Source organism: Toxotes jaculatrix, chromosome 18, assembly GCF_017976425.1.
Source record: "Toxotes jaculatrix isolate fToxJac2 chromosome 18, fToxJac2.pri, whole genome shotgun sequence".
NCBI lineage: Eukaryota > Metazoa > Chordata > Actinopteri > Toxotidae > Toxotes > Toxotes jaculatrix.
The window spans coordinates 6871462-6943153 of record NC_054411.1 but is presented as its reverse complement, the minus strand read 5'-3'; the positions used below and the strand labels follow the sequence as shown (position 1 = coordinate 6943153).

The window sequence follows — 71692 nt, the reverse complement described above, 5'->3', positions numbered from 1 at the left end:
GGAGACAATCAGGAGCAATCAAAACACAAATGAGTTGGGGTGTGGTGATGGGAAAAAACTACACTGTACACTGTGAACCATATGAGGCTCTGTGGTCTTGTATGTGTTAATTTACCTGCACTGATGTGGGGGTGGGGGCTGTAAAGGATATGCTGATCAACACCACATCACTTGGGTCTACTCATGTACCATGAAGTGTGATCCAGAGCACAGACACAGCCTGCTGCTGATGAAGGTTCTCTCAGAGACATTTCATTAAAAATAAGTCTGAAATGTTAGTATAAGATGACAAAGGCTAACACTGAAGCTTTGTGCGCTCAGGCTCAATTAGTGCTGAACTGTTTTGGTACATTGTCTGCACCAATATAAAATCACACCACAGGGGCTGTTAGGAGCAAATTACAGCAGATGATTATGGAAAGACAAATGCCAAAAGACAAGATATCCAGTGCTGCGGTCCACTGGTACACATCTAAGCCTTACTGAGTTCCCAGGGTTGTACTAAAATATTTTCATGTACAGAAATATGAACAAATAATTGGTGGAATGTGAGCGTAATTAATAACTAACCACACATACGCATACTTGTACTTACATCTTTGTGAGGACACTCCTTGAAATAATGCCTTCCTTAGCCCCTTATCCTAACCACCTTAACCACCTGAACTGAATGCCTTACCCTAACCCTTACCCTAACCAAAACCCAATTCTAACCTGAACCCTAAAACCAAGTCTTAACCCTCAAACAGCCATTTAAAGTTGTGAGGACCGACCAAAATGTCCTCACTTTCCAAAACATTTGCTAAAATATGCTAAAATTGCACTTCAACATTTTCTGACCTCCTGTAATAGATTATGTGACGCCACCGCAACTTTGTAAGCACTATTAGCATCCTGCAATACATTACTATGCATTAAAATAATGACCATCAGTTCACAGTAAATAACTGGTATTGTACAATTGTAATTTCATTAATATTTATGTCTCATTCACTGGGAAATATGGGCCTTCATTACCACTGACATTACCAATCCATTTAAAGCATTAATAGCTATTCATATATTAATTTAGAGTAGCAGACATAGACATACAAAGTTATGTCTTTTGCTCAACTTTTCAATTTTGCAATTCTTTGCTTTAATGCAGTTAATTATTGGAAAAAATTATGGAAATACACACATTTGTCAAGATAAAGCCAACTGTGTGTTTAAGTGTGTGCGTCCCAGCAAATGGGAGATATTTTTTATGTGACTTCATGGACATGCAATGTAAGTTCTGAACAGTACATTCCTATTCTAATTAAGTTACTATGATGATACCTGATAATTATGTTAAGTCAGATTACTCGACTCTGTCTCTTTGTTTTGTTGGCCAGTTTTTAGATGCCTTCCTTCCTCTGCACTCAGGATACAATGCAATGACTAATGAAGGGAAAATGACAAAAAAAAACACCTGTCATGTTGTTTATTTGTGTATTTGTTAGCAGAGAAAGCGAACGACAGCTTCTACAGCAACCGACGGCAAGTGATCGAGATGACAACCAAGGGCAGCCTTCCCATGGAAGCTGTGGATATGGAGCCAGAGCCGAGTAATCCCTACAGCCCACCCAGACAGCTGTCTACGAAGCAGAATGGACACAAATACAAAACCCCCAAGAGCCACAGCTCCCAGACGCTGTCCTACAGCTCCAGCACTGCTGCCAGCCCAGGGGTGCTAAGATCCTGGGAGAGCAAGGACACGCTGGGACTCCGACAGAGCTATGGCCCAAAGAAACTCTGCATCATAGAGAAGGAGCTGCACACCACTCGCTACTTGCCCCCACAACCATACTTTGTCACCAACAGCAAGACAGAAGTGACAGTATGAGGGATTGTCCACACAAAAGGAGTCTGCATGTAAGAAAGACAATAACTGCCAACTGAGGGTGGTTTTGCAAGAAAGCAGCGTCGACTGTCGTATGTGCAGTTGAGGATGTAATGGGCAGCATTTAAGATGACGCCTAAAGGTGAAATGTGCTGTAGCAGGACTCGGTATCAATCACTGCGCCTCAGGAAGGCACAGTGACGAAGATACTGTCATCAATATTCATGTAATCCAAGTGCTAAAACAACTCACACAAGCTAAATAAATCATATATATCAGTGATGACACATGTGACACATACAGTACAGTTGTCAATATTCACTAAGATATCAAAGGACCTGGAAATTAGAGTATCTAATGTAATTTTTATTAAATCAACAGTGTCTAATGAGAAATGACTTTCTTATTTGCTGTATTTAATCAGGGTTGAGTAGTCTGTCGTTAATTGGGTAATGATGAAATGCTTTACTGGACAATTTATAAATACTGTTTGAAAAAGGCTGGCACTGCTTACACGAAGAGTAGAAATAAATGCGCTAATCCAATTAGTGCAGTGTCCAAAATTAACCTTTTTGGCTTGTCTGTCTCTGGCTGATAAATTTGAGAAAACATATACCGAATAAATTGAACCACTCCCAATTCTAGTCATTTTATTTATTTGTTTGAAATTAAAAGATATGATAGTTTTCAGTATGTTACACCAGTGACTGTTAACAAGGATAAATGAGGATAACAAATATTCTGGGAGTTCAAAGGGAATCTTTTTTTTTTTAACTTCATTATCCTCTATATATGAATCACACTCTAAACTATGCCATGCTCTGCAAAAGATTACATCTACTTATTACATTATTCTCGTTCCGAAACCCAACAAAGCCAGTTAATCATGTCCAGTTTAGATGGCCATGACTAGAATTGTTTTCATTTAAGAAAATGACGCTGAGACAAAACAGTTGTTCAAAAGTCAGTTATTCAGGTTAATTTCCCAAAAGCTGTTAATCCATTTTGGGGACAGATCATAAGCTAAGTTTATCAGCCAGTAAAATAACTAAACTATAGACAGTTGAGTCTGTGAAAATGTTAACTCTTGACTTAAATGACTTAAGATCCATTTAAATTTTGTTAGTGTCACTTTAGATGTCTCACTATGAAGGAAAACCTGCAAATGCATTCAAACCAAGTCACTGCCAACAGACATCCTACTGATACATGTATTTCTATGATAACTAAGAGAAGTAGCAGCAGATTGTTAAACCAGTGTTGTATTGGTGTAATAGTGCCTCTCATCAGTACCAGCATGTGTGTGATAGTCCTAGAATATAATGTACATGCAGCCCCAGTAATAGAATGGTGATTGGTCTTATTCTTATTAATCCCCCAACTAAAGTCACTTTTGGTGTGAAGATGGTGGCTCACAGTTTGAATCAACATTTGTAATTTATGCGATTTTAATCCCAAATCTCACACTGAATGAATGTATCTGGTCTGAACAGCCTGAATGAAAGTGGTAGCAGTTGACAGGTCCATTGCTGAACATTATGAGTTAATGAACTTTTGTCAGGATGAATATAAAGATGTTGTGAAGCAAAGTACATTTTTTTTTTGGTACTACACAAGAGAATGGGTCCTCTAAATACATCTAGACAATTTGTGACTGACCCTCTCAGCCTACAATACAACAATATTTACCAGCTGTTTTGGTTAACTATTAAAAAGCTGTGTTTGAATTACAGAGAAATGTCTGCTGGGAATTTGAAAATTTTGGTCAACACTTGAGAACTAAATAAAATAGGACATCAGGACACTGGAATTCATGCCACACTTGGCATAAAGATTTTAGTAACAAGGGTTTTCAGGTGCAGTTGATCATTTGTTGCACTGATTTCCCAGTCGAGCAATATGAAAGGAGGCTCACGGCTGCCTGCAAGTCTTACTCATGCGGTTGATTATTTCAAGCAGCTGAGGAAAAGGCTGCACTCATAGCTGAGTGGGAAGTGGGAATTTCCAGTATAAAGGTGTATTTATGTCTTCTCAAGTCTAGGTTTTACAAAACAAAAAATATAACAAGGGCAGAAATGTTGCAGATTGTTGTATTTGGATTGATGTTAATATTCTCAGACTTTAAAAAAACAACAACCCATATGCTCTATTTTCCAAACCACGTATAACTAGTGCACCAAAACTGTCCTTTCACATAATTAATAAACTGTTTCAGTGTTTATTTCACAGCTATACGAAATCTGTTAGTCACGCTATTCAAACACAATTGAGATTTTTTTTAATTTGTGCAAACAATATTGTATAGTGACTTGTTTTGTGAATGCAAAATCTCTGACTGAAATCACTTTTATTTAACTACAGTACATCATATTTACACATGAAGATCTAGTGTAAAAATAATGTGTATAACGTGTGTTTGCACTGCAACGTCCAGCAGTGAGAACGTAGCAGCAAAGTGATATTTTGGTAAAGTTTAAGGGAAAGCCCCTATGATCACAGGTCTAATACAGTTCACTGTGATGGATACCAATTGTTTGTATCTGTTTACTTACTCTCTGATTACCTAATTGCTCTAATGAATGTTATTATGTGTCTTTATGTACATTACCAATTTCTTTTGGTTTAAGATCCCTTGTAAAATATATTTACAACCTCTGTGCTTGACATTTCACATCCTCCATTTATTCTGGAAAATTACTGAGCTGAGCATTTTAATGTTTTCCATACTTGGTTTGTGCCGTAAAATATAATCTCCATGTTGCCAGTGTCCTGCAAAAACCTTGAATCTCTATAATACCACTGTTTCCGTACTGAATTATATTAAATTACAGTTATGAAATAGTTTGAAATAGTTTCAGTGTAGTCTGGAAGAGTCCAAGGTTCATGAAACATTTTCATAATGTGGAAAACCTCTATGGCTGCCTTTTATGGTGATACAAGGTTTCTGTAAGATAGTGCATGACAACGATTTCAGTTTATTTTTATGTATTACAAATACCATCCCAGTGTAGCCTACTTTAAACAAAGGGAATGGTTACTGGTGAAGAACAACTGTAGCACAATGTTTTGTGGACTTGATTTTACATTCCAACTGACGGGTAAAAAAAAAAATGTCAGTAAAGCTACTACGACTTTAAGTATTTTGTAATTGGTTAATTCAGCTGACTTGCCTCCTTCTGTTTTACTAAAAAAAAAAAAAAACATTGATGAAAAGGTCTAATGTGGCATCAGCAAAAAAAACAGAAAAAAGATGCACATAATTACAAAAACAAAAACAAAATTCTGCAGAGGTAAGTCGCCTGTAATATTTTTGGTGCTTAAGAGAGCTCTTTTAATGCTTTTCTTCTATTTTAAATTTGATGATTCTAGCTGATTCTACTGGCTGCCCCCTCAACATCACACCAGATGGTATCATAACAACATGGAAGAGCATGGCAGCCCGAGGACCTCTTCCATTTAATTTACTACAGTTTAAGGGACTTTCTGTTTTAGTGTGATCCGGCTATAAAAAAAAGTGAAGTGTCATTATACTGTCTACATTAAAAATTTTTTTAATAACTTTCTCTTTTCCAGACTTTTTTTTTATATGATTATATAACTTGTCCTGGCTGATTTGGTGCTTGTAATTCCTTTGAAACCATATCTCTGGGTAGGTAATTTATTAGCATGAAAATTGGCTCACAATTTTGTGAATGTTGTTTTTAGCAGCAACAAGGTTGCAGCAGTTCCACAGTACAATATGCTTGTGTTAAGCTGCAAATTTAGAGGAATAATTCTGGCCTTGGTGTTGAGTGTTAATAATAGTTCCTGATTTAGAAAAAAGAAAAAATGCTCACTTCACTGGTCTACACACATATTTTCGAAGAATGTTTATTCTGTTAACTGTCGTGAAAATAATGTCTATTTGACTCTCATTTCTAACTAGAGTCCATTTAATTTTTATCTACACTTCATAGTGTTTAAAGAATAAGAAATGACAGCCCAAAACTCTGGATCTGTAAAGAGGAGAAAATTTTTCCAACTAAAACTTTTCATACAACAGCTCATGTTGGACAAGTCATTCAAGGGCAATAACACAGTAACAATAGCCAACTACAACCTCACATTCACACTCATTCAGTCCAAGCACCGGGAGATACGCACATTGATTTCCTCATTCCAGCCTTACTACAGATATACCACCGAGAGGGATTTCTTGAAGGAGCTGCCACTCTCATGTGAAACACTCAATACATGCTTATCTGTCAAGGGCTGGATAAATAAAGGAGCTGAATCGATTCAGCCAAGTGTTCATGCCTCTTGGAGTTAGTTTAACTCCATGGAGAGTCTAAGGTTTGTCTCCTGTGGATAAGTGAACTGCATGACTAAATAAAAGAACAACAGGAGGAGACTACAGCACAATAAAAAAGAGAACGAGGCAGAAAATGAAAAGAGGAGTGTTTTTGTAAGTTTTTGCTATGAGAAATAAAAGTTTTTCTCTGTTCATGTGTTTGATGGTATAGCCTTGCATTGGAATTGTTATACAGTTTTGAATTTAGGAACAATCTTGCTTTTCACTCTACTTTTGCACTTGTTTCAGTCCATTTTGTACCTGTTACTGCGATCACTCCTGTTTACAGCCGTGCTTTCTATCAGAACTTCTGTTTTAATATGCCTCAGGGTGCACTGCCATTTTCTTGAAAATGTCAGGAGACATTCTTGTTAATTAGCAAATGATGTTTCCTACCACCAGGGTGGTTCCCTCTGGAAATTAAATCAGCACAATAACCTAATTCAGTCAGACAGAGGGGTACAGCCATGTCCTGGTGTGTGAAAAATCTTGATCCAACAGTGATGACATAAAAAAAAAAAAAAAAAAGCTGCATGATTTTTCAAACGTGTAATAATGCAGGATTGTACTTCTCACATGAACAAACAAACAGCCAATCACTGGGGGGAAAATAAGTTAAAATAAATGTAATTCTGGATTTACATAGTTGGAAATGCACTGAAGTAAGTAATGAAGTGTGCCACAGTTTTTAATTCAGAGAGCCCTCCAGGGGCCGACAAGTTCATGGCAGACCATGTTCATTGCCACTGTATGCATTTATTCTTTTCCTTACATAAAAGCTTCTGTCTGCTTTTCAAAACACAAATATTTACAACATAACTTTACATAAGAAATTTGTCAGTAGCCCCAGGATCGTTGGGAACTCTCTTCTGCTCCACAATGCCGATGTACACTCTAAACTCAGAGACAGACCGGCCCTCGATTAACAGGTTTTAATTCACAGATTCATGGACATTCTGTTGTGGCCAATAAAAAGAAAACCCTGCTAATATTTTTCTCTGGCAGCTTTTGGTTTTAATTTTAGGTGGCCATATATTTTTTTTATCTACCCAGATAGTAAGCTAAATTTGCAGTTTAAAAACAATTCTTACACATTTTCAGAAATGCTTTTATTAATGTGCTTTTTCTCCTTCAAATTAAAGCGCTGAATGAATAAATAATGTTAATTTGACATGAGAGTTGAGTTGTCAGGTCATCAGCTTCTATGTATAAATACTGGCATCCCATGTGCAGCAATGATCACTTCTTCCACACATAAACACACTATCTAGACTAAGACTGCAATCCCTGTCTGCCCCGCCGCATCCAATAATTTTCCACTGTACCATCAGTCTCACCAGTAACAGGCTAATGGAACAGCTGACTCTTCTGGTTTGAAACAGACCCAGTCAGAGGCTCAGGGGGGGATTTATAAGCAAACAAAAGACTTAATTATATGAACTCAATTACATCATGAAATATGGATTGTGTATGACGAGTCATCTCTGCTCCCACAGCTACCAACGAGGATGCAATTTTAGGGGGTAATATTTTACTGAGCTTATCATCCAATGTAACACTGTTTAGATGCATTCACAAACAATCACGTGTGTCTTTTATGCATACAATCAACAAAGACAATGCCAGACTATGCCAAGTGTTTTCCATGACTGCAATGAAAACAGGAGCCCAGTGAGAAGCTTCGAATGACGAGCCATCGAGATTTCTTAGTCCCTGAAGAGAAAACCTGGGCTGTGACAGGCTTTGGTTCTTGCTATAGAGACATTCTTCATGAGCCGCTGCTTATTAAAAACAAGTAATAACTTTCCTACTAAATTTGAGTCATCATCCCAGATAATGAGGGACATTTCAGCATCTTACTGGCAATCTGCTGCTGTGAAGGTAACATGATAAAGAGTGTCATGAAAGCAGCAGCAGCAGATGTTCTTCAGTTGTACCCGACTGTGATATTTTACATTTTATTTCAATATTTATTTGTGAGCTGAGGTTCAGTTTCCACAGCTTCATGATTCAGTTACATGGAGTAGACTAAATGAGTATAGTTTCGCTTGTTGTCTGTGAGTCAGTGAGTGATTAAGCCGAAGAAAGAGGAGTGGAGGTCTAATGTCTGTGTTTGAAAGATTTCTGCTCTTCATGCTATCTCCCACTTGTAACTAGCAATGTAATGAACAAATCCTCTAAGCGACAAAGCCTGTGTTATACTGCTGTATCCTTTCCCTTAAAAAAAAAACCAAACTAAACTCTACAGGGAACTATGTTCATTTTGAAAGGGGAGAACACATCAGTGGTCATAAATTCCACTGTACTGCAGTCAAGCTAGATGGTTAATAAGGGAGCAATTCCCTTCACATAAATAGGCATCAGCAGGGCTGGAATAGACTGTCAATGCTCCAAATTAATCCATTCCCCAAGCCATCGCAGAGTAACAAAGCCCAGATCATTGTGCAGCTACAAAAGCAAGCGAAGCAACTTGGAGCAAAATCTGAGAGTTTCTGAAAGGAGGCACACAGAGATTAGGAATGTGGAGCTCCTCAGAGAGACAACTCCACGGCAGACAAAGACACTGGGAAGTCTTTCCTCCTGCTCAAGGCAGGAAGAAAGGTCATCATGTTATTTTGGGATAGGGACTGTTTTCCCGGGTTAAAAGTCTGTGATATGCTGATTACCCTCACAGTAACATCGCCGCAAATGTCACACTTTTATAAAGTTTGCAGCAACTTGGGCCAATATATTTTTAACATATAGAATGCGATTTGCAATTCAGTTCTGCTTCCAATATCTGGTCATCAAATCCCTTCTATGTGAAGTTTTGGTTTAACCTGCACTTCACTATTTCCTGCTCTATTTGTTATGAGATCACACTGATGCTTCTCTGACGAAGATCACATAAAGAAAGAAATATCAGAGGTCTGCAGGGAATTCTCTGCACCAAGTTCAAGGATAGACAGCACTAGAAAAACAGTGCTGTCTAGAAGCAAGGAATCCTTGGCTGTTTTTTTTTTTTTTTGTTTGTTTATTTGTATGTGTGCATGCTTTTCTTAAGAAAAGACGAGACTGGATTCAGTGTGAAGGTACAGACATCATTTTCAAGCTTCTCTCACTCTAAAGCTATGCACCTATTTCCACAGCTCTTTTTGGCTTTAAAAAGAAAAAAAAAACAAATTAATAAAATTAACCTTTCATTTGTTCCCCCATCTGCCCTTCTGACAAAGTCTCAAAGCATTAGCTCTCTTTACTGTACTGTATACTGTAATAGCACAATGCTTTCTCGTGTTCTATCCTGTAAAACCATTTAACTTTGTCCCGCAATTTAATCTCAATTGCTTGAAAAAAGAACCCTCCTGATGTACACAGTTTAAAATACAGTGTAGGGAGGTGAACAGACGCTGCTGGCTTTTTCAGTGGTGCCCTTACTTACTTTATAGCATTTGATAAATTTATGTGATAAAGTTTATCTCTTTTAAAAGGTCACATGTAGTGCTGCAAGCTGAATCATCTGCCAGAAAAACACATTTCACAACCATAAGATATTCTGTTTGTTGTCATAAATCTTCAACATCTGTTTTACATCTGTGACTGATGAACTATGAGTCACTTCAATTAGTCCTAAAAGCAAAGTACAAGTTTTCATGCTTTGAATAGTTGGGGACAGTAAGGCCACTATCATCCTTAGTAAGGACATTGCTTAAGTTCACATCCTTATTAAACAGCTCATTGAGGCAGAGATTTTGCCCAGGCGGGTCACGAGTCTATAGTGACTATATTATTTCCCAAATCTCTTCTCCTGTGTGGCTTTCAGTCCCACCATCAGACGTGATTAACATTTCAATTAAAATCAATGTACAGGACATCTCATTACGAGCATTGAAACACAAGTCTCCAACAGGAAGTCCCTCAGAGGCTGCTTGCCAGAATTTGCACACAAGGAGTTCCAGCTCCAGCAAGCAGGAATCTCTCAAATATGGAAGATGGGAGTGAAAGTAAATGTGAAATGAACTACTGCACGGGGAGCATCACTAAGCTTGAAAGTGGAAAATAACTCAGATGAGTCAGATACTGGTAACAGACACTATAAAGAGTAAAGCTCTTAGTTTTACCACAGTTAATCAAGAAATGTCATGCAAAGGGTTAGTGGGCTGACGAAATGTAAAATCAGGTTTGGTTTACTAAGGCTCAGTGATTTTCTAATGAGAACCTTTGGGGTCACTAGAAAATTAAACTGGATCCCAAATTATTCTGGAAATCTCTGGTAATAATCAGCGGCTTTACTGTTCACTTGGTTTATATGTTTTTGTTTTTTTTTTACTTGTGTGCTACAATCTATGTTCAACACGCTGCAAAGGTTTTGATTTTATTATTATCAGTACAAAAAACTAAGCTGAAAGAGACAGATTCCCAGAATTAATTTGATTTCCGCTTCATTCTCTTGTCAGTAGTTTCTTTCTATTCAAGGAATGATGACAGTCATTCAAGTCACAGACGTGGCTTATAATTTTCCTGCCTCTCTATCTTTTTCCTGCTTGGAGACTGGCTGCACCCTCTTTATCTCATTTCTTTCTTTCACATCCATTCCATAAGTGGCCTCTCACCTCTGCTTTGCCGGCCTCTCAAAGGCCCTCTGAAGACCAGGGTTAGTCACAAAGCCACATAATACACTCACTAGCAAACCCAGGTCTTTTAACTGTATGAGGACTCCAAAAAGGCATTTAAGAAACCTTGCTATGATGCGAAATTAAAACCCACTAATCAATCTTGTCTCATAACGATTTACACAGTTTTCTCGTGAGCCATTAGAAAAGTTTGTCACCAAACAAGGACTCTGACTTTACAATAAAACCTTGTCAAACTGATATCTGTGTGCTACAATCCCTGTCTAAGAAAAGGAACTATTAAAATATTCCCCACATCCCATAGGCACAGTGTTATTTTTTATTATTGACCTACACTTCCATCCACATTTATTCACTCTACTACCCTAAATGTGGAACAGCAGCCCTGGGCTATAGATTGATAACACATAACCATTTTCATCCCCATGCAATGACACATTTTTTTTACCTGTTTATATATGATGAACTTGAAACAATTGGGTCATTTTAGACTAAAAATGAGGAATTGAGGTAGGTTTACATGCAACATTAACTGTACTAAATCATATGCATGACCTACCGCAAAATATTTAGCCACACCTACTGCAACCCCCGGATGTTGCTCTCAATAGATAATGTCCTTCTCTATGATAAGAACAGTTCATTGTTTGGTGTGGATGAAATGGAAAGGGGACAGGACTGACCTGGATAACGTTAGACAGGAAACTGGCAGACTGCAGTCACACAGAAAAATACTGTTTGTCCTGAATTTCTCAGATAACTGGACTTTTAGGGCTGCATAATAAGTTAACTATGTATGCATGCATTATCATTATTTACTGAAGACACATGGTATTAACGGTACACTGTATAAAACACAATCAACAAAATGATATTTTACTGCACTACTCTTGTAGTGCTTTTTAAAATCATGCATAACTCCCAAAGAGGGATTTCCTAGCCAAGAGTGGACTATAAACACAAAGTTATATGAACTAAATTTTCAGACAGATGGAGAGAAGTAAATTTTTTGCCAATGAAATGTGGCATCCAAAGTATGATACTATTCTAGCTGTGAGTAAAAAGACATTTAAGACATGGAGATGTTTGCGAATTGTAAAAAGCAGACTGAAATCACAGCTGCTGTCAAGGACATTCTGTTATCCAGAAAACGCGTGACAGAGAAATGCGAAAGAATGTCGGAGAACCTCCAGGATCATATGACGAAGAATTCTGCCATGTGTGAGTATCTCTTACGCCAGACTGTCCAGTCCACTGATAGGGTAGATGGGACTTCATTTTCAAACTCTGCATCATCAGTTATATGTTTCCATCAGAGTGGCATTTAAGGACATGAGTACAAAAGAGACACAGCTAACACTTTTTTCTATTGAAAAGCCAAACAAAGGATAAAGATAAATATCACAGAATTTTTGAAGGGTGTCACAAAGAAGATTATGTTCAGTTCTGACAAGAAGTCTTGAGTGATTTAAGAAGTTGTTTCCTGATATCAAAGAGGGCCTCAAGATCTCTAAGCATATGGCATATCCACAGCTAGAAGACGAGCAGTGGCTCCTGGATTTTGTGTTCATTACTGACCAAGTGATATTCAGAATGAACTGAATGTACGACTGAAATGAGAAAAATTAAAATAGGATCACATCTCTGGCTATTTTTCAAGTGCACCTTGAACTGTCAACAAAGCTGCAGCACAAGGATTTGCTCTGCAGAAACATGCATTAAAAACGTCAGCATCATGGCAAAGAAACAGAGGAACTTGACAACTCACATTACACAATGCAAATGTCATCAGACTTCGACAGACGCTTCACTGAGTTTGCCTCACCCGAGACTATGTATATGCATTTCCTGTTCGGCCCAGATATATAAAAATGTGGAAGACACTGCCACCAAAACTGAATCTCTCTTTCACCTGGACACAGCTGCAGAGGGAAATGAAATGCTCGCCCTTCAAAATGGCACTCAGATGAAGTGCAAGAGATCTGAGAGGCAGGGTAGGTTTCATACCCAGTACTTGTCAGTCCTTTATTTGGGCCAGTCTACCTGTGAGTCTGCATGTTCTCACATGGATATAAAAAAATAAAACATAATAAAAAGGCAGAGGTTAAGCACAGAATAAACAAATCTCTAACTGTGTCCTTCAGTTGAAAAGTGTTAAGGCATTATGACATATAAAAATGAATAAATAAATGAATGAGGAATCTAAAATGAGTTTCTCCTGGGATTCGTCAGCTGCTTTTCTTTCTTCCCCTGAATGGGATCCACCATGATTCAAAGCCTGGCAGCTAATTCAGACAGACTTTGGTGTGTGTTTGAGTGTGTGAAGTGTGTCTCACCTGTCCTCATGCAGGCCTCAGAAGTAGACATTGTCTGAGTGTGTTCAAGGTTATTCTGCAAAGTAAGAAGCTTTATCAGCGTTGGTGAATCTGCAGGATATACCTTCACAGGAGGACAGAGAGAAAATGTTTCAACTGAGGTAGAATTAACTTAAATAAAGAAAACATTTCTTTGACTGCCAACAAACTATCAGTTTACTACAGTTGACATTACAAATTAGAAATGATTAGTTTATAAGAATATTCAAAGGAACAAAATCTGGTGTTACATAAATAATAAATAGACATCTACACAAATAGTCACAAAATAAAATCAGAATTATAACGACAGTGAACAGCTAACATTCTGTATATCTATTATTTTTTATTATATCCTTTTTATTCTTAAAAACATAATCCTTGATGTAAAAAAATGTACACACACACTACATGTTAGCAGAATTAAACAATCTTGTGCATTTCAGTTATTAACCATATATTACTTTGTTTTAGTGTTGTATGTTTTAATGTTATAGACACCAGTGTGGTTCACACAAAAATCAAACTGGGCTGTCAGCTGCTCTTGTCACAATGATCACAACCAATTAAGAAACGGTGGCTGAGTTCCGGCACCTTCCAGATGTCGAGACAAAGCCGATGGATTCTTTCTCTTCATAGAAAGCATCGAGTTGACTGTGAGCTCTGAGTGTTATTAATAGCCACTGCAGGTGTGTTGAGGGTCTTTGGCTGTCAAAGGCTTGAGGTGGCACTGGGGTTCAGGGCAGCGCTGAACCACATTCAGCTCAATGGGTGAAAGGCCACTGGGCCCTGTTTTAAAGCTGTCTTTCTCAAACTGGACATGTTTCTCTTTGTTCAGTTTTAAATTACTGTGACAGGATAACAGTCAAACAGCCTGCCAGATGATGGCAGTGTTGACTGAGTCCGTTGTCATTCAGTGTTAAGTGAAGTTGTGTTTTGTGTGACAGCGTATTCAAATGTAACCTGTTCAATTTACCTTTCTTAACTTAGTTGGGTAAGCTGGATTATTCTTCCCTTCAACCTGTGTAGGGACAAAGAAAACAATGAGATTCAATTAAGTCTCTCCACTTAGTAACAGCAGAGAATAAGAAAAGAGCTCCATCCTTTAACCTTTCCCTTTCTTAGTGAGATGTGTGGGCCCCGTTAAAGCAACAGAACAGGGAAAAGAACGTCTCCCCTTTGGCCGTACGCACCATTATCCACAATGTTATGTGCAACAGATGAGACAAACAGGAGGGTCAAACATTATGCATATCCAGAATCTCACTGCACAAGTACATGAGGAGTAATCTGTTGCTTTATGGGTTTTTTTTTTTATGATTATAGAGCTATTTCATCCCCAGGTTCAGTTTACTGCATTAACTGTTGGCTTTAAAGTACTTATCTGAAGTTCACTTGGGATTCCACTGCAGTGTTTGGCTGTCTTTGCTTTACAAAAACAAAGCAAGTAATACTTCAGTGGATCTTTCTAGTACTGGTTTATCATACAGTGTCTGACAAGATAACTGGCAAAGTTTCAAAAGTTTCAAAGGTGAATCGGCTCTGGCCAACAGTTGTGAATAAATACCTGGATAGCGGCCTAAACAAAAACACACAAAACAAACAAAAAAAGGTTCTAATGTCTGAGTCATAATCCTGCTTTTAAGGTTCTGGTTATTATGTTTTATCTTTAAGTCATGAGGTTCAATGCAGTATACTTACGACGAAAAATTAAGTACACTATCTACTCTCAGAATATTAAACTTGCTTGATTTCTGAGTCTGATGTTGACTGACAACATTTAAACATGTCTGTCAATACAAGAGAAGAACTAAGTGACTGAAACAGGCCTAACAAAGCAGCAATTGGATTATTCTGGGGGCCCATTTTGTACTAATTATTTTTTAATGGAGCCTAAAGGTTTGTACTGGGTTTCTTCGCATTACATGTCAAGAGTTCTCTGACATTTATTCGCAGAGCAGCAGAGTGAAGGAGGCAGTATGAGGGGTTTCAACACCGATCAGCGTGCATCCATCAAATATCAACTGACACCGTGCCTCCCAGGCCCGTTCACCGCTGCTGAGGAAGCACAAAATTTATCCAGAATTATTTGAGAAAATTATCCTTCCAGAAGCAAGGCACAGCCCAGTCAAACATTTACCGCCACAGCAGCAGGCTCTGCCACTTACTATTAAGACTCCTCTCCTCCAGTCAGGAAGCCCACAGCAGCTGACAAACCTGAAAACCTTTGTGTCTGGTTGAGTGCCGGGGAATGAGCCAATTAGAGGTGTTTGTCAGGGGAGCAACAATCATGAAACAGCTCACTATGGTATCCATTCGACATGGCAATTTTTTGACTGAAACAGAGGTATAAACTGCAGTGTTTCCATGTTTGTAGAAAGATTTGATATTTATTCTATGAAAAAAAAAATTCATTCCAGTGTCAATATAGAGCAACCTAAGATATCACGAAATATGACAACTACAGCTCTCTAGTATCACCTGACAAGACTGAAGTCATTACATGATCTATGTCTAAAAAAAAATCACTGCTGCTCATTCTCTAGGCAGCATTAGTTTTATTTAGACACTTAAAAGTGCCCTTTTCAGACAAAGGGCAAACCAAGCTGTTGGCCCTAAATATGATAACAGACCAGCAGTGCTCTCTACTGGTAAGACAGATAAAAATTTGAATCCATTCAACGTCTTGGCCTCCCCAGTTTTCTCAGTACAGATTCCACTAGCATCAGTCAAACTGAGACTGATTTGTTAATAGGACATGATTTTATGATCTGTGTGGTGCTTTTGAAAAACAGAAGCTGTACATTTCTGCCATATTTATTATTCAGTATAAAGCTGTTTAATATGATTTCCATATTTAAAAATATTGATTTTTGAACTTAAACTTAAATGAAATTATAGCACACGTCTTAATTTAATTACTGTGTAAATGAAAACAAGAACTATGACTTAAAATCAAAATTATTGTTAAGGTAATGGATTTATCAGTAAATTCAAATCTCGTCCACAGACGTAACAAACTTAATGTACTTGTTCAACGTGATACTTCTTCTTCATATAAATCCAGTGTTGGCAAGTCAATCAATGAAATTCATGTGCGTGCACACAGTGTTATCTGGATTTGGTTGTCCTTCAGAGCATGACCAGTTCATGGTAGTCTAAAAGAACCCAGTTACCAAGAAAAAGAGCAAACAGAAAGTTAGTCATTACAGTAATCGATTAGGAAATGGACCTCTGGAACTGACCTCATCCTGCACTGTTAAATAAGTGAATGAAACAGAAATGACACTGGCATTACAATTTTTAAGTCTCTTACATGTGTTGTTATCATACAGTCAAGGTGCATACCCATGATTTTATTCAAATATAACACAAAGTTATGGCAAGTGGGATGGTTAAATTGATATTTAATGAGGTATACATTTCAAAGTTTGAGGCAAAAAGTGAAATGGTACGTTGCCTCATAAACTATGTCCAATACTCCTTTGGTAAAAGCAAAAGTATAAGCAAAAAAGAAAAAGTCATAAATTCAGTCATGGGTCGAGTGCATTGGGTTCATCTTATCTCTTTTCCACTGTATATCAGTTAAAATATACAGTAAATGCACTCAGTGACAAGACCCTGACTTTAGTAAACACCAAAGGCCACTTACATGTGATCCCTTATTAGGCTGACAATACTGTACTGTATTTTATACTGTACAGAGCAGTACATTAAGAATAAATGAGTTACATTTAAGAGATTTTATTTAAGTGCCATTAACATCTCACTAAGACAATAAAAAGTCTATTCTCATTTTACAGACTTCATTACCATTAAAAACATCAGGTTATGGATTTGACACTATGAGAGCTGACAAGCTAATTATCATCTAAGAGAACAGGAAATTCTGAGAAAAATATGAAAACCAACATACAGCAGAGGTCTTACGGAAATGAATGGGTTAATTGTACACATTCAGAGCACCTGACTCAAAAAAAAAAAAAAAAAAAAAGGTTTGGGGGCTTGTCAGACCTTCCATTCAGCATACAAACATTTGTACAAGGTTCAGTCATTCAGTATTTCACAGCCTGCCCACCTTAAATCAAGACCGCTCAGATTTAATGTAAGTAACATAATTTAGGCCTTAAAGCATGAAAAAGTTTAATGTTCAAAACTTCCTTACAAAGACAGCACTTTCAACTAGGAAGGAAACTAGGAAGGCAGTACATCTTAACAGCATTCAGTGTTCTGTTGTGAATTTTCTGAGTATTTTTGATGTTAATATTCTATCCACAGCGGGTATGCAGACCATTGTGCTGTTGGTGCTGTGGGTACTGGGGACATCACTGGTGTTGCCAGACCCTGACACAGCTGGAGTAAAGGTAACTGAAGAGCCTATTCCATGTTCTAAGGGATGTGCCTGCCTGCACGATGACTACAGCTTTGAGCTCAACATGTACTGCAGTGCTCGTAACTTCACACAAGTCCCGTCTGACATGCCAACATCCACTCACTCTCTCTGGCTGGACGGTAACTTGTTCACCACACTCCCAGCAGTGTCTTTTAAGGATCTCACCAACCTGGACTTTTTGAATCTGCAAAGTGGCAAGCTGGTGGCACTTGACCCTCAAGCTTTCAAAGGGCTTATGTCACTAGCACACATTCACCTTGAGCGAAATTACATCCGCGCGTTACCAGGTACAATCTTCCAGAATACACCTAACCTTGCTTCACTTAGTCTGCACAACAACCAGCTCACTCGTATTGAAGAGAGACTATTTGCAGGACTCTCACACATGTGGCTTCTCAACCTAGGATGGAACTCAATAGCAGTCTTGCCTGAAGCAGCTTTCCAAGACCTGCAAGGTCTACGAGAGCTTGTTCTTGCAGGAAACAGACTCGCTTACTTGCAGCCACAGCTTTTCCAGAATCTTGTTGAGCTTAAAGAGCTGGATCTAACAGGAAATTACCTAAAGGTCATCAAAGCTAATGTGTTTGTTAAACTCACTAAACTGCAAAAGCTTTACCTGGCCCAGAATCACATTGTGACAGTGGTGCCCAGAGCCTTTGCAGGTATGAAGTCGCTCAGATGGTTGGATCTCACAAACAACAGGCTGACTTCTCTGCATGACGAAACTTTCTTCGGCCTGCTTAACCTTCACGTACTGCGTCTCTCCAACAACTCCATCACTGGAATTAGGCCCAGGACTTTCCGGGATTTGCAGTATTTAGAAGAACTAAGACTGAGTTACAACAAGATACGAGCCCTGGGGGAGAGGATCTTTGAAGGGCTTGGTCATCTGGAGGTCTTAGAACTAGAACACAATCAAGTGCAAGAAGCACAAATGGGTAGTTTCACAGGCCTCCCTCATGTGGCTGTTATCAACCTGTCTGGAAGCTGCTTCCACAGTCTGCCAGACCAAGTATTCAAAGGGCTGTCAAAGCTTCACAGCCTTCATCTGGACAGAGGCTGCCTCACAAGAATCACAACTCAAGCTTTCACTGGACTTTCTGGTCTAAGGAGGCTTTTCTTGCAGCACAACAACATCTCTGTGGTGGAACGCCAGAGCTTTGCAGATCTGGTGGGCTTATTGGGACTGGATTTGAGTTTCAACAAGTTGGAGGTTCTCACACCCCACACATTCTCTGGCCTCAAAAATTTGGAATACCTGCTGTTGTCCAACAATGACTGTCGACAGTTTTTGCAGAACGGCACAAAGCAGCTACTTCCAAAGCTGCGCTATCTGGATCTGAGGGCTAATGCCTTGACAAGCATGGTCCCTGATTTCCCAGGTAACATGGAAAAACTTTTGCTGTCTGGGAACCGATGGAAATGTGACTGCAGCACCTTCCCGCTCAGAAACTACAGCTTGAGGAATCCGTTGGTGATCCCTCGCCGCGTGGAGACCCACGCAGAGGGTGAAGAGCCTGACACAACTATCACCATATACAACAACATTACATGCACCAGCCCACCACGTCTAGCTGGTCAGGACCTACGGGATATTGACAATGAAGTCTTCCAAAGCTGCTAAGCAGACACATACAGTCATGTTTAGAGGATTTGTTGGTACACTGCACAGATCATTACAAAACTGATACCTGCAGTATTTTCAAAACTATAATTCCAGTCAGTTTCTGATTTCATGACTGAAACTGTATTGCTTGTGTGTGATTCAGTGTCTTATTTCACATCAACAACATTATTAGATAAACTGTTATCATCTGTAGCCTGAAATGCATTTTCCTCAATGAGAAGACCAGCCAGCCTTTATTTCTTTTGCTTCAGCTTTATGGAGTCATATTAAACATGAACGTCTAATTATGGGAGGATGTGGTGACAGCTGGTAAATTGTCACCTCTCTGCAAAAAAGGGAAAATTTGATGGAACCAATCCAAAACAAATGCTTTGAGATGATTCAGTTTATACTGAAAGCATGCTGGGCCATAAAGAGCTGAGTTTTCGTACTGTGGTGGGGTTGCTTGCTATGACTGTTCTGCAGGAAATATATATATATACAATATACATAACACTGAGCATTACGGGACAATAAAAATTGAGATAAGTCAAACAAGGCTGTAAAACATTGGCACAGGCCTGTAATTTGAATTGCAAACTGGAACGTCATCTTATTAAATTTTGAGTTTAAGCCATTGAGTTATAACTCACACTTTATTAAATTATTTATATATACACAGCTAACAGTAAAATGTCCTCATGTATGTTGTAAATGTGTTTATTATTTGGTGTAGTAGAGCTCCCTGTTTGTCACTTTACAAAGATGCACTGCTGGGAAATTGGCTTAAAAGTGCAATAAATGTATTAAAAACTGTGCGTCTTCACTTTCTTAAAAATGTTTGGGTTAAAATATTCAGTTTTTGTTGAAACTGTGTTAAAGAGGTGGTGATTCAACTGTATTTGGAGGCTGTAGTTTGTGGTGTTGGTGAACTATATTGCATTAGACTGTGTCGGGCATACGGTGAAGAAAACAATAGAAACGCCTGTCAACATAAGGCAATACAATTCAATCACTAACTGCCAACTGCGTATATATTACACCACTGACAAATATGTACCTGGATATGACCAGAAAGTAACCTTTCAGTCAAACGGACTGTCGACACCGCACCTGCTAAAAGGTAAGTAACTTTAGCACAACAGCTAGCTAGCTAGCTAGCTTGCAGAAGCACTGTTCTTTTGCCACCAAAGAACTGAAGTCAGAATGCTAACGTTCACACAGAGGATTTAGTAATGTCTAAACACTATAACTGTGCAGCCTACTGAGCTTAACCTACCACGGGCTTTTCAATCTCTGTCGCTCTCATGAGAGAGCCACGGCAGAAGTTCGGCAGCCTGGTCGTGTGTGCAGGTGTAAAACACTCCTTTGTATTTTGTGCCGCTTAAGTTAGTCGCGACATTTCTGACGGCACTTGAACGCAACATTGTTGAGGCGGAAACTCGTGCTGCACGCAGAAGCTTTCTGTTGCCATTGGTAACCAAGGAGCGTCAAGAAATGAACCGTTAACGTTACATAAAATACTTCTTTATCTTACTTGCAGACCTATTTCTTCCCCGCTGGAAATGGACTTAAATGCTTCGTCGTGTTGGAATTCAATTCTGGAGAAAGTGAAACCACATATACCGACCATCGACTTCGATTCTTCATCAGTATGTTTTGTTTTTCATCCTAAAACTGTGCTAACGTCTGCTAACCTAACTGACAAGAACTTTTCTACTATATAATGATATTTACAAATGCAAATAACATCCAATAATGTTTCCTCTTAATATTGCAGTATGAGAATGATGAGCTTATCCCCATATATCAAAGACCACCTGGTCTTTCCCTGAAGGTCCCTGAAGACTTTAACAGTTTTTCAATTGAAGATGCTGAACTGGAGGTTAGTTAATTATAATTAGTTATTATTATAGTTTTTCTTGAGTGTTAATGGTAGTAGCTAATGTCAGAATACCCAAACAAACATGACTGGTGATCCTCACTGATAATTGTGTGCTTTCCTCAATCAGAAGCTGTTGAAACCTGTAGAACAGACATGCTGCTCAGAGGAGACTTGCAGCCAGAGTTTGAAGTTGGACGATGATGGTGAAACTGTAGAAAGCAAAACGGTTGCTCAGCGGGGTGCACAGCACACTGATGCTGATGTTGAAGTGGGTTATATTAATCTGCAGCCACTATTCTGGTGAGAGTAAAGCACTCATGATACACTAAATATGCACCCTTTCCTTTCTTGTTTCAAAATTAAAGGCAGGTGCTTGTGAGAACAATATTGTGGAGTTGAACAACTCTGTAAAACCAAATGAGGACAGTACGAAATCTGATGTGGGTTTCCCTGTCCTCTCATTTGCGGTGAGTCTGAGAAAGTAAAAAGGGGGACATAATCTTTACCAGTTATGGTTGAGGCTAGGCTCTAGGTGCTGTACCTTCTTATCAAAAAAAAATTACCTCTTTTTGTTTCATTCCCACATTTAGAGACTTGACCAGTGGGATCTGGATAAAGTTCTCCAAAATCTGAAAGAGGATGGGCGGTCTCTTCGCCAACATGTATCAGTCGAACCTGAAAAAACACATACAGGTAAGTTCTTGTAACACACACCCCTGTAGATGTAATGAATCGTAAAGGCGGTTATGTATTTTAGCATTTTCATTTTGAATTTACTATTTTTATAGCTTTATCATATTTTTGTGCATAGATGGTGACAAGTACAGATCCCAAGGGAATATAATGGAGAGGCTAGCTGCATTCTGTAAGAGCCAGTCATCTAAGTCTGTGTCAGAGCCTGTGAAAACTCCAAACCACATCAGGTGAGTCATATCACTGTTTGGTCACAAGTGTTTGTGACTGAATTTGCAAGCTAATAATAACAATAACAATAACAATAATAATAATAATAATCACCTGTGTGCAGGCAGAATAATCTGTGGAACAAATCACTGGAAAGGATGGCAGCAGAGTTGCAACTGAGCCACGAGGAATGTCCCACTGTTTATATAGACTTGCGTTGCCCTGATCCTTCAATAAAACCACCAAGAACATCCCCAAATCTTTCATCAAAGTCCAAGTCACCAGCCAAATACAACACTCTCCAGGAAGCACCACCTGCAAAGAAACCCAACCTTAAAGTGCTCACTGGATTACAGATGGGGGACAGGTAAATATATCTTGCATTAGACACATTTGTCATGCTTCAGTCCAGCACATTTTGTTTCATTTCTTTCTGTCATTTCTTTGCTTACAGGGAGGTAACTGGCAAGAGTGGGTTGCTTCAGAAAATAAGGGAGATGAATCGAAATGGGAATAAATATCCCAGCAAATGTACAGATCCACCAGATTCAGTCCGAGGAAATGAAACAGAAGAATTTAAAGACAAGCCACCTCGGCCTGTGGAGTCTGCATGTAGCCATGACTCACAACAAGTGTGGGTAGATAAACAGTCTTCCCCTGTGCAGTCTGAGTCCACAAAACCTAAAATGGAAAGCCAACCAACTGTTCAGCAAAATTCAATTAAAGAACCAAAGCAACAGAGGTATGGATTTTTCCTTTATGCATCCAGTACATCATCAACAACAAACAAATATCTTAACCATGACAATGCATCTGTTAGTGACAGACAGAGACAACAACTGAAGCAGACATTACAGCGTGAACAACACCAGCAAATCCTTAAGCAACTGGAGACACACCATCCAACCACATCTGTCTATCAGAAGCAGTCAGCTGCAGAAAGGACTGATGTTCTTTATGATTTTGTAAGTACCATGAAAAAAAACCACAGTACTTTTAAATTGGCCTACACTTACTATGACTTGTTTTTTAGGAGGCATCTCACCTACAGTCAGTCAGTACACTACCAGACGATATTGGAAGTAAAGGCTGCATGCTCCTGATTGTCAACCTCTCCAGCCCTGGGATGGTTGAAAACAGAACTCATGGAAAAAGAAATCCAGCTGCAACCAAATCACACATCTACAACACTTTAGTGGCTTGGTTTCTGTCCTTGGTTAGTGAGCACTGGTTTGTCTCCTAGTGTGAGCCAAAGTGTGTTGTTTGTGAAACTGAGTTCATGCCTCCTCATGTCCGGTCATTTGTTTCATGTGTCATTAGGTTGGCCCAGACACTCTTTATGCTGATGCCGAGGGTGATGCAAAGGTCCCATTCTGGGTTGCAGGACTTCAGCAGCTGTGGACAGAGGATGGACTGGTTTTGCATGTTTTAGCTGTGGCTCGTCACTGTTATACACCAAGGGTAGAAAAATATTGTAAAAAAAAAAAAAACGAAAAAAAACCCCCAAAAACTTACTCTTTAGGCTTTACAGTGTCTGATTATCTTGATTACTGATGTTGTTCTTTTTGTTTGTTTTGTAGAAAAGGGACCTAGACATCCATGCACCTTTCTATAACCATGTCTGCAGGTTCCTCTGTGAGACCCCTCTCAGTCTAATTGCCCCCTGGCTACCTGACCTCAAGAACTTACTGGACCAACAAGCCTATGCGTCACCCATCCACCTGCCGTCTTCCTGTTTAAATTGTTTTATCTCTGCCACCTCCAACAAAAAGGTGATTTACCACAGAGAGCGTGATTTCATTTATTTCAAAGATCTCAGATGATTTTGCATTCTGTTGACTGCATTTTGTTCCCCTGGCTTTGTATTTCAGGTCATAGATAGGACATTTGGTCTCAGTCCAGGTTTTTACTGGCAGACTGTGGAAACTCAGGAGCGTGTGTGTAAGCGGAGAGAGACCACACAAGAGCTGCACACAGAGGTGAACCTGTTGTCCTTTAGAAGTCAACTTTTCAGGAGTAGTAGTTCTTTTTTAACTGCTTTCTTTTGACCCTAGGAAGCACTGAATCAGAGGCATGGCAGTAAATGTGGAGAAACTCAATACTATTAACTTTCACATTTAATTCTGTTGTAGGTATCAGTTGCTCTTGGGTGCAGTGGCTTCTTCCTACATCCCCTCATAACACACTACACCCTCCAGCTTGTTGTTGATGCAGGACTTGATGTGTGTGGTCTGCGGCTCCTTTATCCACCGCATAGGCTCCTGAGTGACAGTGCTGGTAGGACATAACTAAAGCCATCTGTTCAATTTCTCAATAACTCTCCTTTGTTCTGGTGTACGTCCTGAATCTAACTCTGGCCTAGGACTTTTGTCATTGTCTTTGCTCAATAAAAATAGTCTTTAAGAAGTCTTCCTCTTATTCACAGGTGATGTACGAGTTAACCAGAGAGTTGATGAGACCTGCCAGCCTGTTCTTGCCCTAGCTGTTCGGGGTCCTTATGCCCGCTCTCTGTTGAAGGATTTAACTTGTTCCTTAGATCATCTGATTTCCAAAAAGACAGATCCAACTTCTGTCAGCACTCTCCACTGCGGAAGTCAAGAACGTCCACTCATCTACTCCCCTAGCCAGGTCCACAGGCATCTGTGCTTGTGGTTTTCAGGAAGATTTCAAGAAGGAAGTGCACAGAATCACAACCAGCCTCTGAATAGGTTTGTTGTTAAAATTTTCCAAATACTAAAAGTCATTCAGATTTCAGCAAAACTGAATTTTCATTTTGATCTGCTAATTGTCTTTTACAGTCAGATGTTGGAGACTTATCCTGACAGGACATTCTGTAACTGAAATCCCTTAGAGTCAAGACGGTTTACTTAGGACATACTAAAGCACAGTGCCTTTATTAGTGTGACACTGTGAGTTTTATTGTAATAGTGTTAAAGTCACCCTCACTTTTGTTTGTAGAGTTGTGCCTTTGGATGACAGAGTCAGAGGAAGCCTGTTCCATTTAAGCAGATCATCTGCCTTTCTGTGTGCTACAACTAAAGGTACAGCAACTCAGCGAGCCAAAACTGTCACAAGGGGGAGAACTGGCTTGTGTCCATATTTCATTTTCAACTTTCATCTTCACTGTCCTGAGGGAAATTTTTGTTTGCACTGAGGATAAAAGATTTTTACTTGAGTGGAGCTCCTAATCCCTCTCTCTCCTGCTTAGCTGACATACTCCTTGTGGTGTCGCCTGTTGTGCCTCCATGTTATTATGGCCAAGTGTTGGCTGTGTGTGAACGGAGAGGCTTCTGTCTGAAGGGGCTGCAGAGAATGCAGCTTCAGAGCAATGGAGCTGCAGTCCTCGGACTCCCCAGCCAGCAGGTAAAACTACAAGATACTCAGTCAGAGGTCAGAGATTCAGAAGGAAGCTGTGCAGGAATATTATCACATCCTATTTTACCAGCTGGTCTACCATGAATCATGAATGTACAGCAAAGGAAACACATAATTTCTCCTTGTACTTCTTTACTTTTCATTACAGTTTTGAAATGTATGTATATTTTTCCTAGGCAAATGTGTTCTGCAGTCCACCTCATGAGAAGGTGGAGCTTCCCTCTCACTGTCTGGTGCTGATACTGAGGAAAGAAAATGCAATGCACCACAGTGTTAGTCTGCCAGCAGGTCTCAAACTCCATCAACATAATACATTAATAAATATAAAAAACACATATATATAATGTACAATATTGAATGCAATAATGCAGGAAGTCTGTAAGTTTTTCTTTGCCATTAAAATAATGATTGCCATATTGTTTCAGCTCTAATGAGAGAATTTAAAGCTCAAAATCTTCTGGGCTGCATCCACTCCAGGCTTAATGCTGTTCACTCAGTAGAGCCAAGCTTCTGTTTCCAGACTGTACCCTACAGCAGTAACCTGTTCCACATCTTTGGTAAGCGCTGTGTGTTCAGAGTCATTAAAAACTCCTCCTCTGTTAAAATGTATGTTTCTTATGTAGAGTGTGCTTTATTTTTAGCTAGGTGTATGTGGACAGTGCCAGATCCTTCTAGTGTGATCCTATCCCATCAAAAGTGTCTGTCCAATTCTGAAACGGAGCAGGTGGTGATTTTGACCCTGTGTGGGAAGGACATGAGCCAAGGCCTGAGCCTCCTACACAGAGTGCTGACAGAAGGACCAGAAGGTGGGTGAGGTTCAACTATATTTCTGAGAGCACAGCCTGTCCTGAGTTTTGGAACTGGAGGTGGCAGCAAACAAACAAAATTCACTGTCAGATACACACAGCAGCTGACACAGTTTAATGACGAATGAGTATGTGAAAGAATTAGTTCACAAGAACTGTCTTAACTTAATACCTATGTTTAAATGTGTTTTTGAATTGATATTCTAGATGATATACAACATGCACCATTCAAGCTGCTTGGCTTGAAGTGGCTGCCCACACTGACTCGACTTCAGGCTCAGGAGCTGAGCCCTTACGAGGTGGGAGAGCCGCTCTGCCACGGCAGCCAGGACAGTCTGATGACCTCTCCTGCTCTAGTGTGTGCACTTGGACGGATGAATGCTTTTGCTTCACTGGAAAAGCTCCTACCACACGATTACCCTGGTAACCTGAGTGTCCTGATGTCACCCACCCCTGAAGTGGCCTTCAGACAAGTCTCCCTCTTCTTCTTTGAGCATGAGATTATTCCTGGTAAGTTTGTTGAGTGGTGTATAAAACATGCAATCAGATATCAGGTGTAAAAAGATCATTTCTTCTGGGTGAAAGCTGTGGAAAGGTTCAATATCCTGCTTCTCTTGTCTACAGACCACAGCGTATGCCCATCTCTGAAGTTCTTTCCCCAAAACTGCAGTACAAAAGGTTTGTGTAAAAAAGGAAAACAAACCTATCTGAAATAATATTTACAACAACCATGTGGCGCTTGTTTGATATTGTTTCTGGTATTAGTTGATTTAATGACACTACACATATTATACATTGTAAATTGCCAGAGAATTTTCTGTTGAGTTTCATAATCCTGATGCTTCAGTTATCACATAAAACTGCATGAAAATCTGTTTTCTAGCTAATGGGCTCGAAGCAGCACATACAGTGTGTAAGCTATGTAGGCCTTCATATCACAAATCAGATCACAGCTACTCAATATAAATCTGAATAACATATTACAACTTTATTACTCTATAACTATCACAGTGCTGTGATCCTGGTGCTCAGTGCTACTACAGAGCAGTAAGAGTAACTTTAACTTTATGTTCAGATCCACAGATGCTACTCACTGTGTGCCTATTCAAGCCGAGAGTCTGGAGTCACTCTCTGACTAAAATATTCCACAAACTCCAGCAGAGTGGCCTCATGTTGGTGGGCCTGCAAGTAGTGACCCTGGACAAAAGCGATGCTACTTCATTACTCCCTGCAGAGAGTGTAACTAAAAATGTCTAACTGTTGAAAAAATAATTTTCATTGATGCAAACTATAAGCCTTGATAATGCATACAGTGTTACTTTTTCTGTGCAGGAGCCCTCAGACTTGGAGGCCCATGTGGATTACCTAGGCTCTGGTTCCTCACTGGCTCTCTGCCTCCAGGGAGAAAATGCTGTGAGAAGGCTGTTGGATGTGCTGGGCAAGGAGGACTCATCCCTCTGGACAAACAGTTATGGTATGGCTCATTTATACAATGGCATCTGTGGTCAGTGACCCATAGTGCATATTGGTACACAGTCCAGAACAGGATTGCTGTCCTGCTGTAGTTTTATGTGTCAATAACTAATGTTGTAGGATCGAGATCAAATGAGAAGGCAACAGAGGATGTGAAGAGGCTTTTCCCAGATGGGCTATGCTGTACTGAGACCAGCACAATGAGACAGGAACAGGTATATGTCCAACACAGTACTGCTGGCAACAAGACTTCGACATTGCACTACTTTTAGTATTTGGGCTGTATTTCTACCTGATTAAAGACAGGCATTCTCTTGGTTTCTTATTTCAGATACGCAGCATGTGTTCAGACCCTTTAGCCTCTTTGGAGCGTGAACAGAGCTGCATGCTGGCGTCTGTGGCCCAGGAAATTCTGTCACCTTCAAATGTATCAAGACCAAATGGAGGTTTGGACTACTTGTCTGGTTTTCTTCTCATAAAAAGACAATATGTGCTTTGTCAACTTTAACAACACTGTAAACTCTGTAGAACTAGGTTATGTCCTATATTCAGCTTGCGTTAGTGGTTCACCCATAATCACAGGAATGAACGTTTGCTCTACATTGAACTCACTTTAAAATCAAAGCATTGAACATTGCACGGTTCAATCATTTATTAAAGTAAAATGGGTCCCTTTAAAATATTTAATCATTTATTGGGACTTTGGCAGAGGCTGTTCTGGAAAGCATGTTCAAATACGACTCGGTTCCCGATAACCTTTGTAAACAGTGCAGAAAACAAATGTCCTGTTTTGCTTGTTTATTGGTACCAGGGTCCGTGATACACAGTCCTCGCTGGCAGACAACCTGTCTGCTGATACCCTTAAATGCCCCACTGCTCAGCCAAGTGCCAACCCAGCTGGAGATGCTGGAGCAACTGCTGAGGTCAGGCTGCCATCTGGTGGCAGGGAGGATGAGCATGTTGGATAACGAGCAGAGGAAACATATCGCTGAGACACTGGAAGTGTCAACAAGTGGAAATGAGGAGGTGAGCACTCTGGCTTTGATACAAGGTGCTTAATAGCATGCTTTCTTATAAACAGTGCAATCAGCAGTTGATTTTTCCTGCTCTATTGTGTCCCTAAAAGATGACTCGTCTTTATATGGCCCCGTGTCTCATCTTGGCTCTGCAAGGGGAGAAGATTGTGACTGGCTTTAAGTTGATTCTTGAAAGGTATGAAAAAAAGGACAACTCAAAGCAAATGTAAATATATTTGAAATACTTACATATAAAAAACTTTTGTCTTTTTGTCTGTGCCTTTCATTTTGACATTAGCATTTACAAGGACAGGACAGACCTAGAAAATGTGGAGAAAATGATCATCTACCCAGGAAGTGAGAAAGAGGTAAACATGAATATAATTCAGCTTTTGGTTTCAGGGCTTGTATTTTAAAATAGATTTAGACAAGTAATTTTTCTTTAGCTGCTCTATGAAAACCAGTCAGGTGTAATGGTGTGCAGGTAGTACAGCAAATGTTGTTTTACTATTAGTCAACAAGTCACCTTTATATTATTCATGTCCTTTCTTCTCCTCCAGGCCAAGCAGCTGATATGCTACCTATTTGATGCCTTGTCTCCTGAAAGCTGTCATGCTATTGTGCCATAAAATTCAAATATGCAAAAGGACATTTTCCAAAGAATTAGCAGCATCTTTCAACATTTTCAAAAGGTTTTTGCTCAGAAAAAAAGCACTCCACAGTGCCAGCTGTTCCATAAATAGTTGTTTGTTTATATAAATATTTTTTTTCCTGCTGTTGCAACAATGCAATAAATGTATTTTTCCTAAAAACCACCCTTCCACTCATCTGGTGTCCACCTGACTTTAAGGCACAAGCATTCCATAAGTTGTGTTTGAGACAAAAAGTATTCACACATATTTCAGATGAAAAATTATTTTAATTCTCAAGATGATAAAAATAATTTTGTGAACTCTGTAAACCATTGCATAACTGTAGTGTAACAATTTAACAAGTGTTAACAAACTAGTAATACACTACAGAAACTATGCAGTACACAATCCTCAATGTAGAAAAGAAAAATCTAGTATTCTAAGACTTGCACCAATTTTTGTGTTCACAACACAAAAAATATCAATATATCAACAGAATAATTTCTACGATTATCAGTAGAGAATTTCCTACATATCCATACAGCTTGTCACAAAATAAGGGACATATTTCTTAACCTATCTATAAATAATGTCTAAACTCACTGACATTAAGTAAATAAATCCATGAAATGCAGTTTCCTCAGATATAACACATTTTCTATTAAATCACTGTATTACCCTGAGAAAAATACATTTCTTTCCTTATATTTCCTCATTATGCTGACAAATAGAAACTTGAAAACTTGCATTTGTTTTAGTTCTAATAAATTTTATTGAATAGCAGTTCACAACTAGATGCTACATCATAATGAATTAACTGCGCTCCATAATATCCAGTGACCCATTCATTGAATATCTAATTTAGAACAATACATTCAATATTTCAGGGCTTCAATGTTAAAATAACATTTCTACTGAAATTTTCTAAAGTGTATGGAACAACTGGTTCCACATTCAGATTATTTACTTTCGACAACACTCGTTGTACTAGTATTTTACTTAATTTGAATAGTTCCATACATCATACTCATATACATGTACAAGATTGCATAAATCTTCAGGCTCCATTTTCATAATATTAAAAACGAAAAGACAACACAACAACTAACAATAATGCAAAATAGATTAAACTATTCCAATGCAGAGCATAATGATACATCTATTACAGTTCATTTACAAGATTCTTCCTATTTGGTGCTTTTCCTCACAAACAATTGAGTTTTTGGTGCCAAATGACTAATTGAGATCAAAACTGTGTGTTCAGTGGTTTTAGATATTGCTGTGTTTTGTTAAATGCTATGGCAAATACAGACCGAGATAGACAATTATCAGTCAATTAAAGTGGCCTGAATGCAGAATATCATTTAGCAATCACATTGTGGTCCACAAAAATATTGTAAGGCACTGGAATTTTGATTCTAATTAAACATGTTATACTTTATCATCTGACTGAGAACAAATGCTGCCTCAGAAATATTCTCTTGATACCAATCAATATTATGACATTATTAAAAGGCACAGATGTACTTCAAAGTGTAATTGGTCCGTTAGACATAAATTTAACAAATCTGAAGAATGTACAGAAATGTAAGCTGTGCTTACCAAGTGAATGTTTGTTCGATTTCTTTTTAGAAAACTTGAATTGGAGTAAGTAGCAGACCACTAGATAGATCGTAGGCCAACAACAAATTACCATCATAACAACTAAGTTTTAATTATGTCTGTATCTGCCATTGATGCTTGTCACAATCATCATCTGTCCCCTGTAATTTTATTTAAAAAAAAGAAAAAAACCAAATACCTAATTTGGACCACGGCTTTCGGAAATATAAAACAAAAAGTCAGGTAAAAAGAAAGCACCTTACAGTCAGGCTTATCATAACAGCATATACCGTAATGCATAACCATCAATTTCCAAAGTGATTTGAGATTATCTAGATAAGCAAAATCAACAATTAACTTCAAAACAGACCTGTAGTGAAGTTTATATGGCCACTTCAGAAGCACAAATGCCAATCACCTTTGACATTCCTTCACTGTAGACAACAATTAAACTGACACTGAATCCTCGCTTAAGGTCAGCATGTGCTAGCCAGTATTGCACACATCTGCCATAAACGTCAATTTATACTTAACACGAAATCAAATGTACAAATACACATTTTGTGAGGATCTGACCCATGCATTTTTGATCATTTGTGTATCAAGTCACTATAGCTATAACTTTAGATAGAAAAAGATGCCATTAATTACGGTTAATGAACATTATCTATTTAAGGTACTAGGTGATTACTTTTTAAAATCAATTTAGGTTTCTGACTGAAATAAAATCTAATGATGAAATGTAGTACAAAAGAAATAACAATAGTACAGGTCTTTGGTAAAACTGCAAACAATGGGCTCAAGTCCATTAATGTTGTAAGCAAAAGCCATTGGCATAGTCCTGTTTATATGTCCTACTGAATGAAATAATAAAGCAAAAAATCTATCCAGAAACAGAATTTCTGCCACTCACAATGCTGGACTGTGTCTCACTTTCATCTGCATAAGCTTAGTTTCTGACCTGCCATTTTGAACCATGGGCAAGACATGACCCTGTTCACTACAGGCTGATCTTTCCAATACCTTAGCAATCATCTGAATTCTGTTCAAGGGTAAATTTTCCCTTTAGAATACGTATTTGGACAGCTACTAAAACACCACTTTGGTTCACTTTTTAGATTTTCACACTAGACATCATTAATTTAGTTGGCTTCACAGGCAAAACAAAATAGACCAGAGGACCCTGTGAAATTAGCTGCACCGTACACTGCTATCCAGTGTATGGGGGAAATAAATCCAACAGAGATACATTTACCTTCGATCAATTCAAAAAAAGGGACAATCTACAGCAGTAGAGGTCTGTGACATCATCCTAAGTGATTTACAAAAGTACTGAAACTTTGACTCAAATGGATTTACAAATGAACTTTTCAATCAAATAAAGTTTAGTCAAGTTAAATGCAGAAGACAGATTATTTCATAGTTTCTGAAATCTGACCTGTGGATGCACAACAACATTCAAACATCTAAATGTATAACAAGAAACTACATTAATACCTTTTCCAGTAGCAGCGAAGCTTGCAGAAGTTATTAAGCCTTTACTACACTAAAAATAAGTCAATACAAATATTCTGGCAGTGTGACACAGTGCGAACTTTTTTTTTCTTTTTTTTGTAGCTGGTTAATATATCGCATGACATGCAATACCAGAACTGTTTAGCCTGCCTTTTATGCTGAAATATAATCATGAAAATGCTAAAATACCATAACCTTTCTTGATATTTTTCCTCTGAGTTGCTTAATCGTCATTAATGTGAATGTAAACAATGCATTTTCCCATATTTTTAAGTAGCAAAAAGTGTACCTGGAGATACATGATTTTCTATTGAATTTAAAGCAAGAATAAAATTTTTTTTTTTTTTTTTTTTTTTTAACACAGTAGAAGGTCATTTCAATTACAGGAACCTAAGCATAAATCCTATGCAAAATCCAACTTACAAATTAACTACAGAATTCTTCATTCGCTGCTGAATTATTACAATAAAACTAATTAAAGTTACTGAATTGTTTAAAAAGCATTTTTATATGTTGCTATACAAATCCATGTGTTCTATGTTTGCATACTCCCAAACATGAAATTGAAAAACCTACTTTCAAAGACTGAAGCTGCACCAAAAGAGCACCACGACCAAGGAATGAGTGGGCATGTAGTTGGAAGGGGAGGGGAGGGGACGTTCATTTCTAAGTCAGGACACAGGCACTGACAATGTTTGTTTTCAATTATCTTTCGCGAAATACTTAATGGGATTGGCCAAACACACTGGCATATATTTATATATACACATATAGTGATACACATGTCAACGCTTCTGCAAAGTTAAACAAGACACATTTTGTAGAAACCTGCGCACAAGCTTCAACTACTTGTGTTTGCTCTGACAATTCTACACATATCCTTTTCAACTAAGGCAAGGCACTTTAGAGTTAGAGGCCGATATGTTCTAGACAAGGTCAAGAGGCTAGATTCCTACAAAAAAATCACCATTTCAGGCTTTTAGCAAATACAATACATGCTTCTCTAGTGGCTAGGCTATATAAATCTCTACAAAACAAAACTGATTGAATAACAGCCTTAACATGTAGCATGTGCCTTACTGATATTACAGCTGCTGGTTATGCCTAAAATGCATTTTAAATTTGCACTTATTTGATTGAAATTTTATAAATCTAACTATGAAAGTAGAAACTATTAAGTACTTTTCTATGAAATCTTAATATGTAGAACCATGCCATTATTGAACAATAGGAAACATGAAATATTCAAATTATGTTTCACAGTACACACAAATGCTTCAGACATTAGCTTATATAGAAAAAAAGAGTATAAATCTAAAAAAAAAAAAAAAAAAAAAAAACACAAAAGAATACCTACAAAGCAGCTTAAAGCAAAAACTCTATATACCCTTTAATAAAGTCCCAGGTCAACAAAGTGCTTTAATAAGAAATCAAACTTCTTCAGAAAGTTGGTCAAAGTAATGATGCTTGACTGGTTCTGTTAAATTTGGGGTTTAAGAAAATGTGGCTTTGTTTAAAGAGGAACACTGCAAAATTACAGCATTCGTGTGTTGTGTTGTTTCCTTGGTCAGTCCAATTTGCTGCTGCTGATTTACAGACAGGTCTTAATTCAGCACTAATAACTCATTGAATGTGAACCTTTTTTTTTACAAATCTGCATATTATTAAGTCTGTATTGTTGGATAACACTTTGGCCAATGATTATTATTTTTCCATTAATTATTCTCCACAGTGTTGAATGCAAAAATATAAGTGTGTTCACTCCTCATAGCATGGAGCTTCTACACAATGTAGTGCTTTCTGATACAATGGCTCGGATCAGCGCTGCATTTCACACTTGCCAGTTTTGGAAGTGTCCATATTTCTGAATTAAATATCAGTCACATTCCTCTTTAATTAAAGAAAAATCAGCTTTGAGTTTTGTCCATTCAATGTTTAACATCACCGGACTAGTTTGAACTCACCATTTCCTCACAGTTCTTACATTTACACAGTGATTTCTGTGCATTTGAGATCCCAACCTGAAATGGCACAAGTTTTGTGGTAAACTATCAGTAACTGCTTTGTCTGTAATTCAGTAAAATTTGATTCAGGGATCCATAAAAGGGAAATTGCCTTTTCTAAAGTGAAGTTAAGTGGCAAACTGGGCAGAACAAATTATCCTTTAATATAATTTTAAAGGGAGCTCCCTTTAAAAGGGAGCTCCCTTTAAAATTATACTGAAGGATAATTTGTTCTACAAATATTTTCCTCACTCAGAATGACCTTAAAACTCACAGATATCTTACAGACAGAAGAGTTTTTTATGTGTATTTTTAAACTCTGATTTATCCAATTTCAGTTAAGACAGACTATAAAAGTTACAATGAGATAAGTTTTCTTTCTTCACAAAAGAATCTGGCTTCATACACATTTCTACGGTATTTTCTGAAAAGTTGGGGTTTGAAATGCCTTCAAATTTGCTCTGGGCAGACTGTAAGTGCATTAAGTTAAGAAGATACTCCCTCAGGAGCTTTATACACACTAAAACCAAGGTCAGTGTTACGTATTACAATCCATAAACAGTAAGAGTTGTGGCCAGACAAACACACACTAATGTCTTTGTGTTTTAAGCTTTTACCCACGTTTATCGGCCCTGTGTGAATTTTTTTTTTTACCCAGAACTTTGTATTTACTGTAAGAGTCAGGTTGGCAATGCATATTTGCATTTTGTCAGAGGAAAGAAGGACTCCACCGTATTTAGCCCAACTGTATTTATAACAAAGTGTAAGCCAAATTTAGATATCTGGGCACAGGATTTGTGTCCATCAGAGCATCTGAATCATGATTAAAGATGGTCACCACAGGTGGTGTGTTCAAGTTCTAATTCGAGTGCATGGCTTTCCATAGAGAAAGCCACCGACGGAGGTTGATGGTGGTAATGTTCACATAAAATGAGCAAAGGCTATGATGATTGAGTTCCCTGTGCACGATCTGATTTGCAATACTATTTGTTTTGTCAGTCAAACATCATTTTGTTCTAAATTAATTCAATCACTGTATGAACAGTGTCTGAGAACAGACATTGCTATTTAGAAAACGTAATATCTATTAGTAGTTTTTCAAAGGGCTAATTCTTTAAATAGTACCTTGTGTAATTGTACATCACCACTTCAATATTTTTGTTCTACAGTAGGGACATTCTGTTTTACTAGGTGCACAGTTCTCACATAGTACATAATGTTGGCAAGGCTGCAGAACAATGCAACGATCATGCTTTTGGCAAACTATACATTTCTTTGACTGAAGCTGATATATTACCTGTTGGGGGAAGAAAAGAGCGAATATCAGCTGCAACTTAGGAAAATACAGTTCATGCAGACTTAGAAAATAGGCATGCTCGATGACGAAACACAGATCTGAATGGCAAAGCCAATGACAGCCTGATCGTTTTAAAACTATGTCGATGCTACAAATGAAATGCTGTGTGTGATCTAGTCTTTCTTACCCCGTCTACAAGGTCTAGGTCATTACGCAGCTGACTCTGGATGGAGTGAAGCTTTGACAAGGGGAGCTGGTCCAGCTCTCCGTAGCTGCGCAGAAGAGGTGTTCCAGGGGTGCGACAAAGCACGTCAAAGTCCCCTTGGAGCTCTTTCAGCTTGCGCTCTGTTTCCTCCCATTTCTGTTCTGCCAGCTGCCGCTCTGCCTCGGCCGTTTTTGCTTGTTCTTTTGCTTCATGAGCTTCTTTCTGGCAGGCTTCACAGGCCTGGAACAAAGTTAAGTCTTGAGATTAGCTAAAAAAAAAAACAACAACAACATTTTGTTGTATTAAGACACTTAGACATGCATTGCAAGAAGAGTGTGTTTATAACACTGACTTGTTTGACCTGATGCCAGGCCTCCTCCCATTGTTTGATCTTCCTCTTGGCCTCGTCCAGCTCTCTAAAAAGGCGGGCCAGATCAGCGCTGCTGGCTGTGGAGGTTAGGCTGCTGAAAACTGGAGATGGACTCGGTGAAAAGCTGCCACTTACAAAGTCCCAAATGTTGCTGGCTCCTCCATTTAAGCCTAGGTGAGTGATGTGTTGAAATCACAAGAGTTCAGTTTCGAGTTAAAGCCATATTTCTCAGTTTTAACTAAAGTATATGGAGCTAGAATTACATTTTAAATGTTGTTAAAGGAGTACCTCAATGCTTAAATGTACTAAAAATGTGAATATTACTGAACAGAGCAGTGGTGTAGTAGGTGTAGTCTAGGTATTTTCATTGACATACAAAACTCTGAGATTACAATCTAAAGTCACATGCTTTCCAACTCACTTGGAGCAAGACATCTGATGTTATCAGCTTACCCAAAGAGTTCTGGGAAGAGGAGGTGGGTGTTCCCAGGAGGCCATGCTCTTGCTTGGCTAGCATATTTGAAGGTTGATTTTGCTGCGATACTGCCCCAGACAGGAGGGACTGCGACAGGGATTGGGAAAGGGAGCTCAGCGGAGAGGTGGAGAGTGATGACGAGGAATTAAAAGAGGACGATCGCGCCAGGGAGCCAGGAATGTTAACAGGAGCAGATCCACCTAGTACCCTTTGACCTGTGGGAACAAACAAGTTGCAGTTGTTGCTTTTAAAACATTTTACAAGCACTTTATCATGAGACCCATTTGTAATTAAATGGTCAAACAACTGAAAGTGCTTTAACAAAGTAGGGGTCCTTACTTGCCAACCCAACACTGTTGTCTTGCTCTTCTAACTCCTTATCAAGAGATGCAACATTTATGTCACTAAAATTGAGGTCCAGTGCGGATCCTGAGGGAAAACAAAATACATCTGACTGACATTTGAAAGCAAAATATGGAGCGGTAGTAGGCAGCTAAACCTGTTTACAATTGGTTTTACATGCACTTACCTATGACAGACTCCACCGTGTTGCTGCCTGGATAGAAAGGAGTGGCTTTTGCATTCATTGTTGATAAGGTGGTGGGTGAAGAACTATCTGAGCCAATACTAGAGGCCAAGCTGGATGTTATACTGGAGGTAAAGCTCGATGCCAAAGGGTTCACCGCAGAGAATACAGTATTTTGTGTCTAAAAGGGGAGCAAAGAAGGTATTTGTCAGAAATACATTATTTATTATGTGTATATTATTATGTACATTACATTACAATACATTATTTATTATGTGTATATTGTGTTTATTATGTGTTATAATGTATTATAATCTCATTAAGCTATCGCCACAAAGAAACTCATTAAAGCACAAACCTGTTTTTCTTGGTCCATCAATTTTTGATCCACCTGCCCCTTGTTCTTAATCTAAAAATGATCAAGTAACAACGAAACGGCACATTTCAGTGACAGAGAAATCTAAATTTTACATCCAGACAGTTAAGATCAGTTAAAGGCGTTTTTACACTGTACTGCATTTTACACGGCCACAGACAAACCAAAACAAAGGAGCCTATTTAAACACAGACTCTTTACCCTTAACCATTATTCACTTTCCGAGACAGAGCTAACTGTGAGAGGCTCTGGAGCAGCATTAAACACTGCTGATTTTCCATAGCTCTTGTTATTGTGATGACTTATGTGGTAACAGTCTGCTGAATTACATCCAATCAGCATCAGAGGTGTGTAAACTGATTGTGTGACTTGACTCTGCATGCCTCTTGGAGCTCTAGGAATGATTCAAACATATTGCCTCTGATTACAGGGCGTCCTGTATGATTTAGAAAGACACACTTTACTGTGAGTGGGTGGCGTCTTTCTGTAATTACAACATCAGAGAGCAGAGAAATCAAACTAAGGCGAATTTTTTATGTGGAGTTACAAATACTCCTGGCTGTGTCCAGAGTGGAAATATTTTTTAAGAATTCCCATTGAGTGGATTATCTCACCACCACAATCAACACATCAGTTTTGATTATAATTATATGAAAAGATACTATATGTAGTTTTACAAATAGTGAATCTGCAATAATTTACTGATAAAGTGTTTTGTTAAGAACACACCCAACACATGAAATGACCTAAAAACAATGCAATTCATGGGAAAATGGCTCAGTGATAAAATTAAAATGACGTGGCAAATAATGAACGAGAAATAAATAAAACAATGACTTAAAAACAATGAAAATGATACTGGTGTTAGGCCCTGTGGTGTCAATGTGTTGTATTCTTCCTAAAGCTATAGAGAGCAGTCTGTGTACCTGATCCTCACGTTCAAAGCCCGGAGCTTTAGGATAGTTAGACGTCAGAGATGAGACACTGGATGTGGTGGACTCTGAACATAAACTACTATTAGTTAAGGATTTGGGCCTGCTGATGGATCCCACTGGGGATAACAAACTGTCGCTTCCTGAGCTTGCCGTTACAGTTGAGCTATTAGAACATGAAACCTGAGAAAGAGAAGTGCACATGATCTTAATGAAATGATGATCAAAACATAAAATAAATGAAACCATTATTCTGAATGGGCTACGAAGGGGATGATGAACTAAGATAGGCATAAAAATCTGGCTTAGGTTGAGAATGTAACCATAAATGATGACTAACTTTAACTGAATAATCCTCTTAAATATTGCTTTCAAAGACAAACTGTCTGTGTTCTCTAATCAATGCGGTAATGAAATGTAAAACAGTAAAAGAAAACTGGAATAATGACAAATCAATGTACAAAAAAAAAACAAAAAAAACATACCAACAGAATAATGAGAGCATGGTAAACAACATATAAACAAATAAAAGGCTGGTTTGCATCAGCTCTTTTATTATTAAGCTGTTTTCTGGTTTATATTTACTTAAACTAGAAAGAAAACTGTTTACTCTTTAACACCAGCACTTTAGTCAAACTGATTCTGATAAATTTCCTATTGAAGAACTGCAAGAACAAACATACACTTCCTACTTGTCCGTTGCTACTGGTTGCACTGGTGGTGGAGTTTCCTCCACTGTTCCACTCACTGACTGGACATTCTGAATACTGCTGAGAGCCCAGCTGGGACTGTGAACTCGACTGTATCGCTGTTAGCAATGAACTCATGGTCTCCTCTGTAGAGGGAATTCCTGGAAGGATTTTAAAAGATGATTATCAAACTGCATGTAGTCTGTAACAAAACAGATTGCTAACAGCTGACATCCCATAACATCAGTGTTTCTAATGGCATACAAACCCTTTTGATACCTGGTTCTATGAGCAGAGTATGAAACAGTATGAAGACAAGCTTTTACTTACTTTCTACATGTGCAAATGCACAAAACGGTCCTCTGGGACAGTATCCAGTTTGTCGCATATCATTGCATTTTGTAGATTTGTAGATCTTGAGAGAAAGAAAAATAAATCACAGTCAATTAGGACACAAGGTTAAGATGTCTGCCCTAAAAAAAAAAAACTAATTAGCCACAGGGTTACATCAGTGACTGTATAATGTTATTAACAGCCAAAACAAAAAAACCTGAAATATACACACAGCTCATTCAACCAAAACTCCAATTATATACTCTAAAATACTGAAACTTTAATTATAGCAAAGGCGAATGTAACTTATCCCCCTTTTAATTTTAGGGAAAAGAAAATTCACTCACCTCAGGGTGAAACTGCTGTTCAGTGCGAGAGTGACAATACTGGCAACTGTCTCCACTGTCACACTTTGAGGGCTCGCCCCATTCATCGCCATGTTTCACATTTGGGCAAGGAGTTGACCTGCAGTGTCATGCATGGGCCCAGAACTGTTAACACACTGAAATTACACAACTTAATTCCACTTGTTATTATAACTTAAACTGAGCCACATCTTACCTATATTTGAACTTTCGTGGATTCCGTCTTCGGTCTCTACTGTTGTGGTAGTGGGGGCAAGCGTAGCCCTGTCTGCATAGTCTTGGGGGCTTAGTACACTGATCTGTTTTATAATTGGCTAAAACAAAGTTGGTATCTGTAAAAAAAAAAAAAAGTATTAATATTATTTCTCCTTTCATCTTGCAGAAAGAAAAGTTTACTGCTTTACAGTGAACTATGGTTTGTTAGCTTCTCACCTTGCCACCGAGGGTCTTCTGTCAGAGTTTTCTCAATCATAGCTTGGCTGGCTAATACACCAGGCTGCAAATCAGGAATACCTTCCCCAGATCCCAACTGTCCATTTTGAAGGGCCTCTTGTGCTTGGATTTCTCTGTGCACAAAACAATTAATGTAGGGGAAGAAAAAAAAAAGCGTTGGTACGATGCCTACAAACTTTGGATGCTTGTTGTCTAAAACAACATATACTTCACAAATATAGTTCGAATGAGAATTAGTTCACTGGCTTCTATAAAATAACCAATCAGAACCTAATACCCTGGTGTTAGCTGGTACCAGCTAATTTTCCTCAAACAATTTTAGCAGCACAGAGCTGAATGAAACATGTTTACTTAGTAGCAGGTGTTTATAATTTTTCAGAAATGCATCAAGCCAAGCCCTAAAAGCAAGGTACAAACCAAACTCAGTCTGGCAGTCCATTAAACCCCTGCAATACAGGTATTCTGTTTACATTATGTCTAATTTGGCTGATTTGTTCATTCCATTGTGAGGCTTGTGGGTGAAAAGTTTGGCAGGGAAAAGAGAGGCCACTATTTGCTCTGTATGTCACCTGATATCATAGACTGGAGGTCGGAGATCATGTGGCCCATGAGCAAAAGCACAGTGGAGGCCATTCTTCACACAATGCCCTCGAGCGTCTGTCTCATGGATACAAGTGCCTGTCTTGTAATAGCGTAGATGGTACTTGCGCTCTGTGTCACCAGTGGTCCGGTGTAAATAAGGACAGCTGAGGAAGCAAGGAAACATTGAAATGTTTCAGAATATTTGATGAAATGATGTGCCATAACATGAACTGAAAACTGTAGACTGTAATAAGGGAGAAATCTGTTTTTAAATTTTATGATCCTTCCTCAAGTTTAAGATATTAATTTTCCATAAAATGTTGGTGCAGACAGCATTTTTCATATAACAAGATTATAAAAGCATGAAACAGACAAGCACTGCACTGACATTTGAGACATGGTCCAGACATTTTGTAATGAACCCGCAAGGCTTATAAACTGCATTAAAAGGCGGTAATTCTTAGCTGCACACATTTTTAATCAGGAATAGTATTCTATTGTGAACGCAGGGCTGACAGACTGCCAATGCCTCAAGAAATGTATGGCCAATAAGCCTTCTGAATAAAGCAAATTTTCCTTTCTTGAGCAGCAACAGTTGCTATAGCAACACATAAGGTCATACAAAAATAGCTTCCATTGGCAGTGGAGGAATTGCAAGGATTGCAGTCGTTCATTTTCCATTAGTTCAATAATTTTATTTCTTTTTTTTTTCTATGTGAGGCTCAATTAAATGCTGCAACATTTTTAAATCCCAACCACACAAAGTGGTCACTGTCAATATACTACATGCGGCAAATTAAAGGGGAATGCCACTGCCACCCCCTATGAGAATTCACATATATATCCTGTGCCACCGGACATTTAATCAATACTTATGAAAAAGCCTCAAGCCTTTCATGAAATGTTTTTTGCAAAGCACAAAACTATAGAGGCTACAAAAACAAAAGAATAATCTGGGTTTTTTTTTTAAACTATGGAGCAAGGGATGAAAGTGTTGCACCAAATCACATGTTGCCATTAGTTTAAAGTAAGAGTAGAACTTGTGAATATAACGCTGGAGGGCAGATCCAACCTGTCAAGTAGCATATCTCAAAGACAAATGGGTGCAGTCTTGCCAACTAAATAGTGTGTCCAATCAGAAATGTTGAAGTTTGTACACATTCTACAAAGAGAATGTAAAGTGCTGCCAAAATCTGCTGCAACATCACAGTTCAAACGAGGGAACTATGATAAATTCCGCTTACTAAGCCACTACTAGCCAAATCCTATTTTCCTGTGTAAATAATTAATTTTCAACATAACAGAATCATTCTTCATTGTGCACTCCTCAATTGTGCAAAGAATACACACAGTTTTACATCTTATCTTTAGAGCACTCAAATTATGATTATAAAAACACACAGTCCTTTGTTTGTGGTCACTTTTAGATAAACAGCTCTTGCAACAAATTGGCTTTGACAAACAGATCAGCAAATGCAACAATTAGCCCTACATGTATGGCATTAAACTGACTTTATCTACACTGGTGTTACTGTTGCCACAAAAAGCAGGTGAAATTAAGAAAAGGTTCTAGATCTATAATTTAGTATTACAAACATAATACAAACACATGCTTTCAGTGCCCTATAAACCTTATCTACGCAAAAGATGCGCTATGGTCGACAAAATGCATAACACAATGAAAAGTCACTGGAAAACTCACTATATTTAGCATAAAGTCCAACTTAAACAACAAAAGCAGAAATTTATCCACACAATTCCTCCCGATCAAGATAACAACCAGAGCCTGAAGCCACAACATAAACACTCATCTGCCACTGCTTAAGTATCCTGATGAACTGCATTTAGTATTTTAGTAGTACTCATTTGCAGTAGTCCTCATCCCAAACTTGTCAGCAGCAGCAGCATCATAACACACTGACATTTTCACGAAGCGGGAGGATGACAGTGACTGAAAACTGGTACTTACTCGTCTCCATCTGGACAAATGCCTGTGGTCTCGTCGTATTTCGTGCAGTACACGTCGGGGCTGTAGTTAAAAGTCCCGTCTCTCCTTCTTATGGGTCGTCTTCGCCGCTGGTTGAGAAAATGCCAATGAAAGCACGTAAAGGGTCTGTGCTGCGTACACTTGTGCTGGAGGAACAACGGGCACTGCTCTGTCCTGAACTCCTTCAAGTATCTGAAACAACGAAGAGAGGCAGAAAGTAGAGTCAGGAACCGGGTTTTAATATGATTATTAACTAAGCGATATGTCGAAATCAAAGAAAAACTTCAGTGTCGTGTTTTGCTTCCAGTGGTGTAAGGCTATTCTATATTTTGGGTCACCAGCGTTAGCGCGCTATTCATAGAGCAAACTACGCAAGTGCTTCGACGTAGCAGTCGTTGAAAGTCCCTGAGCGTACGTCTATAAATGTGCGTAGCAAGAGGGAACTCAAAATAAGGCCGAGCTATTTACAAGCGGACGCGTTAGCGAGTTCCTGGCTAATCATTTAGCAGACCAAGTTGACGGCCTAATATTCAACGGATAATTAAAAACAATTCCTCAACTCTGTAAAACAGTTGTACACGACTCCGATAACGGCTGGCCGGTCCATTAAGCGATTTAAGACGTCCGTGTTTCCTGCATTGGGGCTGCTGTCGTTAGCGTGCACTCGCTGTTTGCTATGTAACGTTAGGTAGTCACAAAGCCAGGAAAAGCACCATGTTTTAACGCACACACAAGAGTTGAGGAATGCAAGAAATGCAAACGCGCGTGGGTGCACGTGCAAGCAACGTCTTCGACCGCGAGCGATTTTGCTATTTCTTCGCAGCGGCTTTACTCACGTATAGTGGGTAGGTTTCTCGGTTTGAGGAGACGCATTGGCCGCCGTTTTCGAAACCGACGGCATTTTCAGTCAAAACAATGAATTGCGCATGCGCTGGGATCTGTTGCTCGCGTGCGAGCACGTCCGCCTGCACGCCAGCGCACTGCCAACACCAAACAGTGGAGCAGGGGGCGCTGCGGAGAGGAGGCGAGAGAGACGCTTCTCAGTTTGTTTACGTCTTCTGCTTTGTTACAGCCTAATGCTCCTAGGTCTGTCATTAGACCTACCTTGAGTTGATACATGTTTGAAATAAAATTAAAGAATGTTTATCCCACAACAGTGATCTAATTCTGTACTTTATTTCAAATATCCTCGAAGCTCCACTTACAGGGTTTTACAGACACTGTATACAGTCTGTGATCGGGGATCCTACGGTGCTATGGCCGAGATTTTAGAAACAGTGAGGTTATGAGTCAAATTCTACCGATCCATTTTTTTTTTACTACGCCACAAAGTAGAAAAAATATAGTTTCACCACTTAAGATTTACTTTAGAAGTTTAACAGCTGTGACACGTTGCATCGTAATTTAGATGCTGAGACATCAATGCCATCTGTATGGGAGAGTCTCTGACTTCGTTTTGCCTTCAGATTTGAACACTTCAGCTGTGTGTGAAATCCACAGCTCTAATGAAGGCGAAGGTGTGTGTGTGTGGTGGAGGAAGTGTGAAAGGCCTCACGTGTCTCCTCTATGTGAATCTCTCACAGGTGGTCATGTTGCCCTCAGTTGTGCTTCCAGCTCAAAATATTGTGGCACACTCTTTTTTGTTTGATTTCAAATAAAGACATGGGTTAACCTATTACCTACTTCTAATCTACAAATGCTCCATCAACAAGCTTCCAGATTTATGTCAAAATATTACACACTATGTTTAGTATACAGATGGAGGCTACATTTAACTGGTTTTAAGGCATTTTATGTTAGTTAGGAGATCACCTTTTTCTTATTCCAAAATTGACTTTTAAAATATATTTAAATAAATACCTATCTCCAATATTACTTTGCAGATTTAAGTTGTTTTCAAATCACCTTAATATACAGTAAATTGGCAACAAGCAATTTGATGACGTTTGCCTCATTATTACTGAGGCATGTCAAACTCAAATCCCTTTTCTTTTCTTCTGAATCTGGGAAGCTAATCTATTCTATTCAGCTCTTTTTTTTTCCCTGTAAGGGATTTTAATTTACAAATGCAATTATGTGTCTAATCCATTATTCAGCTGTTGGGGTCCACCGAGTGCACTGCCTTGTAATTATGCATAAGCCCTGGTCTATCCAGTTGTAATTACTTTTACATGCCCCACCCCTAATGCCCAGTATACTTTTCTTACATAAGAACATTTTAAAGGTGGTCACCTTTATGTAGTACTATATGGTATTTGATTTGTTTTCTGCATATTTTGAGCAGTTTAAGGGGTCTGCAGATTCTCATACATTTCATAAACTCACATTATTTTTTGTGGACTTAGACATCCTCAACTCTCTGAGCAAAAACTGATCATTATGACACATTTATTGGAGGATTTTTGTGCTAGATCACATGTTCTTGCACCAGTTAAACTGTTCACTCCTTGTGTATTTACACTTCTGTACCCCAGGTAAATCAGGAATCTATGCCCTTATACCCTGCAGTAGAACAATGTTTTCATTTAGTTTAGTCAGTTAAAAGCTCCAGGATTTGTCTCTAGACTATATTATCATCATGATTTGGCTACATGAACACGCTCATCTCCTTCTTTGGGAATAACCAGCCCAATGTTATACATGAGTGACCTAATAACATTGCATTATGTTCTTTAACCAGATTGATTTTTGCTCACAAACCCATTGTTTAATCCAGCATTGTCTAGAGGAAGTGTTGTGGATGTAAGCAGGGGGAAAAGTCACACCCTCTTTCCTTTCTATGACGTCAGTCACCACAAACCTTTAACCTTACTCAGTAGTCTCAGCTGTACACACAGTCCACTGTCAACCTCTTCTCACAGCATTTCAAATGTGTGTGTATGCGTGTAGATGTGTGTATGTGTGATATAAAGATAATCCTTTGTTTCTCCCTCGGGTTTGAACTTGGAGGGTCTTGACTCTGGTGTCTAGGTGTTGCTTGTTTAAATCAATGAATTTGACAGCTCTCATTGCATTGTTACTTGCCTTTCTTCCTGTCTTTGTGCACTCTGTGGCAGGAACAGGTTCTGTTAAGATTCGAGCCTTCACACATCTAAATCCACATGCAAAATACAAACATATAATCTGCACTGAAACCTGTCTGTGTCAAGGTTAACAGATAAAAAAACAGTGAAAAGTGAAACATTTTAAATGCTTTTTTCATGTTAAGGGTGTGGGACATATAATTGTGTAATGGAAACATCATGCAAAAGACTCTAGTAACGTGTACCACAACAAGTTTTGCATTTTTGCAGACCTCTAATAAACAATCAGTCAAACAATCCTCAGCGCTGCTTTCCCAGGCTGCTGGGACTGTTACAGCTGGAATAACAGTCTGTGGTTTGGACTCCTGTTTTTCCCAGTCACGCCATTATCTCTGGCTGCCTCATGCACAAACATAGCACAGGTCCACCACAAGCTGGCAATACATAGATTTTATATACTGATGAACATTCTTCATCCTAGGTGTGACAGTGTTTCCTGTATTCTTTTAGTTCATAGTAAACAATACAGCCATCACGTTAACATTACTCATGCACAAAACCTGTTGCACATGATATTGTATGTTTGGTTATTCAAAAATATAAATAACAGAGTGAATATTCTCTGTTATACTTCATTGAAGACAGATGACTAGAAGCACTATTGAATTTAAGAAAACAAAGGGTGTGATGTTACAGAAAAATAATTTACAGTGTTTGTCCTGACAGATAAACAAAGAGGCTGTAAAAGTTTATGACAGGTTTCACAGACTCTCTACTGTCAAGCCTCTGATGGAATACAATTCAACATTTTTACAGATCACCTGTGTGGCCTAATCTGCATTATATTAACCTCTGATGATTGTGTTACACGTTTGATTTCAGTTTGTGCATTAATTGAATTTTTAAAAACAGACAGAAAAACAAGCCACAAATGTGCAGATAAAGTATGTTTTACTTGGAAAATTGTTTGTCACAGGCCCATTACTCATGTCTAGGGTTTGCCATTGTTGTTTATCAGTGTAATATATGTTAAGACGGGTAAGAACAAAGATTGAAGCAGCTTCATGTTATCAACGTTGAATGATGTGTTTATCCAGCCTCATCCCCTGCTGGCAAAACAACACCTGCCTCTTTGCTCTACCATCACGCTGACAGGAACTGACAAGTGGGGTAATAATTCAGCCATCCTTGAAATGAACACTCACTGATTCCTGCATTACCACAATATGTATGAGCTCAGACAGTAGATGCTGGACATTAATCCTGTAAAAATTGTATCATGCATGTTCTTAACTCACCTCATAGTTCAACTGTGACCAAAACATTAAGTGCAACAAGTAAGAAATAAAGGGTGTGGCCACATCACCCTTTATTTATTTCATGTAATACTTAAACAGATGTGTACAAATGCTGTTTGCTATTTTTGAAATCCAAAAAGCAAATTTGTTGTTTTAAGAATTCACCAACAAGTTTCACTTTATATTCCTTAAAAATAAGGCATTTTCTTCATTTCTAAAAATGAAACACTTTTGTGAACACATTTGCATTGTCCAATGAATGTTTGGAATAAACAAGGCCAAGGGGGTAAAAAGGTAACGGGGAAGTACAAAGAAATTGGTACCGTATTATGTTAAAGGGGGGCAGTGAAAGCATGACACTGTCACTTGCAATATTTTGTTCCTTAACTGTGATATGCTGAATTTGTATTATATTACTTTAATATGCATTACTACTTTGATACATGACATTTATTTTTAGTGGGTATGTTTGTGTTTCTTGATAAATGCTGTCTTAGCTTAAATATTGACTTTTGTTTTCCACAATAATTATACTGTAGATAGTCAGACTATGGATTTTATGTAACGCAGTATTTCCTCTTTGTATGTTTCTTTGGCTGTGACGCAGCCTTTACATTAGAGGTAACACAATGTAAAATGTTCCACTATTGTCTGTCTTACACTCTTACACTCTTCTCTTCTGAGGCTCATCTATGCAGATGCTGACATTTTTTTTCTCTGCCATCCAGCTAACTTTTTGAAAGAATAGCACACTGAATCCACTTGGAGAAAACAGTCCAACATGCAGATAAACATGAACTAGCTTTAAGTATTGTATGTGTATTGTTATCTACTGAAAAAGATACACACATAAAGTCATTTTCATCCTTTGACTGCACATTCTTGGTGCTTTTGTTTTTTTGTTCAGAAAGTGAGCAGGTTAACAGAGACACTGGTACAACTATGAGGCAAAGCTAAACAACAGTTGAAAGAAAGCTGAGGTAATATTTCACACTAGGTGATATATCACTTTGATATGAATTTTTTTTTAGCATATTTTGTGGACTCAAACATATGTCCCCTTTCTTAGCAGTCACACCTCTGACACTTCGCTCCTAACAGGGAGGTGTAAATCAAGGCCGTAGTGGCAGAATCGGTTCACTACTGACCAGCTGGCCTTCTGTTTAATGAAGAGACGCAGCTTGTCCCTGAAGGTTTCCCCTAGAAAGCTGTAGATAATGGGGTTGAGGCAGCTGTTGGAGAAAGCTGCCAGGTTAACAATGTGGCCTGTGAGTGGGTAGTCATGCCACAGGGTGGTAGCAGTCCTCTGCGATGGGTCAGCTGTGCCCTGCAGCAGCTGGATGCTGATGAAGACGTTCTCTGGTAGCCAGCAGATGAAGAACACCAGAACCACCACCACAATCATGCGCAGGGCTTTCTGCCGCCGTGGCCACAATCCACGGTGTTTCTGGGACCTCATGAGGATGCGCCCAATCAGAGAGTAGCATAGACCAATGATGGAGAAGGGCACCAAAAAGCCAATGGTTACCTCGAGCCACTGAATCTCAAAGACATTGGCAAAGCAGAAGTGCACCTCACCCCTGTGCTGGGTCTGCACAATGGTGAAGGGGAGGAGGGTGGCCAGGATGGAGGCCATCCAGATGAGGCCACAGCTGAGCTTGGCGTGCTGCATAGTCCTCAGCGGGCTGCTGCTCATGGAGCTAGCTAAGGCAATGTACCGATCAAAGCTCATCCACGTGAGAAAGAAGATGCTGCTGTACATGTTGACCTGCAGGAAAAGGGACATGAAGGTGCAGAGGACGGCATAGTCATAATACTTCTCATTCAGATTGAAGACCTCGATGAGGGAATCTGCCACCAAGATGAGGTCAGCTACAGCCAGGTTAACAAAGTAAAGGTCAGGGATGGTCATCTTCTCTCTGTGGTTCAGGTTCACCACCAGGATTAAGATGTTACCAATAATTCCAATAGGAAAGAGGAGGATGGTGTACAGACAGGAAAGGAAGAGACCAACTATGTAAGATTGGTATTTGTCTGAGTTTTCAATCAAATCTGTGGTGTTGTATTGGTACGAAGTGTTCAGTTGTTCTGTCCTGTTAACATATATCCAGACTAAAGAGGTTGTCTGCACTTCCATACTGACCGTGGTTGAACTGTCTTGAATCATAGGCCACATGCAAGTCACCTGTAGCTGCTACATCATTAGACCATGTAAGTTCCCAGTTATGTCTCTTTAAAGGGTAAATCATCTATGCTGTATTGGCATGCTGACAGAAGTCAGGTTAGTGGAGCAAAACATTTACGGCTTGGTTGACCCCATGCTGACATCAAGGTTCATCTACCAATAGATTCCAGACACAAAAGATAGGCACCTCCATGTCTTAAAATCGACTTTGGTCTTTGTGGTCAGCTGATTCACTTCATTCACACTGTCCAAACTGTTGACCTGAGATTAAAAGGTGGCTTTCTTTCTCCTCTTTTGAGTCATCGGATTTGAGTGCTGCTTTGTCTCTCTCAAGTCCATGTGCATCTTTATTCAGTGAGCCTCGGACAGAGACGCTATTGCTGTGACACCTGAGCTGTGGAGAGGAGAGAAGAACATGAAAAAGAATGAGGTGTAGAGACTAGAAAAAAAACAGCCATATTGTTGTGTGCATTCATATTAGAATATAAAAAAGACAGAATTATTATCATTACAAACAATTAAAACATGTTGAGATCAAGTTTAAAAATGTTAAGTCTACTTTACTGTTTTTTTTTTTTTAAAGGGTGCAAAATGAATGGCGGAAAACTAAGTAAACACATTAACATTCAAGCTTCAGACTTAAACAGATGCATTGAAATCCTTCTTAGAAATCCTCAGCCAATCTGAGCTCACTCAAACCGGTTTGTGCAGCCCTGATGACTAGTAATTGGCGAGAACAAAAAAATATTTGCCATTAAAAATTAACAAACCTCTGTGTGAACCTCTGTGTTTCGATGACTCTAGTTGACAAGCATCACACTCAGTTTCGAATGTATTTAACAGAAAATCTATATTTTATGTTCACTGCAAACTTTTATGCAACCAATTATCCTCTCTCTCATTTGAGCATTATAAGGCCCAGACTTTCCCTCGTGATAGAAAGACAGTCCAAGAGTTCTGTTTGGCAAACATGACCTTTAGCAAACATCCACTGTCCTTAGGGTTTTATTTCCACCAGAGGAAACCCTCTGCAATATTAATGCATTCTTATTAAGAGTAGTCCTCACAGCCGTCATTCAGCACATGTACAACATGCATGCACCTGAGACTAAAATGTGATTAAAATAATGTACAGCCAAGAAAATTTTGCAGAGAAAATGCATTGTTTTTAAATCCTTGCTCTGATCTCTCCAAATAATGATGCATGTCACAGTGTGAGCAGCATACAGACTTTCCTTTTTAATTTTAAGAGGCGGTACACAATCCCACAGAATTTTGAGAAATGAAAAGAACGATGGACTAGTTCCATGACCCACTAAAATAATATTCTATTACTAATTTATAGTACAACATTCCTACTGTTGATTTTTTTTATTTTATTCATAGTAGTATTTGCATTCTGAGAAATTGTCTTCACCCAAAATTTTGTTTACTCGTATTAGACACATAAATCCTGGTCTACCCTTTTACAATACGCTAAGGATATTTTGGAATAAATGAAAACACTCTTTGAAACAGTTCTTTTGTGCAGGCTGTGTTTATGTCTGCACGTTTTTATTTAATTTTATTTATTTATTTTTCACTAAGACCTAAGATTATGTAAAAGTGAGTACAAAGAAACTACAATTAGCCACTCCAGACATGTAATGGAGCAAGATAAAGAGCTTGTTGATGACATAATATACAACTCATTATGCAACTGGATTCACAAGACATAGGGGAAAGCCCCATCTATACTGAAACTGAACAGACACCTTATTAACTGCAAATTAATGAATACATACAGTAAACTAGACTTAGCTCATCAACCTTAATTTTACTGTAAACTGTCCTTGTTTTTAAGATGCTACTTGAAATTGACACTAAGTCCTAAACACTAAAACCACAAACAATAACAAAGATGTGGAAATACACAAAAACAACACTTACTTTTTAAAATTTGAGATTTGTTGCTCCTCCATGGTTGTCCGGTGCAGAAGTCAAAGAACCAGAGGTTTCTAAATCCCATGTCCGGGCTTCTCTTCTGCACCACCTGCTGTTTGGCCCAACCCTGTCTGGAGAGGAGAGGAGGGCGGGAGAGGCAGAGAGGCAAGAGATGATCTGTCAGCCATGGTTTGACACTGTGCTTCATCAGAGTTCCTTTTCTCTGCCTCCCTTTTTTTTTTGCACAGTTTGTGATCCTCAGTGTCCACTGGGCATCTAAAAAGGTCCAGGAACTGAACTGGCTGAGTGCTGATTTTAACACAAAGGAAGGTTTGGACAGCAAATAAGTACAGTGTGGAGTTTGCCTTGACCAGGTTGTGTTGTTATGGAAACCACTTATATTTTTTTTTGCAGTATTTGTTCACCTGGGTTGTCTAGCTCTTAGTCTTAAACACACTGCTCATGACCCTTCTTGGTTTTACCGTGAATGTGTTTGTAAAACAGTGTTCCTACTGATCTGTATTGATTATCGATTCCCACTTGGGACAAAAGACATCAACCCTTGCTTATTTAATGTTCATTCTCAGCACTACAATTACATTCTGATAAGGCTTAGAAAACTGTGAGCCTTCACTCTCAATAAGGGGGAAACAGAACAGAGCCTTTGCTCCTGGGCATTAACATAATTTGAACTAATCTGTGTGTCCAAACTGTGGCTATGGAGACCTATTTGATGTGATGTTGGCTAGTGTCGTGTTTCTTTGGATGGAGTAACTGCAGGTGTTTGAAGTAACTGCAGACATACAATAACCATAACCATACAACAGAGATATATATACATACAATTGCATCAAACTAGACCAAAGTAATGAAACTATATTATCTTGGATACTACTGTTGATTTCAAGGAGTCCTAGATAATTCATTTCCTACCATTATTAAGGTCAAGTGGACAAAATTATCAGCATGTGGGTGCACAAACATCAGGTGTTAGGGGAAATAACTTTGGAATCTTCATATAAAATTGAATTTGTGTTCCATGACGACATGAATTTTCAGTTTGCCACCAGAGGACAGAAAACGACTCTGAGGTCCTGACGAGGTGGGGAACTTCATCCACAGACAGCCAGAGGGGAGGAAGAAGTCAAGGCCAAGGCTGGATGATTGCCTGGAGGTATGGGGTTGCAGCCTGTCTGGCAGTGCTCTGCATCAGCTTCAGGGCTTTGACTGTGGTACGAGCAACAACAGAGAGCCAGTGGAGGGAGACAACGAAGACAGGGCAGGAACTGTGGCAGTGTTCATGAGCCTGACAGCAGCTAACAAAAGAAGGCTAGCTATATTGAGCTGGTATGTGCTTTACTTACCATATTACGTTATAAGGTAGTCAGGTAGAGGGGGAAACATGTGAATATGTATACTCCTGTGTAAAGCTCTCCAGGCTAGCAGTGACAAAAAACATGTGGGGACTCCAAAGAAAGGGAAGGGGCACTGAGGTTGGAGTGAGAAAACTTTTGTCTGTGGACATATTTAGTGACAAAAGGATCACAGTCTCTACCTTAAAACCAGAATAGTTAAGGGCTCAAAACAGTCAGTTTTGTGATTTTGTGATCAATTTTATGATTGTTTTTTATTTGTTCTTTTCTTACCCACTGTCACTTTATTTTAAACATGAAATAAATAACAATAAAGTATGACAGTAAAGTATGATAATAAAGTATCCTATCTTATCTTATCTTGTTTAAGCATGAAAAATGAAGGCCGGATATGACAGGTGGGTCAAACACTGGCTTCATCTTGGAGAAGAGGAGTATCTCTTGCTGATTTGAGTGCAGATGGCACATGGCCTCGTGTCTTGGAGAAGCTGATTTTGGAAGTCAGGAAATGGAGCAGCAGAGCAGCAGCCATGGTCTGAAGGAGCTGACAGGGTCAGTACGGCAGCTGGTAGCCCTGCCGGCACAAACAATTTGGGTTTTTGACAAGAGAGGGGACAGACGAGTTTTCCATGGGTTAGAAGCAAGGGACTTTAGTCATGTTAGAAAGTCAACTCAGCAGCTGAGATGAAAAAAGAGAAGAAGAGAAAGTCTGAGAGGTCATACAGGAAGCCAGATCTGTGCAATTTTCTGTCAACTACCTGAAATCTTAGTCATTCAGCCCATACGACTTCACACAGATGGGGGCAAAGTGAGGATGTAGAGATCAGTCCAGTGGAAGGGTGCCAGAGCCTGCCAAATAGAGGAGGGTACAGGAGAGGAAGGAAAGAAGGAGAGTATGCACATTTCCCTGAATAGTGATAACATGAAATGAGACCAAGATGAAGAGATATTACTCAAGCCAGTAGAGAGCAGACTTGGTACATTTGTCATAACCGTCCCTAAAAACACGGAAAAAAGGCTAGAAAGAGGAGCAGTGACACTGAGTGACTCTAGGATTTATCCAGATTAAAAAGCAGGTCCAAGGAACTGATTAAGTAAGGTAACATGAGGTTAAGTAAACAGTGAGCCTCATCTGGAAAATGTACTTCTAAGTGACACACAGAAAAGGCCTTGCAGGTGCTAACAATGGCTGAAATTATGTGCGATGGGAAAAGCTGATATAAACCACTTGAAGAAACAGTGTGATGTGTTGCAGCAAAATTATTTATAGAGACTTGTTGTTCTGTTTTATGTCTTTTTCTGTCAGTTTTATGGCTGAAAAGGGTAAGCATATCATCTCGCACATTCAAGACTGGATTCATGTTTTGCCTTTTCGTGATCTCTGTGATTGAATGTACATACCGGGCTTAAGCTACTTCCTCTGTGAGACCCTTCCAGCTACATTAATTTGCTCAGGGTTGTGACGGAGGATGCACTCCCTGTTTATGTCCACTGGGTGGCCCACTGGCATAAACAGTGAATAATGTCTGGCAAGCTGAAGGAAATAGGGACATCACTGCACAAGCTCTGCTGGAAGAAATGGCTGATGAGGTCATGAGGATGGTTTGTGAAAGTGATTTTCTGCACCAAAACACATGAACAGGTGAAAGTTGAAAGTATCAGTTTGAACTTTGTCTTCTGAAACTTTCAAAGGGGTGAAGGGTCAATAATTGAATTTTATGCTAAATGACAAGGAGAATCCAACATTTATATTGGTCTCGGTTTGTTATTTTGATAACCATGAAATCCTACCATAACTGTAAAAACATATTATTATAATAATGTTATTGTTTGCTTGTAAGAAAAAGAGGTTCCCCATGAAAGAAAGAACAACAGCACTTCCCATCCAGTGACATCTAATGAACGGGACATTACCGCTGTTATTAATGGGAAGTTGCAGGGTTTAACTGCTTGTGGTTGGAGGAGTGAAAGTGGAAGTGGGAGGTCTGATGGGATGGAGGGTACAACACCCTCATCTGCCTCCACTTACGTCTGATGTGCTTCTGGCTCCATCCAACATCTCCCACAGCCACAACCACAATCTCTGGATGGAACATCCTGCCCAGTCCAGCTCCTCTGCACTGCTTCCAGGGCCATGTTTGATATTTAGCTGATGCTGGGATTTTATTGTTAGTATGTTTTTCTTTTCTTTTCTTTTTCTTTTTTTTTAATTTCTCTGCTTCCCTTTCTGAAGAGGAAAATCCAAGAGCAGGATTGGCAGGGGAGGAAGGGTGGATTGTTTTTCAAGCATCTGCCCCGGTCCACTTGTCTCCCCAGAGCTGAAGTGATGTGGTGGGTCAAAGATAAAGGTTCCTGTCTGAAGTCAGGCAGGAACATCCAGGAATATGCTCTAAATACAATCAACAACAATCAGTTCACACGTTTTGAACCATTTTTATCTGTGTTGTTCCTTCTAGTGGTCTCCTTTGCATTAAATCCCTTTCCTGTGTGCACTCTCAAAATTCCTAACCTGTGCTCTCTGATTTCTTTCACATGATGAGTTTTGCTTCATAAATTTTGTCCAGTCTCTCTGTCTCTGACTCTCCTCCTGGTGATTGATTCAAGGGTTTAGGATTTTATTCCTGCTGCTGCCCTCTTTCTGACACACTTGATCACATATATATTTCTAAAATATATATGTGATCACATATATATTTTAGAAATATATATATTTCTAAAATACTAACTGTAACCTGTCTCATCTTGGTCTCCTCTTTACATTCTGCAGCTTAATTTGACCCACACTAAGGAAAACTATGGTGGTCTTGGGCTGTGTGTGTGAAATCTGGTTGACAGCCAGATAAAACATTTAAAGCCACAAGCCAAATGTTCTGGCTACATAGGTGGTCTGACGTTCGAAGCTGTATGTACGACTGAAGTTGACCCTCATGCTTTTGGTCTGGCTGAACCTCTAAAGGAGGAAAAACAACATTAAGGCTAATGTAGCACATTAAAAACTGTGCTATGTCAGCGTTACCCTGTTCCCCGACAGATGCTTGAAAGCTTTTCCTGGTACACTTTGACTTAATGCAACCTGAGGAAAACAATGTGAAACATCTAATTTGACACAGCTCAGTTTTAGACTCTCAGTTTCCAGTTCAAGCTGCATACAGCTCCAGTTTTGCCAGTTTGATCCTAAACAGATCTAAACAGATAATTTATAGTAGATAGACATTTTGGCAGAATGTTCCTTTGTTTTATATCAGACAGATAAGATCAATACCACACTCATGTCTGTTAAATATAAAGCTACAGCCAGTTAGCTTAGCACAAAGACCAGAATGAGGGGGATACAGCTGGCCTGGGTCTAGAGTCTCTGGTGGTTGCCTAGCAACTGCTCCCACCCAGGAACTAGTCAGGGCCATAATCCTCTAAAATTTGGACTGATATATATTTATTTAAATATTTCCATTATACAAATTGCTAATTGGCTGCTGGCTGAAGCTTCTTCTCCATCGGAAAGCAAATAAGAATATTTCCCAAAAATGTTTGTTCATAAAACCTGCACTTTGTTGGCCATTCAGGGGCAGCAGAAACCAGTTGTGAACACAACAGAGACATAACACCAGCAGTTAGGGTGGGACGTTACAATTTTTGAGTCCTGTTTCTGGACACCTGGTGAATCTAAGTCCAATATTCACTCTTTTTTAATTATGTTTTTGGTCTCTATCCTAGTCCTGAGGGAAATGTGTTGCTCTTTAGCTGCTAAATGCTCCACTGAGTTCACCAGCTGGTCACTAACTGTGTCTGCTGTTTGGTGCTAGGCATAGTGTCTAGTTGCCTTTTAGAGTTTTTTCCTCCTGCTAACAGCTGTGACAACACTATGAGAGGGGTGAGACTGAATCAAAACAGTAAAGCTGCGGGTCAGACAACTAAACAATGAGCTGAAGCTCGCTATGAAACTGCCTATAACTGAGGGGAGCTGCAGATTCAGATGACAATTCTCTGTAGGATCAACACTACAAATTACCCTTTTCACATTGTCATATGATGCATTGGTATTATAAAAATGTTGATTATAGCCACTGTAAAATAAGGAAGCACAACAGCAATTAGACAGTGAAGACAAGAAACTCACTAAAGCATGTTACACTGGTTGCTCACCCATTTGCTCGCTTGAAAACCTACCTCTTCTGAGAGTACCTACTTACCTTGTACTTCTCTCTATCTCCCTCTCAAAAAATAAAAATGCTATGCACTCATGTCTCACCTGCAACCTTTGTGCACTATGTCGCTAAACATAAGCATGTCCCACTGGATGAATAAATGCAAATGTGAAACAAAATGGCTGGCACTTTGTCATGCTTTTTCAGCTTAGTTATAGTCTAAAAACTCTAAGCCTCTTGCATCATTATCTTCCTGAAAAATAACATAAATACAGATGAACTGCTCAAACTACACAATGACCGATCTGACTAATGGTTTGCGTTCTTTGTGTTGTTTGCGTGAGCTAACAGAGTCAAGGAAAAGCCCCCTGAAACTCTAGTCCTCAGAGGGGGAAACGGCAACCATGACAACCACGTTCAATTCACTCCATTATCATATCATTTCCAGATGTAGTACATATAATTCAAGACCTCCCCCTCCTCCTGTTGGACCTCTTATATTTGGCTCTGTGCTTTGGCTCTTAAGATGTTGTTAATACACACACTATTGTGCAACACAACGCTGTTATTGTTGCAGGATCTGTCTGTAAGAAATGAACAGCGTAGTGGTAACAACAGCTGATGCTTTATGGTTACTCCTCTCTGTAATATGACACCTCACCTCAGTTTGTTGAGCTTTAATTGTGCTTTGATTGATAATTGAGCTTTAAACTCATGTCGTTACAAAGTTAGATTTTCACTGTGTCATCTATCACTTCATCCATCTCTCTCCTGCTAGCTTCCTGTTGCAACATTTCAGCCGCTACTTGCAGGCAGTCACACAGTTCTGTATGCAGCACTGTTATCAGATGTAGCCTACACAACATTGTTTTCATTGCAAATGGAAACAGTATTGGACTGTCAGACCCACAGGAGACAAAACAATTCTCAGAATGCCTGGAATTTTGCTCTTTTCCCCAGTCTGAGTGGTGTGGTTAAAGGCTCTCGCCACAAGCAATCTGCTGTTAGCAATGTGGCGAGTTGGAGGGGATCTGTGGCATCCTTCACATCCACTGTCGCTGCAGCTCAGAAGGAGGGAAGACCCTGGACAACCTGCCCATTGCCCTGACCTGATCACAGGATTAGAGGGCTGTAGAGCTAGAATCCAACGTTATTTTGTTTTGATGGATGCATATAGATAAAAGCAAAACCTACCAATTTAGTCAAGTAGTCTTTTCCAAGTAAAAGAAAACAATTAAGTAAGAACAGTATTTTTCTATTTCAAGGGACATTTTTGGGGACAAGGCACCTATTTCAAAGATGGTCTCACTAAAACTTGTTAGGTTTGGTGAGGTTTGGTCAGCAACAGGCTGCATGGTGGCTGTTTTTCAGGTTATATTGTCAGATTTCATTGAGATAGAAAGGAGTGATAACATCCATGTTAGTTTATTGTTTAATCAGTCTTTGACTCAGTGGACAGTTGAGTAGATTACTTACAGAATCTAAATATATCTCTCAGAAAATAATACTGTATTTTTTTTTTTTGAAAGAGCATGGTATCTTCCTGTAAATCTCTCACATACAATATATACACATTATTTTGTACTACACATTTACACTTGCATACACAGTCACGAAAGCATCACATCTGAAAGTGGATTCATCTGGACTTTTGAGGTTTTGCCGTTCAAATAGCTAAAATGTATCTGCATGCATTCGAAACACGAGAACTTTGAGGGTGTTTTTACACTCGGTCTGTTTCAGCAATTTAGCTGAGCTCAGTGATTATCACTCAAATTTCTTTGCACTGATGTGAGATTATGGCCCCTCTGAAATAACAAACCAAACCCAGACAGACAGAGCAGTCGTCTGAGTTGGGTGTGATTTAGAGCCCACTTTGATCAAGCTAGTTATTTGCCAGTTATGAATATTGTGCAGTAAGTTTGTGGTGACTGCTAATTATAATCTCAGCCAAGTTGTTTGTCTTAGGTCACATCTTCTAGCTAGCAAAATATTTCAAACCTTGCAATGGATTTCAGTGAAATTAGTTAGAGCATGGAGTAGGGAGAACTGATTAGAATTTGGTGTTAAAAGTTAGGCCTTTACTTAAACTGCTTTAATTCTTTAATGTATCATGTAATACATTATGCAATTAATTTAGATGGCACATGAAAACATAAACAAGCAATCTGGCAAAACTTGATGGCATTTTGCCTAAAGGTGGCACCGCAGCAAGTTGAGTGGTCGTAACTTTTATTTAGCTATTCTCCAGAAATCACTATGATTGTCAGTCACTTTCTGTAGTTTGTTGAAGATTCAGATCCAGACTGAAATTTAAATCTCCTAAATGTTTTTATAGAGTCATTCAGTGATTCTAATTGGATGTTTTCATGAAATTAATTTAAAACTGATGTAAATGTTGTCCATGTTATCTGCATAAGAATACGAATGGAAACATGCTCAAGTGAAAAAAAAAGGATTTTTTTCATAATGAAAAAAAGGGGAAACATTCAATTCTGTTTGCTGTAATTCAAGTGTCACCATTGGATTTACTGATTAAATAACAGTTGATTTTTTTTTTTTGGTAAAAATAAAAGTGGACACAACTGGAATCTCGGACAGTATACAATGCACCAATTCTGGGCATAAAATGGACACAATCTTAACTATTGTTGCTTAAATTTCCTCCATCAGATCGTTACAAGCTCTGATTCAAACCACTTCTCATCTGATCAAGTCCTACAGTTTGGCTTCCAAACTTAAATGAAGAGTAAGCATTAGGACTTTGAACTGAGTTCAAATAATGATTAACTGTGTCACGATACGTACAAGTTTTTTTTTCCTTTTTTTTTTTTTTTTAAATGGGGCAGCACACACTGTAGCGCATAATGTAAACACAGTTTCAGCTGAAAATAAACAGTTACTAATTACTTCCCACTGACTGATTGTAGATACACATAACGAGGGTGGGGCTATGCAGCAAAAAAATAAATTGTTGGACACTGTTTCATATCACAACCGCAGACACAAAATATCCCTAATACATGAGATGGAAGAAAAAACAGTATTTGTATGTGATATTTTGTGAATAGTAACTTTAAGTATGTATGACAAGCAACGGATCACTGTCCAATCCTTTAAATTTTTCAGTCAAAGTCAAGCACAATTGTTTAACTGAAGGTGTAAATGAAAAACTCAAAGGTACAGTGATTACCATTTATTTTTGTCTGTGAGTGGGATGTAACAGTGTGCCTACCTTCCATTTCTCTTCAAGTGAATGCCCCACCTCGCTGGTGTACCTGTTCACAGGATGATTAATAAACTGGCCCTTTCATGCAGAAAGCAAATGAATTAAAAAAAAAAAACACAACTAAATTAATGTAGTGATGCACAGACCTCATGCAAGAACAACATTTTATGGTTCACTTTGGGGTTCATCATCTCTATTAGAATTGTCTGTTCACTTTTCACTGCCAGGCAAGGAAGCAAAGCAGCTTTGCCAGTAATGTGGAGATTACGTTGATGCATCTGAGCAGCATTATAGTTCAAACTCCACTTCTGTCTCAAATACACATTTTGCAGGTGCTTGGCAGGCAAGTCTTTCATACTTTTGTGAAGGTTTTTTGATAGCGCATATTTCCACTGGACAAAACCTCCCAGCCACTCAACAAGTGTGCATGTACTTTAGGGAATGTACATGCCACCACCTCGGGGTCCTCTCTGCGACCCTGTGTGGACTTCACTGACCCTATGTGGGGCTCTGCATGCATGATTCCTACAGAAGCAAAGCACAGCTTAACAAATCACATAGAGGGTTGAGGATCTCAGCTCAAATTAATGAGCTGATTTTTAATGAGTTGATATGAACTGCTTATAGTTAACAGGTGATGTGATTTCAGCAGAGATCACAAGAGGTATACTGGTTATGTCTGAGCCCTGAATACAAGCTTTGTGTAAGCATTTCATGTAGTTCTGTGTGACTTCAAAGTGGTGTGGATGTATATAAATTTATTTTATGACATTTGTTGTGGAGCTTGACATATGCAAGAATAATCTCCTTATGCCTGTGAGTGGATCAAAAACTCAGAGCTCAATCTATACAAATGAAATGAATGGTATGTCTCTTCATACCAGCGCCTACTTCCAGCTACAGGGTAGCATTGGAGTCAGTAAAGAGAACTGCTTTTGAAATTAAGCTAGAATTTCTGGAAGAGACCATTAATATTGTACTACACCTCTGAAATGTAAAGAATATTTACTCTGATCATGAGGAATCACTCTCAATGCATTTAAGTAAATTCAGCTGTGAAAAGGTAGAAGTGTCTTCTCATTCAAGTGATTAAGGCCTCTAGCTTTAGGGCAGTAAACGGTGCTGTTCACTGGCAAACTGGTTCGCAATGTTGACACGAAATGCAAGTTCATTATAGCTTACTGATTCTGCTTGTGTGTAAGAGGAAAGCATCATGCCGGAGGGTGACACTGCAAATATTCAAAAATAAATTGTATCTAATAGCATACTGAGGCTTTACAGTGAAATTTAGGCAGTCATGCATTAGCCAAACTTGCATACTGTCAGCACAATATTCTTAGCACAAAACCACGCCCTGTGCGAAGGTAAAGTGATTGGGAGTCTCTTGCTAACAGGATATTTAGTCAGTGTTATTTGCTGATTTTGCCATATTTACCGCCCTGAAACCAGAAGTGTCTTAGTGGAGAGCTTCACTTTGTGACCAAAAAAAAATAATAAAAAAAATAACTGCACTTAGTGGTTTTTGTTTGGGTTGTCCTCTCACAGCAGAACAGGATAGATCAGATCAAGTTCTGGAAGGTGACAGGAAATTCCACAGTTAGCTATGTTGCTCTTAACACTGTCCAGAGCAGAGAGGGAGCCCAGTCGGATACTGGCTCTTTGAGGGCGGGGGGGGTTGGTGGTAAGTGCCGGCTAGGCCATGAGGCGGAAGTGGGGGGGTGGGGGGGGCGCCGTTGATCTTCCAGGGGGTGATCTCACGTCACCACTTGCTGCACTGTTGAGCGTTCATGAGGGCAGGACTGGTCTCTGCAGTGCAGCCTCCTAAGCAGCCGCTGTAGCTTGTTGGAGAAGTTTTTGTTCATCTGCCTGTACATGAGAGGCATCGCAAAACTGCTAGAGAAGGCCAGCAGCTTAGACACACATCTCAAGAAATAATAGGTAGGTAAGTAATGTGCATTGCTAACGTACCCTGGCGCCCCAACTACAGTGTGTACCAACAGGGTCATATAGTATGGGGTCCACAGTACAAACTGCACACATACTGAGGCTAAAAGCAGCCTGTGGATAGAAGGGTCCAACCGAGCAGAGTCCTGATCCAGAGGTGTGGACTCCTTCCTAATGCGCAAAATGAGAACAAAGGCATAAAGAACAGCCACAGCTGGAACCACGTAGCCGATAAACATCATGATGGCGTCTGCTGCCTCCTTGTTCTGCATTTTGGAGCACTCAACCATCTTAGCGGAGATGTGGTTGCACACGTAAAAAAGCAGCGAAGAGAAGCTGGTGAGCACAGCACCGCCCCAGATGAACCCACACACATGTTTGGTGTTATACACACTGGACATGTATGTACGAGGCAGGGCCCGCTCTATATAGTAGTCCAGACTGAGCAGCGTGGTGGAATACATGATAACCAGAGATGAGATGTTGAAGAGGATGAGCAGGGTGATGTAGACCTCATTGTTGTACTCCCATGCATGCCAGCGGGTGAAGGTGGAGCTCAGCAGCTCCACGGGCGCCACCACGTTAAGCACAAGGCCCGCGATGGCCATGTTGACGAAATAGACATCTGGCATCGTCATGGACACCTTGTTGGAGAGGTTAACCACGACCAGCAGTACATTGTAGCATAACCCCAGTGGGAAGCACACCAGGAGGTAGATGAGGGAGAAGACTGACAGAATGAGGCCAAAGTCCTGGCAGAGCCGGAAGTCCACGCTGGTGTCCGTCTCATTGTTAACCATGCAGATCCACATTGCTGGGCTCTGACACAGGTCAAGCACTCTCAACAGGTCGACTGCAGGCAGAAAGTCAGGGAGAAAGGAGTTAGTTACTGAACTAATAACAAATGTCAATGTTGTGATCAGTTAGCAGTAACAATATAACTAAAGCTGGATGATGCTGCTTTAGTTAGAGCATTACAAAGTTAAATTAAATGATACAGTGCATATAATTTAACAATAATCTATGTAGGACTACAGCTACTTTTATACAATATTCAATAAAAGTTATGTGAGAAAGATAAATTAATGTAGATGCAATCACAGGCAGTTTCATTGCTCATGTCACAGCAATCAATAACAGTAACAACAATCCAATAAGTTCAGAACATCATTCCATATTCATTCTATGGAGCTGCACATGTTCCAAAACATAATTCAGCCTCTGAAATAAGAGAAAATTAAGCAATATCAAAATTCTAATTCTAATTTCTATGAGCTCATCTAAACCTACGTTTTATGTATTATATGTGAATTTTATGTAGAAGTCTGTGTGTGTGTGTTTGTACGTTGCCTGGCTGCAGAATTCAGCCCTCTCTGTTACTGCTTTCTGTGCTAGCAAGCAAGGCCTTGACACAAAAACACGTCAGCCACGGCACAGCTATTATGGCCTGGGTAACACTGTTAATTTCACTTCACTGCATCTGACTGGCTGAATACGAACGCCTCACAATATGTTTCAATTGCGAGCTCAGACTCAAAACCCACTATTTCCCCTCTCTGAGACACACAGCGGCCAGAGCAAACGCAGCCCTTGTTCTGGTGGAAGAATACAAAACTACGTCTGTTTGACGCCTCTTGCTCTGCCTCTCTTTCTGTCACATGCAGGGCCATTGCAGCCTGTGCAGAGCTACCCTTGTGCTTTTCACATGGTCAAGCAGCAAGATAAAGAGGAACACTGCTCCGAGTAAAGCATTTGCACCTTCTGTTCAGGTTCCTGCCAAGTTGGCTGGGGGTTGGGCACGTGATGATTGGTAGATTTATAGAGAGTGAAATGTGAAGCAGGCTCTGGTGAAGGGTCAGTGAGGATTGAGTTGTGGGGTTGGAGTTCAGGGCAAGGTCAAAGAAAACCACCGCGCACAAGCCTTTGTGTATCATGTCTAGTGGGGCTGCAAGTTTTTAAACAGTTATGTAATGCTCCCTTTGCATAATTAACTCAGGTCATTTCAAATAAATTATTCAAACTGCTTTGGTCAAGGAAAAGTAAGATCATAAGACTCCGGCAAGATTGCAGAGATATGTCACCCAAGTTCACTGTGTTTTATTTCCTGAGTGATGATTTGGCTGTTTCCACATGTTTTGCTTCATTCTCAAAACTGATTCAGAAAGAACGATTCTCTGGAGAGAAAATCAAATTCACAAGAAGAAATACGTACATGTTCTAATCTGTGCAGAATTTTCCGGAAATCTCTCCCCTGAAAAAATACCCTGGAACAAAGTGTAGGAAGGGAGTTTTGTTTTCAGGAGGATGAGTAACAATGCCAGTAAAGGGGAAACATTCCTCCGTTTACTTACGTAACTCCACTACAGAGGGGCTGTTTTGGCCTTAAGCCGGAGACACAGACGCACAAACACACACCAGGGCTCAGTCCCTCCTTTATACTACTCCAGTTGGCTGCAGTGAAGACTACAGTGGAGGCTGGAGCTCAGAGCTGGACTGGAACGGGATCAGGAGGAAGAAAGTGTAGAGTTACTCCTCACAAAAAAACCCTGTCATTCCCAGAACAGGAGCACTGGCCAGCCCTCTTGTAAACATGCCTTTCTAACACCAGCAGCTAGGTGCCTCACTGACTATAACAGACCAAGACAAAAGCACATAATTAGCAATGGTCCTGTCCCATAGATTATGTACTATTTTCTGAATGTATTGTAGATTGGAAGTTTGTTCGCCCTTCACTCGTTCAACAACCTCTCATCACTTAGGGAGAAAATGACCTTAAAAGAAGCTGGTGATTATTAAAGAGAGCTCACTGCATTGTGGTCGGCAGTCCCCATTCATTAGCACCTGCTGTATACAGACATTTCTGCCACCCTGTCATTATCACGTTGGCTCACTCTGCAGCTTCCGACAGCTGCAGGGTACGTCATAATTCTGCATAAAAAGGACTCATAGTTTTTTTTTTTTTTTGGTGTGCTAGTGTTTAATTACTGTTAAACTGCTGGTTATGTGTCCAAAGAGGTCTGAACAAGCAGATGTGCGGTAATCATGAATTCAGATCAAGTACTACGGAAACCCTAACCCTAACCCTTCCTGTTTCCTCCTTGAGCAAGATTAGCCTAGTATCTGATTCAAGATCTTGACAATGACAATAGTTACCACACGATATAATCGTGCCACATGAAAACAATATTATTTGTCTCCTAAGCATATCCTGCAAGTTTCTACAGTTTCTAGAGCTAACAATTCATAATATTTTAAAGCAGATTTTTCATGTTAACCATGTGAACAACCACTACAAGCTTTACACTCTCTGCATCAATTCACTCTGGGCAACTGTAGAAGTTGCCCAGAGTGATGTTGGTGATCTGGTGTTGTGAAAGTCATTGCACTTTAGCTCTGCACATTTTGCCAGCAGCCCGTGATAATGAAATCTCTAGTTTTCCACTCAGCTGAGGGAAAAACAGGGGAGGTGAAAGAAAATGTCTACTGCTGACTTAGAGGCGCCACACACACTCATCCAGTATGAGCCATTCCTGCTTTAATTCAAGGTAATGAGGGCCATTTCAGATTCTGTCAAGACAACAGATGGAGGTGACGTTGTTAGGGCTGAGTGAAGGTCAGAGATACTCTGTTAACATGAGCAAAGCAACTGGCAGTATTTTCAGTTGTAACACACGTGCACAGAGATGATAAGCTGAAAATGTACTGGTGGCAGCATTGGGAGTTGTCAAATGACAATTTATTTTTCTCTTGCTGGATTGTTTTTGGTCATGTTGCCCAGTCCTATTACTCCCTATTAATTATGCATAGACCCACAGCTATAAGAAAGATCACTATTTCCAGTACTGTGTCTGTCCTCTTGCTAGCTGCTTTCCATAGCTAGTGTTAAACTTTCTGCATCCGTGATTAAGCGAGGGTCAGCGATGGTCCAAATGATGCAAATTTCGTCATCAGAGAGCGTACGTGGGGCTCCGTGCAGACATCCGTGTATCCTCCACTTTGCTGCCACTGCACTACAAGGGTGTGGACTCCAAGCAGACTTGAAAGCAACATAATGAGAACATGTGTCCCTGGTGCCTGAAGCTGTCCGTGTATGTGTCTGCAAGAGAGAATAACTTAAGCCTATCAAGGTGCCATACGTAACACTACATGGCTAAGTGAGTATAACCTAAGCTCTGATCAACGACAACGTGAGTAAAAAATCTTTGTTGTGTTCTCCTTGTCCATGACGTTGGCTGCAGTCGAGGACTAGGTTAAGCCCTGTCTGAACTTTTTGCACCACTTCATGTCAAAAGTGGTTAAGTTAAATATTCCCAGAAGGGGAGGCCCTGCGTCAGCACGGTCCAGCCCCACCAAACACGAACTCATAAGAGTGACGCCCACGTGCTTGACGTCTTAGTGTTTTGAAGGCAGATCTCGCGGGCTGATGGGAGTAGTGTGACATACTGGGCCCACACCCCTCATATATCCTTACTGGAATTTACAGGCCCTTCTCAGAAAGTACTGAGTGATGTCACATGATTCGCTTCTCAAGTCTGCAGGAGCGTGTGGTGGAGCAGCAGCAGAAGCACTACAGAAAGAAAATAAGATTATGCGACCCACATTCACACATGTGCTGACTGTTCAGCGATATTAGAGGTGAAGCGACATCTGATGAGCAGAATCTTCTGCCAATTAATGAGGAGTATAATTCAAAGTAACTGCACACAAAACTAACAAACTACTTACAGAATGAGAGGCCTTTAAGATGTAAATGATTCATTTAAAGAAAACCCTAAACCTCTCCTGGGTTTAGTGATCTTCTTAGCAGCCTATTTTTCGTGGAAAGCAGCCCATTAACAGAGAGTATTAAGGAGGGATCTGGCTTCAGGTGTATGCTAATGCTGCAAAACATTTTGCAAATTAAAATTACTAAGCTCTCAGAGGTTATTAATAAACTTGCCACTGACTCCATTTCTGTGGGGAGGTTTTTATATAATTCAGAATGTTTTCCCCAAATCATTATCAGTCCTAACTGAATTTGTGTGCTTGTTTTTGGATGGAAGCCTACAAACTACTGACTGTGTGGCAAACTGTACACACAGATCAACTATTTAACAACAACAATAACAACAACAACAATGAAAGAAAGCAGAATGTTGATGATCTGATTCACTAACTGCTGCACAGAGGATGTGGAACAACGTCACATATACTTTGGAAAACCAATATTTCCTCATATCAGATTCTAGTGAAATAGACTCTGGTCAAGCACAAGTCATGGTCACTGTCGAAAGCCTCCTCAGCTTCTTTCCGGCAACATGTTGAACTTTCACAGGCGTCAACAAAGTCAGAGTTCAATGGTCAGCACAAAGCAGGCTTACTGTCATTAAGCAGGCACACACACACACACACACACACACACACACACACACACACACACACACACATCCTCTCTGGTCACATGGATGAAGCTGACAACAGCAAGTGCAAAGCCTAACTCAAGAAGCATTTAATTTGGTGATCGGTAAGACTTATCTGAGCACGCAAATAGCACACACTCGGCTTTCTAGTTAATGTGTAATGTGGTCTGGTGGATGTGCTGGCCATCACAAAATATCACTACCATGTTATCATCATCAGTAGGAGTACTGTTAGATGTGCATCATCCTTATTAGCCAGAATCTGAATATTTGTACATAATTACAAGCTAAATTGTTAGTACATCTTATTCAACTGCTACTTTAAAAGTTTCATTTATCAAAACAAAGATGTCTAATGGTGTTGAGAGGACTGGATTTTAAAAAATAGAACTAGGTGAACTGGTGTAAATATGCAAAAAAAAAAAAAAAAAAAAACATCTAGCGGTTATAAACATTACATATGGTTAAACAAACTCACTGTGACATCCCATTGGTTGTGGGTTTCAATGGAAGATTAAATGCACTATTACTCATGTAAAGAGCAACCTGCCAAAACTTTTCTTAACTATTATTTCTTATGGCGGAGCTTTTTAATGAAGCCCCCAGCACTTGAGAAAACTGATCCAGTGAGAAACACCCTCAGGTGTCGTTTCCCAAATATAAAATGCGTCGTTAAAACAGTGGGACAAACAAACCAGCTTATTATTTCTCTCTTTATTGTTGCTGCGGACACTGGATCTCTCCCATCACACTTGACTGCGCAGATCAAAGCGTGGATAGCTGTCACGGCTTCACCATTATTCTACCATTCCTGCGACTATTGTTGGCACAACTAAAGCTACTCGCCCTCTGCATAGCCACCTACAGCGGGGGGGAAATTCACTTTTCTGCCGCTCTAGGCTGTAGATTCAGTGCAAACCTATCGCATGTGTGGTCAGAAATAGCAGAAAAGAAAGCAAAACTCACCAGAAACGTATAGATTTGGCTCGGCGACAAACCTACGGAGGCATCGGGTCTGGATGTAGCGTTTCCACTGGCATTTCTCGGCCGTTTCATTTGACAAACACACATCCTGAAGTACGCGCTTCGGCTCCCGCCGCGCTCAGAAAGCCTCGAAAAGAGCGAAAAAGAGCCGTTTTAGCGCATTTCGGTTGTCTCGCTCCTCATCTATCAACTTTCCAGACGAGGCTTGTTCTGAAAAGGGGCCGTCCGTTGCAGACTTTACTACTGCTGGAGTGCTGCTGAGCCCTACGGTGTGTACACACGTGACCCTCCCCCCACCGTCTCCTCGCTGCGCTCTCCGCTGCTGCCGCTCCACGGACTCGAGGCCCGAATGGCCGGTTCTCTGCTCTGATTGGACGGAGGGCAGGGAGGTGGGGACCGGGTGGGGGAACACAAACACACACACGCACAGTCCAACCCTGCCTTCTTCAAGCCATAGATGGTCCCCCAGAAACTCTTCCTATCTGATAAAATGAAAAAAGAACACATCAGTTAGATGCATCTCAAGAATCTTATCATGTAAACAATAAATTTGTTTTTTTAAAAACAAACAAACCTTAACTGTTCCATTATCATGCATCTGCAAAGTAAGTTTCCTTTTGCAGTGTTGTCTTCTGCAATGCCCATCTTTAATGAACTGACCTAACCCTTACCAAAACGAGTTACCTCTGTCATGTCTAAAGGGGCCAGAAATGCCTGTCACATGGTTGAGCAGAAACCTTTTCCCACCAAACACCTTTCTGACGCCAGATTAGGCTGTACCTGACCTTTTCTACAACTTCCTGTCCGAATGTGCACTGTTGTAACAGTTTCTAAATGGTATTGCACATCCTCCCCCTTCATATGATGGACGGCTTTTCACTCCACCTTCCAGTTTTGATGTTCGAACCAGGTGTAAACACTTTTTATTTCCACTGTGGTCAAGCAAGATGTTGTATGAACCTATTCTTTTCTAGTGTAACTCATAAGGCGCCCAGACTAACATTGGTCCCGCACTTAAAAAAAAAAAAAACAGAAAGCAGCCCCCTTGCCACAGTGGTCGATAAAATATGTGAACATTCCTGGTGGATTACATTGAAACATGGATGCTATATTTCTGCTTTTTAACTCAGCTGTTGGAATGAAAGACAGTATAACCACCACAGTTTTTTTTTCCTTTTACAGCTTAGAAAGATAAACATGATTTATCGTGAGCTGTAAAATCATGTCTCAGAGTGCAGTATTTTGATGTCTGATATGCCTTCAAATTCATGGATCCATTACTCAGCCTGGCCTCCCCTGGGCTGTATATGATTGTCTCACTGGTACCTGAAACAACACAACCCCAGCAAAGCAAACCCCTTGTTTTAATGCTGAACGCCTACTAACCACAACCTAAGCAAAGACCTATCCCAAACCACAGAGGACAGAAACCCATTTGCAAACACACGGGCAAGACCGACAAAGGTACAAAGGCACTTTCAAGTCACTTGTTTTGCATTTATACCTGTAGGCTGATTCTGTGAGAAACAAATCAGCTTGCGATAGAATAGTCACAGTGCAGAGCTGAGTTTGTGTTCGTGTACATCAGATGTGCAAATTCTATTTCAGTGCCCATTTTTAAACCAAATCCACCCCCCACCCCCCAAAAAAGTTGTTGCATGTCTCCAGTCTACTGCATAACTGAGCTAATGTGATGAAGACGGAATTAACATTTCATTACAACTCCCCAGGGCAAGCAAAACATTTTTCTGTTAAAGAAATATGAACTGAGTTTAGGAGCTGCTGCATTATCTGAACAGAAGCTAATTTCACCATGGACTACTACGATACAAGATAATGAGCCAAGTTAGTTTATAACTCAAGTGTTTTTTTTTTCCTGAAGGGTGCAGTGTTTAATTTGCTAAATACTCATATATCAATTTTCTAGTTGCACTCTTTGCTGATTACATGTCTTCATGTTGCATTGTACAAAGCCTGAGATCATACTGCATTTTAACAACCCAAATAAATCACAATAACTTGGAGGTCCCACAGCAATAGTAGCTCAGCACAGAATCCTTACAGTTCAGAGTTACCATGCTATAGTACACAACTTTAAGTAGCTGCTGATGAGTCATACAGAGATAGCAAGAAAATGTAATGTTCAGTTTTATTGCAGGTGTCACTTGAAACATATAAAAACTTATTCTATCCTTGCTAAGCTTCATCCATGAGTCAGAGATAAGCATGGCACATGCAGCACAGCGACATCAGGTTTTAATCAGTGCTTCACTGTGTACAGATCCATTCCTTAATTTCCTGCTCAGCACCTGAGGTGAAGGAGGGATACAGCATACAAAGCCCTGAAGTGAAACCCTGAAGGTCCACCGTGTTAAAAGAACCTGGAGGCAGATTTTTCATTAAACTCTTAAGAATTGTCTCTGTGCCATTTCAGATTTCCAAGCAAGTAATGGATTAGTTCTAAGCCAGCAATAAAAATGAATAACAGTACTGAAAGATTGTTGGAATGCAGAGTTTCAAAACAAAATGCCTCGCCATGGCTCAGTGAGCGCAAGGGGGCTTTATAGAGACTGTGTAAGAGTGCTGAACATAAGTCACTTGTGCCACTTTGAACTGAAGTATAGATACTGGAATGGAATAATTCAAGGGCAAACTATTTCACTGATCTTTTATTTAAGACTTAGTGTAACCGTAGCCTTGTTCAGTCTAATGGATTTTGTTGTAAGCCTAACCATCGGAGATATCTGTAACCAGAGGGCTGTGAAATTTGAGAATATAATGTCCAATTTTATTACTGACCATAAAGGAAACTGTTAGTGACTGTTCCTTGGCTGCAACTATCATTAAATCTAACAAATCATAGTCGAGAAGCCTGAGAGTTTGAAAATTATGCATATTTCAAGACAAAGCACTATGCTTCGTAATATCAGTTGCCACAACATGGCAGCAACCGGAGATTAGTGCAGTGGAAACATACAGTCTTTCCTGGTGCATGTGCTATAGCCATCACTTATGCAAAAAGGAATACTGCAGCTTGGGAGTGAGTCTTAAATGTCAAGCGCTACACTTCCCACAGCTGCATCAATTATGGAGCCAAATCAGAAGTGTGCAATGGTTAAAAAATAGTGCTAGGAGGAGTGAGCTGATATTTTCACTGAAGTATGCTGATGATGGTGAAGGCGGCCCTTACAATGCACAACAAATATGACACACGATTATTCACACAACACCT

General features: G+C 39.5%; 6 protein-coding genes across 10 annotated transcripts in view; 3 read left to right on the top strand and 3 right to left on the bottom strand.

Annotated features, from left to right (window-relative positions):
* shisa9b (shisa family member 9b) overlaps window positions 1-2325 on the top strand; it is a 12344-nt gene extending 10019 nt beyond the window's left edge. Inside the window, exon 4 of the mRNA XM_041063303.1 lies at window positions 1485-2325. Coding sequence (XP_040919237.1) covers window positions 1485-1867 — 383 coding nt within the window. The 3' untranslated portion in view covers window positions 1868-2325. The remainder of the gene's footprint in view (window positions 1-1484) is intronic.
* Window positions 2326-17193: 14868 nt separating this feature from the next.
* igfals (insulin-like growth factor binding protein, acid labile subunit) lies at window positions 17194-19185 on the top strand. Its single transcript, XM_041063302.1, has 2 exons — window positions 17194-17263; window positions 17437-19185. Exon 2 carries the CDS (start codon window positions 17442-17444, stop codon window positions 19173-19175), a length of 1734 nt encoding a protein of 577 aa, XP_040919236.1. The 5' UTR covers window positions 17194-17263; window positions 17437-17441; the 3' UTR covers window positions 19176-19185.
* A 6571-nt stretch (window positions 19186-25756) lies between these two features.
* Window positions 25757-29384, top strand: LOC121198261 (dynein axonemal-associated protein 1). Its single transcript, XM_041062258.1, has 12 exons — window positions 25757-25877; window positions 26045-26126; window positions 26334-26636; window positions 26751-26804; window positions 27202-27365; window positions 27459-27600; window positions 27720-27814; window positions 27931-28045; window positions 28411-28625; window positions 28726-28811; window positions 28914-28983; window positions 29176-29384. Exons 2-12 carry the CDS (start codon window positions 26075-26077, stop codon window positions 29242-29244), a joined length of 1365 nt encoding a protein of 454 aa, XP_040918192.1. The 5' UTR covers window positions 25757-25877; window positions 26045-26074; the 3' UTR covers window positions 29245-29384.
* A 3293-nt stretch (window positions 29385-32677) lies between these two features.
* unkl (unk like zinc finger) lies at window positions 32678-43858 on the bottom strand. Of its 5 annotated transcripts, XR_005896311.1 has the most exons (17): window positions 43794-43858; window positions 42940-43149; window positions 40958-41134; window positions 40368-40501; window positions 40132-40267; window positions 39918-40035; window positions 39568-39652; window positions 39232-39398; window positions 38543-38731; window positions 37599-37649; window positions 37244-37421; window positions 37054-37164; window positions 36693-36929; window positions 36222-36409; window positions 35852-36109; window positions 34989-35664; window positions 32678-34956 (listed from the first exon to the last, which is right to left on the bottom strand). XR_005896311.1 is itself a non-coding variant. In XM_041061844.1 (16 exons), the coding sequence occupies exons 1-16, from the start codon at window positions 43856-43858 to the stop codon at window positions 35509-35511; spliced, it is 2460 nt and encodes an 819-aa protein (XP_040917778.1). In that variant the 3' UTR covers window positions 32678-35508. The 5 variants fall into 5 exon arrangements, 4 of the variants coding, with proteins under 4 accessions (XP_040917778.1, XP_040917780.1, XP_040917779.1 ...); XM_041061844.1 differs by having other exon boundaries at window positions 32678-35664; XM_041061846.1 differs by having other exon boundaries at window positions 32678-35664; window positions 37054-37143.
* A 4388-nt stretch (window positions 43859-48246) lies between these two features.
* On the bottom strand, window positions 48247-49454 carry gper1 (G protein-coupled estrogen receptor 1). The gene has a single exon (XM_041063116.1). It carries the CDS (start codon window positions 49452-49454, stop codon window positions 48351-48353), a length of 1104 nt encoding a protein of 367 aa, XP_040919050.1. The 3' UTR covers window positions 48247-48350.
* Window positions 49455-58322: 8868 nt separating this feature from the next.
* gpr146 (G protein-coupled receptor 146) lies at window positions 58323-68744 on the bottom strand. Its single transcript, XM_041063080.1, has 2 exons — window positions 68443-68744; window positions 58323-62930 (listed from the first exon to the last, which is right to left on the bottom strand). The coding sequence occupies exon 2, from the start codon at window positions 62887-62889 to the stop codon at window positions 61888-61890; it is 1002 nt and encodes a 333-aa protein (XP_040919014.1). The 5' UTR covers window positions 62890-62930; window positions 68443-68744; the 3' UTR covers window positions 58323-61887.
* Between the last annotated feature and the right edge of the window lie 2948 nt (window positions 68745-71692).

Bases quoted from the DNA above. Each gene is read 5' to 3' on its own strand.
- igfals (XM_041063302.1), top strand. From the start codon at position 17,442: ATGCAGACCATTGTGCTGTTGGTGCTGTGGGTACTGGGGACATCACTG.
- LOC121198261 (XM_041062258.1), top strand. From the start codon at position 26,075: ATGAGCCAAGGCCTGAGCCTCCTACACAGAGTGCTGACAGAAGGACCA. The intron at 28,812-28,913 runs GTATGAAAAAAA...TTTTGACATTAG, and splicing joins TTTAAGTTGATTCTTGAAAG to CATTTACAAGGACAGGACAG. The intron at 28,984-29,175 runs GTAAACATGAAT...CTTCTCCTCCAG, and splicing joins ACCCAGGAAGTGAGAAAGAG to GCCAAGCAGCTGATATGCTA.
- unkl (XM_041061844.1), bottom strand. From the start codon at position 43,858: ATGCCGTCGGTTTCGAAAACGGCGGCCAATGCGTCTCCTCAAACCGAG. The intron at 40,036-40,131 runs GTAAGATGTGGC...ATGACACTGCAG, and splicing joins CCACGAAAGTTCAAATATAG to GTCAACTCCTTGCCCAAATG. The intron at 39,399-39,567 runs GTAAGTAAAAGC...AAATCCTTCCAG, and splicing joins TGCATTTGCACATGTAGAAA to GAATTCCCTCTACAGAGGAG.
- gper1 (XM_041063116.1), bottom strand. From the start codon at position 49,454: ATGTGGCCTATGATTCAAGACAGTTCAACCACGGTCAGTATGGAAGTG.
- gpr146 (XM_041063080.1), bottom strand. From the start codon at position 62,889: ATGTGGATCTGCATGGTTAACAATGAGACGGACACCAGCGTGGACTTC.